This window comes from Zeugodacus cucurbitae, chromosome 4, assembly GCF_028554725.1.
Source record: "Zeugodacus cucurbitae isolate PBARC_wt_2022May chromosome 4, idZeuCucr1.2, whole genome shotgun sequence".
Taxonomy (NCBI): Eukaryota; Metazoa; Arthropoda; class Insecta; order Diptera; family Tephritidae; genus Zeugodacus; species Zeugodacus cucurbitae.
In genome coordinates this window covers 33275554-33338008 of record NC_071669.1, presented here as the reverse complement: position 1 = coordinate 33338008, position 62455 = coordinate 33275554, and the positions used below count along the sequence as shown (strand labels likewise).

Here is a 62455-nt window from a genome sequence, read left to right as displayed (position 1 = left end):
GAAGTTTTTGTAACAAAACATATAATTTTAGTTATAAATATGCATTATTAAATTGGATCATTTTATAAATGACGATTTTAAGAATCACGTTCATTGTGATATTTTATCTATCCCGTTTTCCATTTGACAATTCTTCTGTTGCCTATTCCCATTCGTGGGTCGTGAGCGCGTCACTATGTCGTAATCTTGTCTTCTATCATTCTTGGTTCTGGTACCATTTTCCTTACAGTATTTGTAGTAGATAACTAATATACAGTGAATCAAAAAAGTTTACATACACCTAGTTCTATTATCTGGAACACGTTTCTTTGTTTTAAAATTAATATATCTTGTTTTTTTTATACCTATTTCAAAAGATGTATATTTAGCAGTAAATATGGCTCATCAAAATATTTCTGTTTTACTTAAATGAAAAGAAAACAAACACTAAAACAAAAATTGCGATTAATTCATATTAAAAAAGTTTACATACAGTAGTTAATTTATATATATCAAAAGTAATTACTATAGCTTTAGATATATTTAGTATTTTGTTGGCCCTCCTTTTGCTGCAATATTTGCCTACAGACGTCGACGCATACTTTTCACTAAATTTCTAGTGTTATTTGCGGAAATTTTGGCCCACTCAGTCGATAAGGCAGCTTTTAGGGACTCGTTTGATGTAATCCGATGTTTTCGTACACGCTTTTCCAATAAGTCCCAGATAGATTCAATAGGGTTAATGTCTGATGATTGCGAGGGTGTATGGAGTTGTTTGCAATTATATAATAACCATTCACGTACAAAATACGACGTCGGTTTTGGGTCGTTATCATGTTGGAAATAGAAGTTGCTGCTACTCAGACCCAATTCAAGCACACTTGGAAGTAAATTATTTGTTGTGGGTTATATGGGTTACGACGTACGACTCGTTCATCCATCCATGAAAACCAGCACTATTCAACACATTCCTTACAGTTTGTTTTTTTTTTTGTGTACATTCGTATACGTTTTGCGTCAAATTCACTGCTTAAATTTTTGGGTTTTGCTTAACGGCTGCAACGAGGCGTTCACGGGGCGTTAAAATCTTTGGTCTTTCCGAACGTTGCTTTTGGAAATGACAATAAAACGCATTTTATACTTACCATTTCATTTTATTTTTCGATAGAAACACTAAGTATTGAAAAACAAGAAATTTTTACCGAGTAGTGAACAAAAACAAATTAAACTGTGCTAAGTGTATGTAAACTTTTTTGATTAGTTTTACGGGTTTTTTCTATTTCGCAGCGACTAGAGCAAGCTATGGTAAATTTAACGGGATTAAGATCATGCATCTGAAATATATGTATGTTTACTTAGTTATTTAGCAAGAAAAATCAGTTGAGTGAGATTTGAAAACATACAGTGGCTCACAGCTTATTTCGTGTAAGCAACATTTTTGATAATACTGATATGAAATTAATATTTTTTGCTCTGAACTAAATGAACGAATGATGCAATTATATTGATAATTTAGTTTTAAATACAAAACATGTAAAAAAATTTACAAAGGTATACAAATTCAATATTTTATTAAACAAAAACCAAAAACACTCATAATTCATGGGTCACAGCTTATTTCGTGTGGTATAAAAATTCTTACTAAAAAGTTATAAAAAGTAAACCAAAATAAAATTTCAATATTTTGTGGAAAAGCCTTTTTGCTCGATTACAGCTTTCATGCGGTTTTGCATTGATTCCACCATTTTTTTTGTATAACCTGGCGATATTTTACCCCTCTTCCTTCAAAGCCGCTTTTAGAGTTAGGACGCTAGAAATGTGGTGTTTTCTAATATTAATTTCCAGAATGTGCCATACATTTTCAACAACGTTCAAATCTGCTGACTGTGCAGGTGCTTGAACGAGGTGTGGACAATTCCAAATGAGCCAAGTTTGTACAAGACCAGATTTATGTTTAGGGTCGTTGTCCTGGTAGAAGCGAAAAGTGTCACGTATACCCAGGTCTTCTGCACTTTGAAGCAAATTTTGCTTCAGTAAGTCTAGGTACACTTCTACACTACACGACTCCACTAAGTCTATAAACTCCAATCGACCAACGCCTGCAGATGACATACACCCCCAAACCATTACATGACCGCCATGTTTTACTGTTGCGCGTAAATTTTTTGTTTGGAGCTCAGTATTTGGTTTCCGCCATACGTATGCTTTACCATCTGACGCAAAAAGATTAAACTTGCTCTCATCGGCGAAAATAACCGAATTCCAAAAAGCATTGTCCTTGTTTAAATGGTCTTTTGCGAACTGTAAACGGGCTTTTTTTATTTTTCTTATTTATAAAAGGCTTATTCCGTGCTGTTCGCCCATCAAAATTGGAATCCCTTAATATTCTGCACACAGTTTTTGGATGACATTTTTTGCCGAGAAACATTTCAACATCTTTGGTCACCGCTGGAGCACTTAACATTGTTCTTTTTTAATCTTTTTTAAAATCCACCTCTCATCCGTTTCATTACAAATTTTATTAGGAGCCTTTCGACCCTTGTTATGCACGCGATTTTCACGTAGAAAGCGCTGAATTATATATTGAACTGTAGATGAACTTAAATCAACCATTTCAGCAATTTGTTTTTGCGTTTTTCCACTTTGAAAATGTTTAATAACTAATTCGCGTTTTTCAATTGAAGTGCGTGGACCCATGTTGATATACCGCGTAATTGCAACTGATCTGCATTGTTTTAGAGCATAAAATGCTTCTTAAGTATTCATAGTTCACACTTTGATTTACCGTTAGTTTTCTGCATCCGTTATTTCCATGTATCACATGAACGAAAATCAACACACGAAATAAGCTGTGACCCATGAATTATGAGTGTTTTTGGTTTTTGTTTAATAAAATATTGAATTTGAATACCTTTGTAAATTTTTTTACATGTTTTGTATTTAAAACTAAATTATCAATATAATTGTATCATTCGTTCATTTAGTTCAGAGCAAAAAATATTAATTTCATATCAGTATTATCAAAATTGTTGCTTACACGAAATAAGCTGTGAGCCACTGTATGTACGAATATGTTTTGTTTATGAATATAGGGTGTATGTAAACTTTATTGATTCATTCTATTTATCTATTTATTATTATATTATATTTCTTTATTTATTTCCATCTGGCTTTTTGTAACTCTCTCGATGAAAGATTATCATCTCAATTAACATTATTTATCTGTAGGTGTCTGATGATTTATTTTAAAGATTGTAATTTAATCTATTATGTTATTATTATTAGATATATACATATCTACTGAACTCGACTCACCTATTTAAAAATATAACAAATCAGACGATTATTAGAAGATTATCGAACATATTTTCATGCTACTTAATAATTTTGCTTGGAGAAAGTAATATATTTTGTACTACATAGAATATATTTTTAACTATGTTCATACAAAAAGGGTTTAATATACTTGAATAGGCAAACGAAAGAAAACCTATTTTAAGTGGAGCTTAAATACGTACTTATTAACGTCACCACATCCCAAAAATAGTGTGTACATAAGCGCCTAAAAAATTTACCCTGTTCAATTCATCACCGAAAGTTATTTCGTACTTTCCGCTCTAATAGCTCTGGTCATATAACACCGTTTTGTTACTAAGTACCAATTGATTCAAAACACTATCAAATACAATTAGTTTGAAAACAATGCAATTTAAATTAAATTAATCAGATTTAATTTGTTTTAACGTAACTATTTCCTCATAATTTTTTTTTTGAACTTTTAATTCCACTTGATGAAAAATTAAAGCCCACAATAACACACGCCTAACTGGAAAGGCAAGCAAGAAAATTGTTTCAGATTTTATACAGCCAATATTAGTTACGTCGATATTACGGTTTACAACCCTACTGAGTGGAGTAATACAATTCAACTGCAGATCAAACTAAAATTTGGTATTATAAATCCCAACCAAATTTAGTTAAAGCTTCGCGTTGTCGAAAAAATGTTGAACTTTGGCAGACATTTAGCCAGCTGATACATTTTAAACGAAAATTTGACACACTATATTGAAGTTATTTTTATAAGTATGAATAAATATTAAAATGGAAATAAATCTTGCTATATGTATATTAAAACGATGAAGATGTTATGGTCAAAACTGATGTTCTGCAAAATAGAAAAAGGCACTTAGTATGCCAATGTTGTAATATCCGTTGAAGATTTTTAATAATTCAGTAGAACTTCTCTAACTCGAATCACCATAATCCACAAAAAAATTTCGAGTTATAAAATTTTCATTAAAACATATACATTTTCAAAAAGCTGTAAAATATAGATTTATAGACTGTTTTAGTTATTTACTACGCATTAAGTTTTATGTGTATGTATTCTGTAATATTGTTTCGTACATTTTGCTATTATTGGCTCTTGACGTCTATATCCCATGTCTCTGTTAGATGATTTATGCAATCCATAAGTGTAATATAATATTTTTTGATCGCCTCCGTACAATATAGAGGAACTATATTAACTATATATATGTAGATTTTATATATAAATATATATATGTAGGTTTTATATATAAACTAATTCTTCCTCGATAGTAAAATTTTAAATTTTGTATTATGCCCTGACCAAAAAGTTCGATTTATGGAAGGAAATTTGTATGAAAGTTGCTTTCTATTGGCTCTTCAAGAGTTCGAGTTGTAGAAATTCAAGTTAGGGAAGGAAATTTGTATGAAATTTGGCTTCTAAACGCTATTGTCAATTCAAATGTTCGAGTTATGCTTCCATAACTGTAGTTATTGTTTAAATAAGTAAGCAATTTTTTTATAAATCACAAAAATTTAACTTTTTTTAATACATTTGTAAACAATTAGTTATCAAAATTATTTAATGTATTTTATTTACCCGGCTTCCACTTCGTGTTAATCATTTCTTAAATCAGCTGCTATCAAGCAGCTGTAATGACAAGTTTGATAAAACTTCGACTGCAATTTTTGAATGGATTATCGACAGTACCGAAGTACAAAACTTCCACTATTTGTAAATCGTAATAATCTGTAATCAATTAGTATTTCAGACACTTGCGAATATCAACGTAATATTTCAACACAAACATACGCTACCGACTATTATTAGATTGAACAAAACAATAAAACTGAGTCCGTGTTTAAGCATTAAAACCAAAAACTTAAACGAAATTTTTTGTTAAATTAGAAATGTATTTCTGCCGACACTAAAATACAGTTTTAATTTCTTCTATTGAATGCCCCACCGGTAGATGGTTGAGTTAATTGTAATCCACGAATATTATGGAAATCCAAAAGCTTCAACATTTCTTTAGTGTCAGAGTCAACTTCAATAATATCCTGCTCCAATGCAGATACGGCTGGAACGTAATTATCACGACGTTCTCGCTCTTCCTCTTGGAGTTTTATAGAGATGCCTCTAACTTGAGAGTGACGCAAACGACCCATTAAATGTGTGACATATCTATAATTTGGATATTTAGCGAAAAATATATTCTCTGCTAAGAAAGAATAACTTACCCAGCAATCTTATTCCGCAATGGCTTTGTCGGAATAATAGCGACTTCTTCACAAATTCTTTTATTTGTATGGAAATCCAAGGTCAAGCGAGTGTAATATTTTTCAATAATGACCTTCGCGGCCTTTTTCACTGTTTTAGTTCTTACACGACCCTTTAAGTAGCCAGAGAAATATAGTAATTTAATATCATATATGACATCTTAATAAAAGATTTCGCTTCCAAAACATGAAACCACAAAATCCACTTACCATGGTGAACGTTTAAGCGGAAAAGAACCTGGATAAGGCATGTAGGTTGTGTTTCATTCCATCTAACACTCACATTTTTCATATCCCTTAGCTTCTGTTAAGCTTCTCTGTACCCTTCAGGTGACGGTTAAGTGTACGGTAGCAACCCTACAAGACGGAGGTAAAGTGCTGAACAGAAAGACGACGACACGAAACGACGTAGCGACGGCTGATCATAAATGTAGCTTTGAAGCCAGCGTCTTGAACATTTTGAAGACGGCAGTGACATATCAAACAGTAATTTCAGTGTTGCCGTACTAAAATCTTTCAGTTCAATAAAATTTACATATTTAGTTTAAAGTGAAATTATTTGTGCAAGAAATGTAAAAATGGTCGATTTATTTGTTTTAAATAATCTATTGTTTTTATAAATGATAGATCGAGGCAGTTTTACGTTTCTGCTGGAAAAATAACGTCATATTTTTTATAACTTTTAATAATTTTACATTTCACATATTAGTGGCAACTCAACAGCGGCCCACTGTCGTCGCCAAAATTAGAAACATTTTTAATTTAGCGACAACGACAACTACGACCTGTTGTCTCGTAGTCGTGCTGTTGTCAAAATATCTGTGCTCATAAGAACGCGTGTATTATAATATTTGACAGATGTCGCTCGTCGCTTGTCGTCTTCTATGTGTGCAGCACATAACTCATACACCACTGCAAAGTTTTACAGCTTTTACTAACACATACGCAATAGTAACTTTTTGTAGTTAAATGGCAATCTCGGTAATTAGAGTGGCAACATTCATGAATCGTAATTTTTGTATGTACAACTGCTTTCCCTAAATAAATGCGTTGGCGGAACGTTTTTTTATCGCTCAACGTTAACGTCGATGCGCCATCCCTAAATAAAAGCGGCAACTTTACGGCAAATATCAAAATGTTTTCTTGAATTGTTCTTTTGAAATATTATTGCACAGAGAAACTTCGTTTTTCACAGCCAAGTTTACTTCGGAATGCTCTGTCAAAATAGAAAATTTCAACCGCTCAGCGTCGCCGTTGCGTTATTTAGGTATGCGCCATACAAATTGTATGGACAAGAGAGTTTTTTGACAGTCATTTGCACATACTACAATGAAGCGATCAAAATCTCCGCCATGGCCGCCATTCATATGAAAAAACAATTTGAAGTGAGTGGATGTAAGTGCGTATTAATAATTTGTTACTGATATTATTTTATATTTATAGTAAATTTTCTAATTACAGAGCGGTAATATGGTTGACTGGATGCTGCAGCTTATTTTAAAGGAATATAACTGCAGAAAATGGTCTCGGAAGGCAAAGCGAGCTGCAACGCACATCTGGTGCGTACATGCATAACTAAAAAGAGAGTCAGAACAAGGATTATAACACTTTAGTACTCAATACTCTACTTTACAACTCTAACTAATAACTTGTTTACACTTTGCTCGACAACTCTCTCTCCTTAGAATTGTCCTCACTCGACAACTCTCTTATCAGAACTGTGTCTTGCTGCCAGTCCGGCAGCCCTTATATAATCGATTATAAACGATACATCAGCACTCGAACATTCTGGCAACTACGAATATCGATGTCTAGATACATTTGGCAAGTTATCGATTTCGATTGTCTATTCTAGGTTGTTCTGGTGCCATTTTCGTTACAATATCAAACATTAGTGGTACTCATTTAACGTCGTAAACGTATGGCAACATCGCAAAATTACAATGTCGTAAGACAGCTGTTAATTTTTACATGCATTTCATTTTACGACAATCTTGCAAATATGCGAGACCTTTTTCACTAGCATTCATGGCATGCTTACAATTAGTTCACAATAAGCTGATAGGTATTCATGGCATGCTTACAATTAATTCACAATAAGCTGATATTACCACAATATTGCCAAAGAGCGCACGTCATGCATGTAGAAATACAACACCAAATATGCTACAACAACAGGTATTATTGAAACATATTTAATTGCAAAACTAAGACAAAACAATAATTTTGATATTCTTATTATTTAACAGAGTTGGTATTAAGTGTCTCCTATGATGCCATTGGATCTACACAATGGATAAATAAAAGTTGTTCATCTTGCTTCTGATTTGATTATGAAGGCATTAATAGGCTGAACTTACAATTTATCATTTTCAATATTGTGACTGTTAACTTATAAATTTTGAACGTACGCAATAGCACTAAATTTATTAATATAAATGTAAAATATTGTTAAATTAGCATCTATATACAAATGACTGTACGAATATATGTAACAATCATAATAGTAGTGAAACTTAATTTGTAATGTATAATAATTTAATTTGTATATATATAATGTTAATATTTAAAAATTAATCTACAATAATTATTAAAAATGTAAAATACCATACTAATTTATGAATGTAAATACCTCATACAGTTAAATAAATAAAAATAAATGTAAAACAATTTCAATTTTTCATTTTTAAACAGAAAAGTAGGTGACCCATAGAATGAAGACCAATGAACCAAATTTAAGTAACGAAACGGTGACCCAAAAAATTACCAATACCTGCGATTAATGGGTTACTTTGAAAATGATAAATCGAGCATTCTCCACTGATAGATCCCTGCAAGACGAGTAGAGTTACTTATCTTATGGATTATTGGTTACCGGTAATGAAAGCTTGTATTATTATTTTGGTCTCTTTTGTTCTAGCAGCAGGAAAAAAATTACCATTTCTCCTCTTTTACGGCATGTCGGTGTGATTATCTTGCTCGCTCCCTCTCATTGATTTTGGTGCCAATGCTGCATATGTCTTTCTGCTCTAATTTTTTTTTGGGAAAGGCATATGTCACTCTGTGGTTAGCAGAGCCACCTGTATTAGTTTTTTTTTAATCAGCCATCTATCAGTGGAGACTGTTCGATATATCATTTTCAGGCTAACCCTTTAATCACAGGTATTGGTCATTTGTTGGGTAACCGTTTCGTTACTTTAATTTGGTTCATTGGTCTTCATTCTATAGGTCACCTACTTTTCCGTTTAAAAATGAAAAATTTAAATTGTTTTATTTTTATTTTTATTTGTTTATTATAATTGTATGATATATTTACATTTATAAATTAGTATTGTATACTATTTTAAATTTTTAATAATCATTATAGATTAATTTTTAAATATTAGCCTTTCAGTACAAAGTGAACTTTTTAAAAACGGTTTTGCAGCTATTTATACATTGATTTTTAAAACATTTATATTTATACATTGACAAAATTTACATATTTTAAAAATAAAGTTAGTATTAATTATTAAATTTTTACTTTTTACATATTTCATATATAAATTTAGTATTAATTATTACATTTTTATTTTTGTAGTTGTTGTTTACAATTCAAATAAAATTAAATTACTATTACGAATGTTATTAGTATTCGAACATTCATTTGTATAATTTAATAATATTTTACATCTAAATTATGAATTAGCAAAGGAATAAATTAATACTAAACGCGAACGATTTCCATATAACTGTCCTGTAAGGATCCAATGAAACTAATGAACCAATATTGTTTGATGTCAATTCCACACAACCCTATCCCATATGTACATCATAAAAAGGTTCAGCTCGTCGGAAAGAGGTTGTGCAACTGCTAATCTAAATGTCCGATGGGATTTGTTGTTGTCTTGTTTATCATGCCTGAAAAATATTAGAAATAGAAATTGTTATTAACGATTAGAAAATATTGTATTTGTATTTGTATTCGTAGTACAAACCTAAGAAAAGTTGTAGCTATTGTAATCCTCCATTTGTGCAAGGTATTTGTGTTTATGGTCTGATGGTCTGAGTAGGCAATTTAAAAGTAAAGTCCTCTCTCGATGAGCAAAAACTAAACTCTACAAGTCCCTCATCATTCCCGTCCTACTTTATGGTGCAGAAGCGTGGACGGTGTCAACATCCGATGAGACGGCACTAGGAGAAAGGTTTTGCGGAAGATTTATGGTCCCTCAAACATTGGCAACGGCGAATACCGCAGAAGATGAAATGATGAGCTGTATGTGTTGTTCGACGACATAGGCATAGTCCAGCGAATAAAAAGACAGCGGCTACGTGGGCTTGGTCATGTTGTTCGAATGGACGAAAGTGCCTCAGCTCTGAAAGTTTTCGATGTGGTACCCGCTGGTGGAAACCGAGGAAGAGGGAGACCTCCACTCCGATGGAAGGACCAGGTGGAGAAGGACTATGTTCTTGTAAAGCGATACAATAACGTTATGATTCCTCAATACAAGGTGAAAATGGATCAAAAGAAGTCCTCCTGATTAAACATACAAAAAGTTTTGAAATTTCTATGGGCACAAACATTCACTTAAATTTACCCTTTAATTTCTGTGTTTTAGCTGCTAATGGCACGGCCAAGTGCCGGTAAGCCCAAAACTACTGAAACTGCTTTGCCCTCTAGCTCATTGGCAAAACCCAGTTGACACACGTCGTGATAATAAATGGTTTCAAAAGCACCCAAACCATGTCGTTCCAATTCTCGGGCTTGTGTTGACCAAAAGGTTTAATTGCACGTAAAAAAGTGACATTAAACTTAATATCTGGTGTGTAAATGATTTGTGTTCCATGCAGCAGCGTTTGCACCCATAGTTCTGGATTTGCACATATTCCATCGCTTCGAAAGTTTTACGCTGCTACAATAAGTGACACCAATAAGTTTGCGTACCTTTAACCAGAAAAGTAGGTGACCCATAGAATGAAGACCAATGAACCGTGTTCCGTTTAAAAATGAAAAATTGAAATTTATTTATTTTTATTTTTATTTATTTAATTGTATGAGGTATTTACATTAATAAATTTGTACGGTATTTTACATTTTTAATAATTATAATAGATTAATTTTTATATATTAACATTTCAGTAGAAAGTAAACTTTCATTTTTACAAACGTTTATGCGGCAATAACTTATACATTAACAAAAGTTACATATTTTACATATAAATTTAGTATTAATTATTAAATTTTTATAATTTACAATTTCTCAAATGTTTTAAGTATTGATTTTTTATGTTGTTATACAATACAAATTAAATTAAAATTAAATTTGCGATTGTCACAAATTTTGTGCATTCAGTTGTATATAGATGCTAATTTAACATTATTTTACATCTAAATTAATAAGTTTAGTGCTATTGCGTACGTTTAAAATTTATAAGTTTACAATCACAATATTAAAAATGTTAAATTGTAAATTCAGCCTAATAATATATATATATATATTTGGCGTAGGAACCGCTTTAAGCGATTATAGCCGAATCCACCAGAGCGCGCCACTCATTCCTCCTTTTTGCTTTTTGGCGCCAACTGGAAACACCAAGTGAAGCCAGGTCACTTTGCACTTGGTCTTTCCACCGGAGTGGAGGTCGTCCTCTTCCGCGGCTTCCTCCAGCGGGTACTGCATCGAATACTTTCAGAGCTGACCTAGCCAGCGTAGCCGCTGTCTTTTTATTCGCTGAACTCTGTCAATGTCGTCGTATAAATCGTACAGCTCATCGTTCCATCGTCTGCGGTATTCGCCGTTGCCAATGTTTAGAGGACCATAAATCTTGCGCAAAACCTTTCTCTCGAAAACCCCAAGAGTCGTCTCATCGGATGTTGTCATCGTCCACGCTTCAGCGCCATACATCAGGACGGGAATAATGAGTGACTTATAGAGTCTGACTTTGGTTTGTCGAGAGAGGACTTTACTTTTCAATTGCCTACTCAGTCCAAAGTAGCACCTGTTGGCAAGAGTGATTCTGCGTTGGATTTCAAGGCTGACATTGTTGGTGTTGTTAATGCTGGTTCCCAGATAAACGAAATTATCTACAACCTCAAAGTTATGACTGTCAACAGTGACGTGGGAACCAAGACGCGAGTGCGCTGACTGTTTGTTTGATGACAGGAGATATTTCGTCTTGTCCTCATTCACCACCAGACCCATACGCTTCGCTTCTTTATCTAGTCTGGAAAACGCAGAACAAACGGCGCGGTTGTTGCTTTCGATGATATCAATATCATCGGCATACGCCAGGAGCTGTACACTCTTGTATAAGATTGTACCTTCTCTATTTAGCTCTGCAGCTCGTATTATTTTTTCCAGCAATAGATTGAAGAAGTCGCACGATAGTGAGTCACCCTGTCTGAAGCCTCGTTTGGTATCGAACGGCTCGTAGAGGTCCTTCCCGATCCTGATGGAGCTTTTGGTGTTGCTCAACGTCAGCTTACATAGCCGTATTAGTTTTGCAGGGATACCAAATTCAGACATCGCGGCATAAAGGCAGCTCGTTTTCGTGCTATCGAAGTCAGCTTTAAAATCGATAAAAAGATGGTGAGTATCGATTCTTCTCTCTCGGGTCTTTTCCAAGATTTGGCGCATGGTGAATATCTGGTCCATTGTAGATTTTCCAGGTCTAAAGCCACACTGATAAGGTCCAATCAGTTCGTTGACGGTGGGCTTTAGTCTTTCACACAATACGCTCGACAAAACCTTATATGCGATATTGAGGAGACTTATACCACGGTAGTTGGCGCAGATTGTGTGGTCTCCCTTCTTATGGATTGGGCAGAGCACACTAAGATTCCAATCGTCAGGCATGCTTTCTTCCGACCATATTCTACAAAGAAGCTGATTCATGCACCTTATCAGTTCTTCGGCGCCGTATTTGAATAGCTCAGCCGGTAATCCGTCGGCCCCCGCCGCTTTGTTGTTCTTCAAGCGGGTAATTGCTATTCGAATTTCTTCATGGTCGGGTAATGGAACATCAATTCCATGGTCATCGATCGGGGAATCGGGTTCGCCATCTCCTGGTGTTGTACTTTCACTGCCATTGAGCAGGTCGGAGAAGTGTTCCCTCCATAATCCCAGTATGCTCTGGACATCCGTTACCAGATTACTTCCTCGGTCCCTTCATGATAATGCTCCGGTCTTGAAACCTTCTGGAAATCGCCCATCTTTTCATAAAGTTTTCGAGCATTACCCATGTCGGACAGCTTTTCAAGCATTTCATACTCACGCATTTCGGCCTCTTTCTTTTTACGTCTGCAAATGGGTCTCGCTTCCCTCTTCAGTTCTCGATATCTATCCCACCCCGAACGTGTTGTGGTCGATCGCAACGTTGCGAGGTAGGCAGTCTGTTTTCTCTCCACTGCGGAACGACAATTCTCATCGTACCAACTGGTTTTTTGGCGTTGCCGGAGACCAATTGTTTCGGCTGCACCGGTATGCAATGAGTTTGAGAGGCCGTTCCACAGCTCCCTTATATCGAGATGCTGGTGAGTGCTCTCAGAGAGCAGGAGTGCAAGTCGAGTAGACAATCGTTCGGCTGTCGGTTGTGATTGCAGCTTTTCGACGTCGAACCTTCCTTGTGTTTGTTGACGTGCGTTCTTTGCTGCACAGAGGCGAGTGCGTAGCTTTGCTGCTACTAGATAATGTCCCGAGTCAATGTTTGGTCCTCGGAGCGTACGCACGTCTAAAATACTGGAGACATGTCTTCCGTCTACCACAACGTGATCGATTTGGTTGCGCGTGTTTCGATCAGTGGACAGCCACGTTGCTTGATGAATTTTTTTATGCTGGAATCTGGTTCTACAGACAACCATATTTCGGGCCCCAGCGAAGTCGATCAGCCTCAGGCCGTTTGGCGATGTTTCGTCATGGAGGCTGAATTTTCCGACTGTTGTGCCAAAGACACCTTCTTTACCCACCCTGGCGTTAAAATAGCCAAGCACGATTTTGACATCGTGGCGGGGACAGCGCTCATAGGTGCATTCTAGGCGCTCATAGAAACTCATAGAAAGCATCTTTGGTCACATCGTCCTTCTCTTCCGTTGGGGCGTGGGCGCAAATCAGCGATATGTTGAAGAACCTCGCTTTGATGCGGATTGTGGCTAGACGTTCATCCACCGGGGTGAATGCCAGAACTCGGTGCCTAGTCTCTCTCCCACCACAAATCCAACACCAAATTTGCGCTTCTTTATATGGCCGCTGTAGTAGATGTCACAAGAACCCACCTTCTTCCGTCCTTGTCCCGTCCATCGCTCTTCTTGGACGGCAGTGATGTCAGCCTTTAGTTGTATGAGGACATCAACCAGCTGGGCAGAGGCACCTTCCCAATTAAGGATCCGGACATTCCATGTGCATGCCCTTAAATCATTATCCTTAAAACGTTTGCACGGGTCGTCATGAAAAGGGTGGTGTCTCATCCGAGGCTCTGTGTTTGTTTTCATTGGGGAGATTTTTTTATGTGGTGGGTCCCAAGCCCTACGCACAACCGCAGAAGCGGGCTTCGCCTTCTCACTTTAGCTCGCCTCCAAACGGATGTCTGTTAGCTACCCAGGGAATACTTGGTCTAAAACCGGAAGTCGTGAGCTGCTTGAGTCATATGCAAAAGAATCGTTTCTGGCCACTCCCAAGTGAATGGCAATCAGAAACTTTCCTCACTTGCGTGAACTTCTACATATGCGTGATGCCATCCCCCATCCCTAATAATGCCTCCTTAATAAAATCAGAAGCAAGATGAACAACTTCGGCGCCTCAATGTTGTTTTTAGAGCTCTGTTAATTATCCTTTGAATTTGCCAGACCGCCAATGGCTAGAATGCGGTCGTTTAGATATAAGCCACATTTGTTGCTACGTTCAATATTCATTGGAGAAATCTGAAAGTAAATTTATTAATATTAAACAATGAAGTTGTGTTTACCAGTAACAAACCTTTGTCCACACATTTTCGAATGGATCATAAGATTGCACACAAACGCCACCAAAGCTTTTGTACCGCCAAACACATAAATTTGCCCCTTTGCTATTGTCAACTGGAAAAGGTAGAGCATAATAATTTATTCGAACTTGTGTATGTTTACCGTTAAATGTTAGTAATTACACCAACATTACCACGTGGTTCCAGCATATCAGCACATTGTGTCCAAGTATTGCTCACTGCGTCATAGCATTCACAATTGGCAAGTGGTGATCCTGCAGCTGAAAAGCCACCAAAAACGTATATTTTATCCTCAAATACCGTGACGTTTGCTTCAAAACGTGGTTTCAACAAATTGTCGTTATTGTCAAACCTAAATGATAAATTATTATTATTTATTAATTCATTATTTAATAAATTAATAGATTTATTAAGTAATTAATTAATTTATTTATTAATTTAAAAAATTTCCACATATCTATACACAGTGACTAAAGGCGCAGCTGCATTGTGCACATAACCTCCCAAAACGTAGATGCTTTCATTCAATAGCGCCACATTCATGCCCCGTAAGTGCTGTGGCAATGGAGGCATGCTCTCCCACGTACCTGTTTCCAAATTGTACTCCTCAACATTATTAGTGCTTTCAGACTTGTCATTGTAGCCACCAATGGTATTCAGCTTAAGCTTTAATTTTTCCTCCTAAGTTTACAAATATCTGAAAAGGATAAAAAAGATAAAAGTATATTCTAACATAAGATTTTATGTTTAGTATATACATAAGGTTTGATATTATCAATTCACCCATCTGCCTAAAGTGGCATAATCCTTGTTCTGTGTCCAAGCTTCTCTTTTTAGTTTCGCATGTACGCACCAGATGTGCGTTTCAGCTCGCTTTGTCATTTTCTGTGTTATTTTGTTAAAATAAGCTGCAGCATCCAGTCAACAATAATACCGCTCTGTAAAGAGAAAATTAAATATATATAAAATAATATCAGTAACAAATTATTAATACGCACTTACATCCACTCACTTCAAATTTTCTTTACATAGGAATGGCGGCCATGGCGGAGATTTTGATCGGTTCATTGTAGTACGTGCATCTCTCTCTTATACATACAAAAATTAGGGTTAATGAATGTTGCCACTCTAACTACCGAAATTGCCATTTAACTACAAAAAGTTACTATTGCGTATGTGTTGGTAAAAGCTGAAAAACTTTTCCCATTTCCCACTCCTCTCTAGAGGGGAAGGATATGTGTAGGTCCGAGTTTAGATTCATGTCTATAGGATTTCGAAAGTCCGTACTATTCGGTAGAAATGGGAACTTGCCGAGTATACTGGAATGTCCCCTATTGCAATTTTGCTGTAGCGACGATTCCCTCAGCCTTAGTGCCGATTTCGCCACCTGTTGTTTGCAGAATAGATCTATAGGCAGTAAATACAGAATCGCATCTAATGCCTGGCTCGGCGTTGTTCTGAGAGCTCCACTGATACATATACATGCAGCTCTTTGTAAACTTACCATAAGCTTTACTGCGTACTTCTTGTCAATTATTGGCCACCAGACCAGTATCCCATATGTCATAATCGGTCAAACTACAGCTGTGTAGAGCCAAAGTGATGCGCGGGGAGTTAGTCCCCATTTTGGTCCAAAAATTCTTTTGCAAGTGTATAGTGCCAAAGCTGCCTTCTTTAGCCTGGCCTCCAAGTTTGGTTTCCATAACAGCTTCCTGTCTAAAATAAGTCCCAGGTAGCTTGCCTTTTCATTTATTGGTAGCGAGGTGCCGTTTATTGAAGGTGGTGTGAATTCTGGAATCTTGTGTTTCCTTGTAAACATCACTAATTCAGTTTTGGTTGCATTTAGGCTTAATCCACATGATTTTGCACAACGGTTTATCTCATTTAGCCTTGTTTGCATAAGGTCCGAGAGTATATGTGGGACTTTTCCCCTAATTGATACCGCCACATCGTCAGCGTAGGCCACCACATGTACTCCCCCTTTCTCTTGATCTAACAACATACTATTCATTGTTAGGATCCATAGAAGTGGGGATAGCACGCCTCCTTGAGGTGTACCCCTTTGGACAGATCTGCACATTGTCGAAACCCCCAGCGTTGAAGTTATGAACCTGCCTAGAAGCATCTGTTCAATAAGTTTCATGAGTGATTCCGAGACGTTCAGATCTTTAAGCGCGTTGATAATGGCCTTCGGCTGGATGTTGTTAAACGCGCCTTCTATGTCTAAGAAGGCTATGAGAGCGTATTTCTTTACTACTAGAGCCCTTTCAATCTCTGTTACCACCGAGTTTAAGGTTGTTTCCTCGGATTTTCCTTTGGAGTATGCGTTCTGTGAAACTGCTAACTTTTCCGGAGCTAGCTTACTTCTTATGTTAATTTCTATTAATCTTTCCAGTGTTTTTAGTAGAAATGAGGAAAGACTGATTGGTCTAAAATCTTTTGGACTTGTGTGAGAGCTTTTGCCCGCTTTTGGTATGTATATTACTTTCACTTTTCTCCAGAATGAAGGAATGTAATTTAACCGAAGGGTTCCTTCGAGAATGGTTATTAACCAGCCCGTTACGTAACTGAGCGATCTCTGCAATTGAGCCGGGAATATACCGTCAGGTCCCGGAGATTTAAAAGGCTTGAAGCTGTTAATTGCCCACCTTATTTTGTATATTGATATTAAGTCTCCAACATTAGGATCTGTGTCCACTACTCTGTCTATAGTATACTCAGCGGTGGAGCTCTCTGAGCTGCCCGGGAAGTGAGTATCCATCAGCAATTTTAAGGTTTATTCACTGGATTCCGTCCAGCTTTGATCTGGCTTCTGTAGGTACCCAACGTTATGTGTAGCTTTGGTATTACTTTTCTTAACCGAGACGCTTCTGTCGTCGTCTCGATTTCTTCACAGAAGGATTTCCACGATTTACGTTTTGATTTCCTGATTTCCTTTTTGTATAACTTAAGAAGGCTGTAGTATCGTTCCCAATCCCGCTCTACTTGGGATTGTTTCGCTACGTTAAATTGCCTCCTGCACTCTTTCTGAGATTTCTTGAGCTCGGGGGACCACCATTGGGGTCTAATTCTTCGCTTACTGCGAGTAAGTGGACATGCCACTTCTAATGCTTGTTGATAAGATTCTGTGAACCTTTCAACTAGAGAATCTATGTCTTCCCTGCTCTTAGGCTGGAATGGAGGAGTCATGGGGATATACTCTTGCATATGCACTAGCCAGTTTGTTTTCCTATAGTTCCTATATTTATTATCTCGACCTACTTTGTCACTCAGTACACATTCAATATACCGATGATCGGAAAAGGAGTGTTCTTCTAGAACCCTCCATCGTATTACTCTGTCTACCAGTTCTTCCGACACAAGTGTTATATCTAATACTTCTTGTTGGTTTCTGGTAATAAAAGTTGGCGTGTTTCCTCTATTACACAGCAATAGCTTAGTGCTTAATAAATAACTAAAAAGCAGCTCACCTCTTGTGTTGATATCTGCGCTGCCCCATAGTGAGTGATGTGCATTGGAGTCGCATCCAAGTATTAACACACTCCTGGACGCCTCGCTTTCTTGCACCAGTCTTTTTATCAGCAGTGATGGTACCTGCTCCTCATCATACGGCATGTAGCAAGAGACAAGCCGGTAGTTACCTCTTACCACTGTCTTCGTGCTGACTGTCTTAGAGCTCGTTGCAAACGCTGCTCTTTTCTCGGAACAATCCGTTCCTTCCGGCTTTATTAAGGGAGGACCGGATTCCCCTGATTTTCCAGTTTTGTTATTTGATGTGTTCATATTTTGAACCCACGAGTATAGGGGAATAAATGTCCACTTGCGCATAGCCCCCGATACGCAAGCAAGGTTATCTTATTACGGAGGGCGCCAGGTATCCGTAAGCTCCGTTCGAGACTGGGCTATTTAAGGGCCCCCAGACAGGTTGATCCTCGGCACGGGTCGCATGACACCTTGATACAGACTGCGTCACCGAATGCTGTGCTATTGAAGAGCAACAAACACTCAACAACGGAGTCGCACCTTAGCTAGATACCTCTCGACTGTGGTGGGGACAGACCGTTACCGGACAGTTCCCTCCGCAGTTGCGACACTGTGGTAACTATTACCAGTCGGCACCCTCGCGGAGGGTTCAGCGGGGGATTTTTGCCGAAGTTATAAGTTAGAGTTGTAAAGAGTAATAAAGAGTTAAGTTATAAGGAATGAGAAATAAAGATTAGTGAATAGCCATTAAAGTGTGACGACGATTCCAACAAACATGGAATGTTTGTTCTATATTTGGTTTCTTGAGAATTCGAACAGAACTTTTGCGGTTGTAGTCGTCCGGGGTACGACTTTAATTCTGTAATTTAATTATTAGGGTAATGTATTCAAATAAAGTTAAAACAATTTATTCATTACCTTGCTTCCGCTTCGATCCTTGATTCATTTGATGGCTCCACTTCGCATCTTTGACTGACGGTAGGTTGCAATTTGAGGCATTGTTTTTCTTCTGTAGTTGGTACTCTAGTTCTTGTTTTAGTGGTTTAGTGATAGTAGAAGCTGCCCCTATGGTTGCGTCCTCATTTTTACCACGATTGTTTTAAAAACTTAGTACCTATTGGAATATTAATTGTATTTAAAATAATGTCCATAATCAAGGTCCAATGTTACTAACCTCCATTTGATAGTTGGCATCAATTCTGCTCCTCGATAGCATATCAGTCATATCTGGAGAGTACGTTGCGGAACCTCGTTGTATTTCTACTAAATATGTAAATTTATTAAAACGAATTTTAATTTTTTAACTTCCGTTTATTTTACTACTTGCTATGCAAGTACAGCCGATAACGCTGGGTGAGTTTTTATAACTAACTTTTGCTTATACAAATTTGCGGCGACTACGCCTAAATGCCTAACTTCCCTAAACACTAGCATTTGCTGCCGCGTGACCAAAGCTCCTTTGATGTAACTTGACTCCAGAAGTTATTTGTTATTCCTAGAAGGTTGCAGATGCATTGACAGCAATTCGATTTGAATGAAATCAATTTGAAATCGAATATGCAACTGTTAACCTTATGTGTTTGCTGATGTTGTTTTCATGAGTTGACTTGTTGACGCATGCTCAGCACTTTTCGGACATTGTTGTTAATGTTATGTAAATCATTTCAATTATGATTTTGCTGGTGTAGTTGTCATACGTTGACTTATTTTCGCATGGTCAGCACTTTTCGGGTATTCACCGTTTGTGCGAACGCTGGTGTTAACTACCCTCCCTCTTGAAATGAAGGCGTCCTCGGCTTCTTTTATTACTATGTTCAAGATCACGGTGCAGGCTTTCCTTCTTTTTAGTAGGGTTGTTCCGATTATAGCAACAATAAATAATGAACGCATGTTAATTAGATTATGCAGGCTTGCTATGTGTTTTAGGTTCTTCATATTTACTTTCTATAAATATGGTAGTGACAGCAAATCAATATTTTCAGTGAAATGTATGCTCCCGGGTGCTGCTTCCGGGTGTGATCGTGCCAATTGGTTCCAATTGAAGTAAATAGTGGTGTTTATGGTAATTTCGCCATCAAACTGTACAAGAAAGGTTCCTTTCGTTAATTCGGTTACGTTTGTGGTTCGTATAGATGCTGGTTTGTCATTCATCACGAATATGCCATCCTCGACTTTGATTTTACATTTTGCTGAAGGTTGTTAAGCATATGTAATAAACAAGTACCGTCCCTTAGAGGTTGGCAAAAGGGCTTCCTTGCAGTTGTATAGTGGGATGTAACTTCCATTACATTCGGCTGCGACGTCTGTTTCCAAAGAAATTATTTTTTCATCGTGAATCACGGGTAGCAACTTTACATTATTAAAATGAATTACAAAGTAAAGGGATTGTTTATTTTGAAATATCTTAATTTTGGAATTGGACAATAAATCACTTATGCTAATATCTGAAGAGTGTTCTTCAGCCAATAAGCTACAATTTTCAACACCATCCAATAGTATAGGGTTAATTAGTTTTTTTATAAAGTTTAAAAGCTCGAGCTTTTTTATTTTTTAATTTACATAGCTCATTCGAATAATTCAATATTACCACTGTAATCAGGCCAAGTCAATTTAGAAAGTTCACAATTAATCTTTTTGAATGTAAGCTTTCGCAAAGTTGAACCGAGAACAAATGTCCTGTTTATTGTAAACAAAGTAATTCGTTTATGATTTCGATATTAATTTCTAAGGCAGGGCGATAAGAGTCCTCTGGCAAAACTAAAGGATCAGACTGGACCACAGAAACTGTTGAAGTATTATCAACATAGACCAAATCTAAGAATTTACCAAAATTGTTCGGAATTAAGTTAATTTAGTTAAGACCCATCTCAGACATTTTTCCAAAAACTCATTAAAGCTTAAACGAGTGCAAACAGGGGTAATGCAATCGTCAACAGATTTCCAAAATACACACGGTAAATTGAAATCGCCTAGAACAATTATGTAATCAGTATTCTTAGCAATTGAAAAACATTATTTATTAAAGAAGCATGCTGCATATATACAGATAAGTCCGATTGAGGTGGTATATAAGATAAAGTTAAGTAAATAGAACATTTATTAGTACAAATTCGTATGTACTTAAATTCAATAATGTCCGCATGAGGAACTTCTACTTCTTCAGATGGAATTGAAGAATGCACAGCAAATAGTACACCCCCAGACCTTGTTCAGTCGATCACATCTAAAGATTTGAAATTCACTATTTAATATTTCGTTATCAAAGATATGAGGTTTAAGCCAGGTTTCAGTAAAAGCGATGACTTTAAAATTACAATTAATGCTATTCAAATACAATTCTTTTAATTTTGTATTTAAACCTCTTACATTTTGATAGTGAATTTGTAATGAATTATTAATAATTAGTTTTTTGAATCCGCGGCTTTTTTTGGAATATGAGCAATTACAGTTGAGCAGGGTGTACAGTACACCCCCCAGACCCTGTTCAGTCGATCACATCTAAAGATTTGAAATTCACTATTTAATATTTCGTTATCAAAGATATGAGGTTTAAGCCAGGTTTCAGTAAAAGCGATGACTTTAAAATTACAATTAATGCTGTTCAAATACAATTCTTTTAATTTTGTATTTAAACCTCTTACATTTTGATAGTGAATTTGTAATGAATTTTTAATAATTAGTTTTTTGAAACCGCGGCTTTTTTTGGAATATGAGCAATTACAGTTGGTTTTTGTTGCTTTTGCTCGAATTCGCGCACGAAAGCACCGGGTGGCCAAAATGATTCCTCAAGTAGCAATTGAAAGTTAACATCTGATACGCCAAGCTGAAAAAAGATATATATTATATCCATTATAGTTCTTGATTTTATCGGGAATACAATAGCAAACTTAGAAAATGTATCTATTGAAGTTAGAAAGTGGGTGTTATCAGTAGAGTTGATATCTATATGTAGAATTTTTCCAGGATATGTTGGAATAGGACTTTCACCAATTCTTGGATTTGGGGAGTGCCTTTGATATTTGGCCTCATTACAAGTTCTGCAACTTAAAAAAGATTTCTTTTGTTTTTAGGCGTATGCCTGGAAAATAATAGTTTTCTAATATTTGTTGTATGTTCTCACGTAACGAGCTCTGTTATGCTCTGTTACTAAAATTTCTTTTTGGTCGTTCTCGTTGAATTCAGTGAGAATTTTATTTTGAATTTTGGCAATTCCTCTATATTATTGAATATTATTTGATCTCTCAGATTGATTAGATGTCTGATATGGAAAATGTTAGTGGTTGATAATCCGTAAACATGTTTAAATTTTTTACATCGTATAAGTAATTGCAAAGTTTTTGTAAGGCCCAGAGTAGAGTTGGAGCACATCTTTGGAGGCAATAATTTGTTTAATTTTATTAAAAGCGTCAATTGCATTGGCATCCAGTTTTATCTCAATTTTTTTTGATTGAAAAAAAAAAAAATCATTTACAAATCGTCGATAATAACTAGCGAGCCCCGAAAAAGAATGCAAAGCTCTTAAAGATTTTGGAACTTCAAAATATATTAAGTCTTTAACTTTATCGGTACAAATTTTGTTCCGTCTTTTGATACAGTAAATCCCAAAAACTCAACCCTTTGTTGGAAAAATTTAGATTTTTCCATCGACACTCGCATGTTAGCGTTAATTAATTTAGTAAGAATTTTGTCAATGTCCCTGCTGTGTTCCATAGCTGTGTTGGAAAATACATATTAGGCGTTATTTATTATTACATCATAGATGTAAACATGACATATTATTCCAATTTCCTCCCTCAAAATGTCGTCAATGGCTCTTTCAAAAATGCTGGGAGCATTTTTAAGACCAAAAGGTGGTCTGCAGAACTCATATTTTCCATTGTTGGCTGAGAAAGCTGTCTTTTCTCTATCCTTGCCTGCTAATTTTATTTAGTGGAAGCCGGACTTTAAATCGATCGTTGAAAAGAAAGTAGAGTTTCCCATATTTGATAGTATTACTGCTGGAATTGGGTATCTGTCACTTATTGTTTTACTATTTAGTTTTCTAAAGTCTCTCACAATTCGTGATTTTTTCATGCCCTGTTGGTCATGTCCTTTTTTATCTACAACCCAAATGGGATTGTTGTTTGACGATCGAGACTGTTTTATTATTCCGTCACGTAGTAAGTTCTGTGTTCACAAATTCTGCCGCTGCAATAGGGTTTGGATAACTTCTAGAGCAAACCGGAAGGGTATCTACGGTTCAAATTGTGGCTAATATATTTGCATTATAGGGCAAAGCTTCATCAGTGTCGGCAAATACTCTTACATGCCGTCCAAAAATGTATGTGAGTTTTATCTGTTATTGATTCTGGATAATTTGCAATTTCTTTTGAAAGTTTATTAATATCGGGGCAACGATAATACGACAATTTTTCTTGTACTCCGTTATATCTCAATATTCCTAGTTTCGTGTCAATATTGCCGTCTATTTCTTTATGAATGTCAAACCCTCTAATGCCATCGAAATTTGACAGGCTATTTAGTATAAAGAATTTTGAGTTTGTGTTAAAAATATTAATTGTACAATAACGTTATTCTTACTGATATTCTTATTATAGTTTTTCGCGGCTCTCGTGTCGATTACAAATTTTAAACCCCTTCCCTCTCCTGTGTTCTGCTAAGGGTAAGAGGGATTTAGTCCTAAAAAATTAATTTCGTCATTGTGTTTTTTATTGAAACTTTATTATAGTCTGCAACCTGGTTGTAATTATAATTTTTATATTCCTTAAAATTATTCTTATAATTATTTGATTCGCAATATTCACCATCCTGGTCATATCCTTCTTCTGCCAAGTGGTTAACTCGTTGTTCCTTCTGAACTAGTTGACGGTCACTTCCATGTTGCCTCTTTTTGGGCTTTTTCTCTTGTGTCCACCATTTGTGTCGGTCGTGCATTTTCTGGAGCAAATGTGCATATAAAAGGGTTTTTAAAGTTCCTATTACTTAGGTCAATTTGTCTCTGGTAATTATTTCGGCCTGGTTGTCCAATATTTTGTCTAAAACGGGAAAACGATGGATCAACGTCTATTGGCACTGGTCGTTGTCGTGGTGGTTCATTAGTGATTCTACATTACTGTGGGGAATATTAGTAATCATTGGGATTAGGTGGGAAGTTATTTCTTTCATGAACTCATTTCATGAAAGTCATTTTGGTCATTCTAGCTCGATTTGCTTCCAACTCTTGAGCTAGGGCTAGTGCGGAACTTGAGACATAGATCATTTGGTCTTGACGAAAATAGGGTGTCACATAATGGTCTATTAAGACCAGGAATAAAGACACGAAGCTCATCTTCGCGATATTTCTTACAAAGAGACTCAATAAGTGGTTTGTTGTCACTATGAGTCATCATAGTACTTGACAACTGATGATGACCCTTGAATGAGCATTGAAAGCTCTTGTTCTATCAAATAGATCGCTTTTTTGTCAGAATATGTGAAATCTAGTCTCGAAATTATCGCGTGAAAATTTAGCAGGGTATTAAATGACGATAGTACCATATCCGCTGAACCTATAATTTTATTCCTTATTATGCCCACGGCTTGAAAGTCTCGTGAACTTCCCTCGTATCCTTTAAAGACATTGTATGCGGTGTAAGCTGCTTGTCTCTAAGATACGTAACGCGCTTGATCTCCATTAAATCCTGGCATACTTTTAACTAAATCCAAGTATTCGTCGCACGTAATACCAGATGAAATTATTACTGGTTGAAATTCCTCCACACGAGGAGTTGTTTCCATTCGAGACAATCTATTAGTTAATTCGTCTATTTTTAGCTGGAAATCGTGTCGGGTATGCTTTGTTGCAGTATGCACTGCAGCATTAAGGAGCGCGTTTTTTTTTCAATATTTCCTTAATTATCCTTATATTTATTTAGTTTTTAACCCTAACAACAAGTTATAAAATCTTAAATCTATTTAAAGACTAGACAAGCTCAACCAAGTGATTGAGCCGTATTGGTGAAACGTTGCTCTTTAGTACGCAGGCATATCCCTTCTTTTTAGGCGTGTTTGATCGCAGGAATGTACTAAAGCATTAGCCAATGGGTTTGGGTGATCACGGAGTTTAGATATATATTTCAATCTGCTGTCCTCTACTTCTTTCTATACCATAGGGATACCAAGATCTTTTTGGATATTTACCTTTGTATTATATCAATATTAGCAGCGCTTGATTAGTTTGTGCTTCCATTGATAAATTTAATCACAAAAAGGTATAAAGGAAAGAAAAGTATCAAATATCTGTTCTTGTTCGTCCCAGGACCACCTATCACTCACTGTAACTTTTTTTTGTTATTACCCTTTCTCGTTTTGCATTTAATTATAGAAATTTTTCCAAACTTGGATCATTGCCCCGCTTTCGGATTCTATCGTTTCTCTCTTGTAGTAGTCTTTTAATGTCGCTATTTTATTTTTCCCTATATAACTAAATACCGTATTCATACGATACAATACGGATATAATCGCTTAAAGCCGTTCCCACGCCAAATATCTATATATCTATATTATTATTAATATTATAAATGCGAAAGTAACTCTGTCTGTCTGTTGCTCTTTCACGCCTAAACGGCTGAACGGATTGATGAAATTTGGTATGGTGATAGATGATAACCTAGAAATGGTCATAGGCTATAAATAATCACGTCATCGTTCTTAGTGGGTAGGCAGTAGGCAGATAACTAAATTAAGTTAGTGATTTTTAGTCGTTTTTGTTGGGCCTTTTGCTCTTTCACGTTTAAACAGCTGAACGGATTTTGATGAAATTTAGTAAGGTAATAGATGGTTACCTAAAAACGGATATAAGATCAAAATGATCACGTCATCGTACTTAGGGGGCAGGAAGAGGCAGAAAACTGAATTGAGTTAGTGATTTTTTTAGGGTTTTTGCTGGGACGGATTTTGATGAAATTTAGTTAGGAGATAGATAGTACTTAGTTACATTTTTATTATTAGATAGTTAAGATAGCTGTTAGATGTAGATATTTTCTTAACCAATCACTTATGTCTCTAGGTTTACTCAGATACGTATTATTCTTTATTTTTGCAGTCGCTTTCAATTGTTAATTCCCTATTCATGTGCATGTTCATATTTATCTAGCATATTGATTATGCTACATGGTATGATATGGTTTTAAAGTGACAATGTTGTGTGACCTTGGGTTTGTTTTAATGTGAGTACATTTACAAACAGTTGCTAAAATCTATTCTAAGAACCCATATCATATCATATGTAAACATTTTATCCATAGTAATGCTTGTGTTATTGTTTGTTGAATGCTATTGTTTTGCATGATAATGCATTTTAAGGAGTCACGGTGGACTAGAACGTTCAAATTAAGGGTGTTTTCTGAATTTTCTTTATGGTTTAAAAAAGAGCAATCAATTTAAAATTTTTACAATTTATTTATACACTTATGAAAAGTACAAAAATATTTCTTTCTTAAATAAAAAAAATGGCTTCCAAAAACGCTATCTTAAAAAATTACTCGCGGTGCCGTTGTTGATTTTGACTCTTCTGAACATCTGAAACATTAAAACCAAATAAATTATTAATCTGTAGTAGGGCAACTATCGCTGGTACTATAACCAAAAAATAAAATTGAAAATTAAAAAAATTTCGCGATTTTGAATTTCAGATTCTGAAAACAGCTATTTTTGGAACAGTTTTAAAAATCGAAGTTCTTAAAATTAAAATTTGATCGTAGTCCCCGCGATAGATATTGATCTTATAAACACATACATTATTTACATTTTATATTTACTAAGGAAATATTCGGAGCTATACATAATGTGCTTAGGTTGCTTTTAAAGAAATTTTGATGTAAAGTTGAGTACCGGAACACTATAGTGGGACATTGTTGCAGGGGGACTTACAGCCGGGAGAAAACGAAAAAACTTATGCGGAGGAAGTCGCGGGTAAAAGCTAGTATATATACATATATATTCGATAGGCAAAAATGTTGAAAACTACTTCTACAATCGAAAAGGAAAAATAAATTGTATGAATATATATATATATATATTTTCCTATCGGTCCTTTTGTCCAAGTTGTCCAAGTCTCCTACAATTTTATTCATTTTATCGTAATCTATTTTGCTGGGTAGAGCATCCCAGTCTGACATTTTATTCACTACCGTGGTTACTTTGATACATTTTTATTAAATTGACCGAATGGGCCGTATATTCTTTATAATTCTCTGGAGGGTCCCCCCGAAGGTGGTGAATCGCAGAGAATTTATTTATTATAAGCTGGAGGGTCCCCCCGAAGATGGTGAATCGCAGTTTTTTTTTTATTTTTGGTTATCGGTTGTACAAACCGTTTCTTGTTGTTAAAAATTTATTTTAATTATTTTTATGTTTATAATTCTCTAGAGGGTCTCCCCGAAAGTGGTGACACGCAAGAATTTATTTATTATAAGCTGGAGGGTCCGCCGAAGGCGGTGAATCGCAGCCTTTTTAATTTTTTGTTATCGGTTGTACAAAGGTAAATTTTAACACAATTAACCCAACACCAATGAAAGGCCCTAAAACAAGTAAAATAATGATCTTAAAACACTCTACTTACAATTTTCGGTACATATTTATACTAATTAATTATGTAATTTTCCCTCGGTGGATGTTTCAGATGCCTTCCTTCCTTAGCTTTGGTTTCTAAGATGATCCCCCGATTGCTACGCCTCGGCATGGCGTGTAATGCCTAATAAAGTTTTTTATCCCTTCTCTAGGATTACTTTTATTATTTTTTTTATCCTCTACTAGGATCACTTTTATTTTTTATTTCTCATTTTTTAATTATCCTCTATGAGGATCACTCCTTTCTTTTTTGTCACTTTTAATTATCCCTATGAGGGTAAATTTTTTTTTGTGTCTATTATAAGGATATTTTTTGTATGGGTCCGAATCTACGTCCACGATCGCGTATCCTTTTCCGAGGATATTTACTTTTCGTAGCCCAACGTTGGGTGCCAATTAATTAAAACGAATTTTAATTTTTTAACTTTATTTACTACTTACTACGCAAGTTCAGCCGAAAATGCAGGGTGAGTTTTTACAACTATCTTTTGATTTTACAAATTTGCGGCGACTACGCCTAAATCCCTAACTTCCCTAAACAGTAGCATTTGCTGCCGCGTGACCAAAGCCCCTTTGATGTAACTTGACTCCAGAAGTTATTTGTTATTCCTAGAAGATTGCAGATGCATTGTCAGCAATTCGATGGGAATGAAATCGATTTGAAATCGATTTGAAATCGAATATGCAACTGTTAACCTTATGTGTTTGCTGATGTTGTTGTCATGCGTTGACTTGTTGACGCATACTCAGTACTTTTCGGACATTGTTGCTAATGTTATGGAAATTATTACAATTATGCTTTTGCTGGTGTTGTTGTCATGCGTTGACTTGTTGCATGGTCAGCACTTTTCGGGTATTCACCGTTTGTGCGAACGCTGATGTTAACTTGTCAAAGAAAAATAAGTAGTTTTTTATAATAAATATTATCAAAAATACGCTTACCTCTTTTCAAGCCAAATTTTTTTAAAATGGTTATTTGCTGTTACAATGAAAATTATTTTTCTTTAAAAAAATTTGTATTCTTCTTTCCGTTTTTAGCACGTTCTACCTTAAGGTTACTCCTACTTAATTGGAAATTGTAAAAAATGTATTTGTATGTGTAAACAGCTGGAAAAGTGTGATTGTGTTTGGGCAATTTGTTACCTCTGTCTTGCAGGGTGATGGATAAATTTTATTGAACTAATATTTATAATTGCAATGCCTGGTTTTCACTAGGTCATATTTGGCGTCAAATGTTGTCAAAATAATGAAAATGGGTAGTCATAAGGTGTCAATTGTATTTGCCGGCATATTTGACAACCCTTGGTTATATATTATGACATTCTAAATTCAATATGTGGAAACATGTAACTACAAAATTTTATTTGCCACCATGTTGATAAATTGTGTTCGTTTGCCGCACGAACACTTGTTTAAAAAAATAAAGAAGTTGCAAACATTTCTGAATGAAATGAAGACATATATATATATATATGTATATTCAAAGTATGTACATATTATTATAGATTAAAAACTTATATTATGGAATTACATATTTGGGGTAGATTTTAGTTACTGCGGCGCCAAGATTTGAAGCCATTTTTATGTTAATAAGCCCAAAGTAAAAACTTTTATTTTTACTTATTTTGTACAAATAATTTCACTTTAAACTAAATATGTAAATTTTATTGCAGTGAAAGGTTTCAGTACGGCAATAATAAAATTGCTGTTTGATATGTCGCTGCCGTCTTCAAAAAGTTCAAGACGCTGGCTTCAAAGCGACCGTCGCTACGTCGTGTCGTCGCCTTTATGTTCAGCACTTTAGTCAACATAATTATATTGGCTTGTCATAAGCTATCATAGCTTGAATATTGAACTAGAGGCATTGTCAGTTCAAAAAAAGTTCAATTTATAAATCAAATTTCCTTTTGTTTACCGCTTTTCTATAATATTCTGAGCTTTTAAGGAATCTACATTTATTATTAGATACGGGATGGTCTAAATAAATATGGATAAGCTTTGATAGAATTTAGAATTTTGGTTTGTTTACATTTTTATCTGTCAAAATGAGGTTTCTCGATATTGCCAACTACTTTTTTTTTGGAAAAAATCTAACTATTGTGAATGAAAAAAAGCTATGAACTGACAATGCCTCTAGTTAAATATACAAGCCAACATAAATTATGACAAGCCAACATAAACTGTCATCGATTGGCTAACTGCTATAGACAAGTCAATCGAACAAACTTTCCAAATTTTCATACGAACTGGCAGCACTGAAATTGAATTGACTATACTTGGTCGCACTGAACTCTTCTACCACTTACCAATGTCTTACGTTTTCTGCCAGAAATTTAATTTTTATTAAAGTTTTTTATTCAATAAATTCAATACAAAAATACATACGATTTATTTTCGCCTGCCATTTTAAATTTCAAATTTGTGTATAACAATTTTTATTATTTTGACAGTAATTTGTCCTTTCAGCCGTTCACAATAGGAAAATGGTTCTAAAATGTGTAAAACAAAACTTGGTAGCACTCAGCAAGCGGCGAAAGAATTTTTAATGAGGTATTCGCATACTGTCCTGCACGAATTCAACTAGATAACTTTGTTGTTGCTTTCACATGTAAAATTTTTGACAGGCGAGCAGCGCCCAAAGATAGCGAGCAGAGAAGTGACCAATCGATGGCAGCTATAATTATGTTGGCTAAGTCTTCCATACAAAATAAGCTAATAGCTTAATTTGCCGGTCAAATAAAACACGCCTAATGTTTTCTTAAAAATACATATAATTATAAAAGTTAGATAAGATAAAATCTTAAAATTTCCACGCTAATTTTTTCATTAATTTATTTAACTTAATTTTTTGAATACAACTTAACTAAATGTTTCAAATAATTTTTTCAACATTTTTGGTGAAACTTTCGTATAACTTAATGGTGTTTATAGTTCTCTGCGTAAATAATAAACGGATGAACGATCACACGTGCCGACTTTTGTCAATTCGCACTTACGGAATAATATTTTATATATGAAAATTTAAAAAAATTAGAATTGTTTTAGATAGGTGTAAGCTAGTGGTAATGTAAGTATTTCGGACTTTTATTTAATAACTTTTATTTAAGTACATATGAGGGCCATATTCATTTCATTACAGTTGCTTGGCAACACTGTATAAACATTTGTTCAGGTTAGAATTTGGCAATGGCTTTGGACAGTGGTGCTTCTATTGTTTGTCCGACACTTGCAGGTAAGAAATCTTAGAATTACAATTAATTCCTTCAATATTTACAAGTTTTATATTTAAAATAAAATTTTTAAATTTCAGTTCGTTCTAATGTTGGAGTGGAAGTATGGTCGTGCGAAAACTCGAGTTTGCAATATGCGTACAAATCGGATCTTCCTAAAGAAGACAGCAAAAATTGCCGATCTATTTCTTTTAGTTCGGACGGTAGATATTTTGCTTATTCAAATGGAAATGAAATAAAAGTACTTCAGACCAACGATTGGGCGGTTAAATGCTCACTGCCTCGACCAAAAGCCTTCTACCTCAAATTTTCTCCTCTTGGAAATTACTTATCAACATGGGAATTATATACTATTACCAAAGATAAACCAGAAGGATCATCCAATATGTTCATATATGAACTCGGTTCTGGTTTGGAAATGTTTGATATTGTGCAGAAAAATCCTAATGACTGGGAGCCATCATGGTCGTCTGACGAGTCTATATTGGCCATAGTTATAGGTGGTGAAGCACTGTTTTACGAGTTATCGGGCGATATTAAAAGTTTTCAACGCTATACTCGGAAAATTGGTGGTAGCAGAGGTGCGGTAGTTTCGTTGTCTCCAGGATCTTGTCCACCATATGTTGTTGTATATACACCTGGCAGTAAGGGAGGTCCATCAATGTGCAAGCTTTATAAATATCCGTCGCTTTCACCAAATCAAGCAATAGCTTGCAAAAGCTTTTTTCAAGCTGATCGAATTGATCTACTTTGGAACAAACGTGGTTCCGGGGTTCTTCTATTGACGTCTACGGAAGTGGATAAAAGTGGGGCATCATATTATGGAAATCAGTCATTACATTTCATGGCAACAAAGGGAGACTCTTGCTCAGTACCATTGTGTAAGTGAAATTTATTTAATATATATATATATATATGTCTTATGTGGTATTACATATCTACATGATTACATACAGGAACTGTTTTGATCCAAGAGCTTAAGTATATAATCTAGAAGGAATAATTAGGTATTTTCTATATGGTTCGGGTTTGTCAATTGAATTCGTCAATAGGCAAGACACCATAAAACAATGCCTGACTACAAAACCTTAACTAGTAGGTGCAATTGCCTATCATCTTTGTATGAAAAATCAGCCCCTTGCAATAAACCTGCCACCACTAAATATTAATGTTTTGTAAAGCTCGCAACTTGGCTCATTTACATTAATATGAAATCCACTCTACTTTTAAACATCTATTTATTTTCTTGACATTAAAAGTACAACATAAGGTATATTAAACAGTTTAAATTGTGCAATATATTTATTGTTTGGGAAATAATCAGTGGTGTTGTGAAATCCAAGATAGATTTGCTGAATGTCAGAATGACCAACCAATTCTAATTTTCAATGGTTTTTCCTCTTTTCGAATATAAGCAAACCAATGTTCGAATCAGCTGTGCCACTATTCATTCACTGGGCAAAATTGACAAAACAATTCTTTGGAATTTGAATCACATAAAGACTGTATATTTACTGTTTGCAGCTGCTGACATTTTGGGAGAGGAAAATGGCAAGTTACTTTCACACGGGCAACTTTCGTTGCTAATTCTCGGGCGATTCTCTTTTGCTGTCGCCCCTTGCGTTCACACGAGCCATTCTTGTTCGACAACTCTGTTCGTGTTTTTCTGTCATTCTCTTTCATATAATTTTCTCAACATTTTAATTATATTATGCATATTTCTATATGTATTTGCAAATTACATACAAAATTAAATGATTAAATTCAAATTTTCAAATATATTGTAAACATTAATTTTAAAATGTGTGCAAATGCAACACTGTTCCGTAGCAGCGAACTGTTACGAATAAGAACACAAAGCGTGTTGCCTGAACACAGCAGACTCGGCGCGATTCTCCTCTCCTCGTCGCCCCCTCTCCTATAAAACTAAGAATTGGCGCGACAAAAATTGCCCGTGTGAAAGGGGTCTAAAGAAACGGAAAATTAGCAGAAATTAGCAGATAGACTTTCTAGTGCTGTTTTTGGCATTACATCTTAGAAATTAATCAACATAATATTGAATAAATTGTTATTCAAGATCTTTTAGACTGAAGTAAATGAATGATCGTAAAAATTCAATTGACTTTTATAATGAAAACAAATTAATTAATATATGCTCATATGCCCGTATATTATCGTGGATATCAAACCCTAATTAGTTTAAACATTCACAATTTGTGTTTTCATCGTTATTTAATGAATTTCTAATTTTACTTTTAATAAACAAACATTATTAAAAAGAGCCAAATCGAAGCAAATGATCAAAGCAGCCCTGATTTACACATTCATTCAACAACTGTTTCTATGTCTGACAGCTGCTAGCGAATATTCCACCAGCAGAAGCTAGCAGCTCTCATGCGAACAGCTGATGCTCTCTTCTGCTAGTTTCTGCTAATTTTTTGAGTTAAGAAACGCTTTTCCAGCAGAAACTTGACAAATTATAACTTGTCAGCAGATTGTATGTAAGTATGTGATTGATGTTGAACCGTTTAGCCAGTTTTAGCCGAATCGATGATAGCGCGCCACTCCTCTATTTCCTTCGCAGTTCGGCGCCAGTTGGAGATCCCAAGTGTAACCAGGTCGCTCTCCACCTGGTCCCTTCAACGGAGGGGATGCCTTCCCCTTCTTCGGCACTGCATCGAACACTTTCAAAGACAGGGTTTTCGTCCATTCTGACAACGTGACCTAGCCAGCGCAGCCGCTGTCTTTTTATATGTCAATGTCGTCGTATAACTCGTATAGCTCATCGTTCCATAGTCTGCGGTATTCGCCGTTGCCAATGTTCTGAGGACAATAAATCTTGCGCAAAATTTTCCTATCGAAAACTCTCTAGTGTTGTCTAATCTGATGTTGACATCGTCCATGTTTTTGCACCATGAAGCAGGGCAATTGCCTACACAGTCCAAAGTAACACCTGTTGGCAAGAGTGATTCTGCGCTGGATTTTGAGGCTGACATTGTTGGTGTTGTTGATGCTGGCGGGAAAAAGCAGAACAAACGGCGCGGTTATTGCTTCCGATGATATCAATTAGAGGTCTGAAACTATCGATAGTGATAGTATTTGGGAAGCCATCGATTAACTATCGATAGTTTTCTATAGAACAAACAAAAATATGTTTGTAATAAAAAAGCACTTTAGGCAAGCAGCCACTTATTTTATTTAAAAATAGCATCATATCCACATGTTTAGGTTTTAATTTTGACCTGCGGTCCTCTCAGAATTAACTGACGTTGCTGGCGTGCAAAAATATCTTACAATAACCACTATCAATTTTAGTTTCTGTAAAACATGAAATATACTTACTTTCCAAATAATAAAAGGATCTGTATCTCTTTTTGCATTTTGACTTTCAAAATACTGTCGAAACAGAATAATTGCATCTGCTTTAGATACATTTTTTTTGCTTCTATTCTTTTTTCGACTAAAAACGAGTATCTGTTGTGGTATCCTTCTGTCGATTCATTACTTTCATGGCTTTTCTTTTCGTTTGCTACTATGTATTGTTGAAATTTCATGCTCCAGATATTTTGCTACATCATTTGCATTGCTAGTTGACAGAAACCCCACCTTCTTGAACCTAAGGTCCAAAATTGTAACTCTTATGGATCTAATCTTTTACATACAGATGCTTAAAGAATATCACGGAGCGAATTAGCCTCCGGCGTTGTCAAATCCGTTCGCGTTATACCAAGTTTTTCAAAAATTCCAAAAGAGATCGGTATTATCAAAGAAATAGGTACATAACTACTGCCAGATATCTATGAAAATAGTATTGTTATTTTAATTATATTTAGGAGATTTATAAGAATAAGAAATTAAAATACAAAATACAATTTATACAAGTATATAGAATGTACCTGTTCCGTTGCGTCTTGGAATATTTTCAACAAATCGACGATTTCCCGCAAAACATTGACATCAGAGGCCGAAAGTGGTGCTGGAGCTTTCACTGTTGACAATAAAATGTTGGATATAGCTTCATTGGTTGCTATAATCCGCTTAATCATGAAATATGTGCTATTCCACCTCCTGCAGCAAACTGTAAGGATTATATATTTCTTGCACTTTCTTTTTCATATGCTATTGTACTAGATTTAAAAAAAGATACAATGGCTCTACATTTGTTCCGCAAATGTGCAAGGTCTTTGCTTCATGATAAACCATCATGGACCACCAGGTTTAGTGTATGCGCATAGTAACCAAGAGGTGCTTTCTCCGTAAAATACAAGCAATTATCATTGAGTTGGCGTTGTCTGTCACTATGCAACGAACTTTTTGAAAAATTTTCCAATCATCCAATACCTTCTGTATATAATTAGCTATATTTGTGGCCTTATGATTTGTTGGATCTTCCAGTTTTTTCGTTGACAGCGCACACGATCTGAGTTCAAAATTTAAAAGAAAATGACAAGTGATGGTAAGGTCAGAGTCGTTTGCAGCGGAGGTCCAGGCGTCACATGTAATACTAACATGGTCAACATTCGATAATATGGATTTTAATTTAAACTTAGTAGTGTCGAATTGTTTTTTCAACAGTTCATCACGCAACGTTTTGGCTCACGGCAACACTTATCGTGGATCCAGAACGTGTACAAAATTTTTGAATTCTTCACCGGACACTATGTTAAGAGGTTGATAACCTTCAATCACTAAACGCGACAATGCAAAATCGATATCCTTTTTTCTTTTGGAGTCATTATCATATTTTATGCCTCTACTAAAATAAGATGGCACCGATTTTATATTTGATTGGCGTACTGCAAGAAGTACTAGGATAATCAAAGGATTCTTCATTATTATCACAATCGCGATGAAATCGGGTCAAATGGTCACGCAAGTTACTTGTGTTCCCACTAGTTTTATACTCCTTACCGCATTTAATGAACTTGTCCAATTTTTTATCCTGAGATTTATCAAAATACTTCCAAACTTAGGGTCGGCTTTAGTATACTATCCCAGGCTTTCGGTAATAAAATGGGTATCGATGGAAAGAGGAGGTTCTCCAGATTAAAAATATATACACATATAGCTGCAGCTTCAGCTATAGTTTTCGAGATATTCGCACTTAAAGTTGAAAGAAGTGCTACTTTTATCTTGAATTTTCACAATATATACTGAATATTTTATTAATATTCTGCACTTATTTTACACTTACACTTCACCACATTGTATCTGCATATTTATTTTATAAAAATTATGACGAAAATGGCTGTAAATAAATATTTAACATTTTACACAAATCTTCGTTTAAAAAATAGCAAAAAGAGTTGCAGGTTGACAAGTAATCAGTGTTGCCACATCAAATATTTCGCAAAAATTAAAAGAATAAAAATAAACAGAAAAAAGAAAGAAGGCCGAAGGCCGCCAATGCGGAAATTATTTCTACACTAAAGAACTTTTCATTTCTTCCTCTTTGATAACTCCTGGTGTTGGCTCGACCAGGGTTATTTTTTTGAAGCGCGGCCGAAGGCCGCCAATGCGCAAAGTATTTCTACACGAAAGAACTTTTCATTTCCCCCACTTTGATAACTCCCGGTGTTGGCTCGACCAGGGTTATTTTTTTGAAGCGCGGAATTCAAATTTGAATTTTTCATTTCCCTTACTTATAGTACATAGAGTGAATATCATAAACTTTCCTTATATTATCTTTATATAATCTTTTTATAGGGCATTTGTTTTCTGCATTTGGGGTATTTATTTATTTTGGTTCTTCTCATTCGTTTGCAAAATATCTGATATGGCAACACTTATTACTTGTCAAGCTGCAACCCTTTTTGTTATTGTTGAAATTAAGAGATTTGTGTAAAATGTTAAATACTTATTTACAGCTATTTTCGTGATAAATTTTATAAAATAAATATGCAGAAACAATGTGGTGAAGTGTAAGTGTAAAATAAGTGCATAATATTAATAAAATATTCAGTATATATTGTGAAAATTCAAGATAAAAGTAGCACTTTTTTCAACTTTAAGTGCGAATATCTCGAAAACTATAAATCAGCTGCAGCTATATATACATAAATGCTTGAAATGGAGAACCTCCTCTTTCCAACGATACCCATTTTATTACCGAAAGCCTGGGATAGTATACTAAAGTTTCCCCCAAACTTATTTACATGATATTTAGTAATAGGTGAATATCTGAATATTTGCTCAAATCAAATTTACAAACCTTTGAGAATCCCTTCTTTCGCTTGACTCCCCGCCGTCGTTGTTATTTACTTCAAATATTTCATCTGAATCTGTTGCACTATTCGCACAACGACTCTTGTAGCCAGTTCCTAAACGATTGCAAAGTTAATATTTAAATTTAACTTTTAGGTTTACGCTTATCTTTCATTTTCTTTTATATTTCTATCCATTGATTTTAATTTTGTTTTAGGTTGCTCGACCAGGGTTATTTTTTTGAAGCGCGGAATTCAAATTTGAATTTTTCATTTCCCTTACTTATAGTACATAGAGTGAATATCATAAACTTTCCTTATATTATCTTTATATAATCTTTTTATAGGGCATTTGTTTTCTGCATTTGGGGTATTTATTTATTTTGGTTCTTCTCATTCGTTTGCAAAATATCTGATATGGCAACACTTATTACTTGTCAAGCTGCAACCCTTTTTGTTATTGTTGAAATTAAGAGATTTGTGTAAAATGTTAAATACTTATTTACAGCTATTTTCGTGATAAATTTTATAAAATAAATATGCAGAAACAATGTGGTGAAGTGTAAGTGTAAAATAAGTGCATAATATTAATAAAATATTCAGTATATATTGTGAAAATTCAAGATAAAAGTAGCACTTTTTTCAACTTTAAGTGCGAATATCTCGAAAACTATAAATCAGCTGCAGCTATATATACATAAATGCTTGAAATGGAGAACCTCCTCTTTCCAACGATACCCATTTTATTACCGAAAGCCTGGGATAGTATACTAAAGTTTCCCCCAAACTTATTTACATGATATTTAGTAATAGGTGAATATCTGAATATTTGCTCAAATCAAATTTACAAACCTTTGAGAATCCCTTCTTTCGCTTGACTCCCCGCCGTCGTTGTTATTTACTTCAAATATTTCATCTGAATCTGTTGCACTATTCGCACGACGACTCTTGTAGCCAGTTCCTAAACGATTGCAAAGTTAATATTTAAATTTAATTTTTAGGTTTACGCTTATCTTTCATTTTCTTTTATATTTCTATCCATTGATTTTAATTTTGTTTTAGGTTTCACTTATAATCCTTCACTTCAATTCACTTTTTCTATTTTATCCGTTAACATTCAACTTCGCCTTGAATTGCCAATGAATATGGACATACATATATAATGATGCCAACTAGTCATTGCTACCAACATGTCAATTACGAAACAGTTAGTTATTTGCTACACTGTTTTGATTTTTGTTTAAACAACGGCATCTCTGATCGTAGATCGAAAAAGAAAACAAAAAAAAAAAAACAAATTAAAAAAGTAACCCTGGTCGAGCCAATACCGGGAGTTATCAAAACGGGGGAAATGAAAAGTTCTTTCGTGTAGAAATACTTTCCGCATTGGCGGCCTTAGAAACTATCGAAAACCATCGATGGAGCATAAAACAATCGATGGCCTTGCGATAGTCAAAAACATCGATAGTTTCAGACCTCTAATATCAATATCATCGGCGTATGACAGCATCTGTACACTCTTATAGAAGATTGGACCTTCTCTATTTAGCTCTGCAGCTCGTATTATTTTCTCCAACAGCTTGACTGACGGAGCTTTTGGTGTTGCTCAACGTCAACTTACATAGCCGTATAAGTTTTGCGGAAATACCAAATTCAAACATCGCGGAATAAAGGCAGCTCCTTTTCGTGCTGTTGAAAGCAGATTTAAAATCTACAAAAAGGTGGTGTGTGTCGATCCGGCATCGGTTACTAGATTACCACCTTGGTCTCTATATGAGAATGCTCCGGTCTTGAAACCTTCGTTAAGTCGTTTCATTTTTTCATACAATTTTCGGCTCTTCATACTCACGCATTTCGGCCTCTTTCTTTTTCTGTCTGCAAATGCGTCTCGCTTCCCTCTTCAGCTCTCGGTATCTATCCCATCCCGCACGTGTTTTGGTCGTTTGCAACGTTGCGATGTAGGCAGTCTGTTTTCTCTCCGCTGAGGGACGTCCATCCTCCTCATACCAGCTCGTTTTTAGTCGTTGCCGACATCCAATTGTTTCGGCTGCAGAGGTACGCAGTGAGTTTGAGAGGCCGTTCCACAGTTCCCTTATACCGAGATGGTGATGAGTGCCCTTAGAGAGCAGGAGTGCAAGTCGAGTAGAAAATCGTTCGGCTGTCTGCAGCGATTGCCGCTTGTCGTCGTCGAACCTTCCTTGTTTTTGTTGACGGGCGTTCTTTGCTGCACAAAGGCGGGTGCGTATCTTCGCTGCTCTCAGATAATGGTCCGAGTCAATATTTTGTTCTTGGAGCGTACGCACGTCTAAAACACTGGATACATGTCTTCCGTCTATCACAACATGATCGGTTTGATGACGTGTTTCGATCAGGAACAGCCATGTTGCTTGATGAATTCTGGAATCTGATACTACAGACGACCATATTTCAGGCCCAAGTGAAGTCGACCAGCGTCAAGCCGTTTGGCGATGTTTCGTCGTGGAGGCTGAATTTTCCGACTGTTGTGCCAAATACATCTTCTTTACCCACTCTAGCGTTAAAGTCGCTAAGCACGATTTTCGAAAGTATCTTTGGTGACATCGTCCTTCTCTTCCGTTGGGGCGTGGGCTCAAATAAGCGATATGTTGAAAAACCTGGGTTTTATGCGAATTGTGGACAGACGTTCATCCACCGGGGTGAATGCCAGGACGCGGTGACGGAGTCTCACTCCCACTACAAATCCAACACCAAATTTGCGATCCTTTATATGGCCGCTGTATTAGATGTCACAAGGACCCACCATCTTCCGTCCCTGTCCCGTTCATCGCACTTGGATGGCGGTGGTGTCAACCTTTATTCGTATGAGGACATCAACCAGCTGGGCAGAGACACTTTCCCAATTAAGGTCCGGACATTCGAGGTGCATGCCTCAAAGCATAATCCTTAAAACGTTAAGTCATCAGAAATGGGGTTTCTCATCCGAGGCTTTCGCCGACTTTTCATTGGTACTTCGTTTTTATATGGTGGGTTCCTACGCACCACGGCAAAGCGGTTTCGCCTTCTTACTTTAGCTCGCCTCCAAACGGGTGTTTGTTGGCAACCCAGAGGATACTTGGTCTAAAAGTCACTGCTTGACGCATGTGGAGAAGAATCCTTTCTGGCCACTCCCAAGTGAATGACAATCAAAAACTTTCATCACTTACGTGAACTTCTACACATGATCCCATCCTCCTGGAAGTTAGGTCGTTTTGTTTTATTCAAAAAAAGTGTTTAGTAATTAACATAAAAATGGCCTCAAATCTTAGCGTCCCTGTAGCTAAAATCGTGGCGTTAGTTTTTTCCATATTCTATTCAGCATTATCTATTTTGTAAACTTTTTACAATATTTTAAAATTTTGTATTCGTTCATATCTTTTCTTTTTAATAATAATTATATTTTTCTAAAGCATTTTAGCTTCAAATCAAAATAAATTTGAATAAAACATCTCAAATATATCAACCCTGAAGTTCTTGGTTTGTTTCTGATAGTTAAACCTAAAACCAATAAGATATCTGATTCGAACTTCAAACCAATAATATCAGAATTCATGACACGAACCCAAATTTTTTGTCGGTTTGAATTCTGATTCCGACAACTATCAGAGTCCACAACAACACTGATTAATAATTTAATAACAATAATACGAAAAAATCCTATATAAAAAGTTTTTTTTCCACTTTTCCAACTAACAAAAAAATTTGGAAAAATTGCGAGAATCGGATTCGAAGACGCACAGAAGATGAAAATTTTCAACTTTCATGCGCTAACACAACAACCTTCACATTCATAAGAATAGCAACCAACATTATGTGAGTTTTAATTTTTTAAGCTCGTTTTCTTCGCTGCAATATAAGTATTTTGTGAAATATGATATTTATTAATTTTTTAATAATATCTTTATCAAATATTTAAAGTAAATTTTAAAATACGGGGTTACGAAGTTTTAATAAACAATGTAGGCAGTTTAAATTTTTCATCCGTTGCTAAAATCGAGGTATTTTATGTACATTGCTTATAAAAATCGTCGTCCAAGTTATTTAGTTCGTTTTCCAACTCGCAAATAGTACATTGTACACAGCTGTCAACGTAGTCAAGCGCATTTTTTCGCATTCGCGAGCTATGTAGTTTCAGCTTAAAGTGTTATTCCCAAACTGTTGCGGTACGTAGACGACAGTCTTCATGATCACTCGAATAGTTTGTAACAATATTAATTGCATTCATAAGTTATTTTTTAGCAAATATATAGAAGAAAAATAAAATATCAATGTACTTTTTGGATTTATCTATATATTTGTACAAATCTACTTTATTTAAAAATTAGTTGCAAAATGTTTTGGTAGTATTATGTGATACTACCAACGTGGCGCATGACCAGTTTCTGTTGAATTGCGATTTCAGAGTATAAGTACGATTAATATCTTTTAAAATATTTTTACTTTATTCTGAATTTATTTAATTTTTTTTGATAATGAACATGAACAACTGAATCTAGTACTGCATAAATATATATTCAGTTATGGACGAAATATGAAATCGTAATCTTAAATTGAAATTGACCACCAGATTTTCAAAAACATATTAAAACATTTACTCTAATCAAAATATTATAGGACATAGAAATAGGATTAAAGCCAAAATATATTTATTTTAAGTAATTATTATTAATATTTTGCGGAATATGTTTAAAAATTAATATTTTGTATCATATCATTCATTGGATATTACGCTATCCAGGATTTAAGTTTTTATTGACGTGCCTTTGGAGAAATCGTGTATGACGCGATTTTTTCGCTCTATATTCTCCTGGTCTATTTTCCACAAATTTTCTATAGGATTTATGTAGGTCTATAGATTACGAGGGTCAAATCATAACTCCAACAACATTGTCCCATTTACGCATTTTAAAATCATTTCTCACTCAGCAACACGTATAGTAGGCTTAGATCGTAGAAGGGCAGTCCTTGACCGGATAAAGTCCGGGTCAACTCCGGTAACGTATAACTGGCTACAGTGGGACCAATAGGTATCATAATACATTACGTAAACATATTTGTCCATATTTATCTTAATTCAAATATTGGTCCAACTCCTTGCCGGGAAAACAACCTCACTACATAATGTATTCATATGTATCCTCAGTCGATTTAGGGGACCTTCGCGGATTAAATGTTCTCTCATTTTTCAACTCTTTGACATTTTGAGCACCTGACTAATCTTGTTGTAGTACAGACAATAAGTATTGGCTACTATATCTATATATTGGCATCATTTGCGATGATCTTCTGTACACTTTTTTCAACTAATCTGTACAACAACTGTGTGAGAAGATTAAAAAAATAACTAAGTAGGGACCGAGTTCGTTTAAAAGGATCACAAATTTGTGTTACTTGTATAAGAATATCAATAAATAGAAGTATTACGTCTAAACATTTTAACCCTATTACACTTTGTTTCGCAAGTTTTGAATGATCTCACGCCCCTCTTCTGAACATTGCCTTGCGCGTCCCATATTTAAAAAACGTCATGAAAATTCAATGCCTATAAAAATACAAAACTGAAATATACAGAAATGTACTTCCAATATATATTTTGGGGACCAGGAGTTATCGGGTAGGGTATCTACCAGACTGGGATTCATATTTCCTAGTTGAGCCTGATTTGACATACCTTAGCGGAATAAAATTCTGTTAGGTTCTAGTAAGGTACTGTCATGGAAATCAATAACGATGTTTACCCTTTTTGTTATTGTAATCGATTCTCAATTATACAACAATTTGCTAACATTAATACAACATTAATTTTTGTTTTAATTTATCCTGTATTACAGCAAAAGAAGGACCTGTTCATTGCGTTAAGTGGAGCCCGAAAGCAACTGAATTTGTTGTAGTTTATGGATTTATGCCTTCTAAGGCAACCCTTTATAACTTGAAATGTGATGTTATCTTCGACTTCGGAGAGGGTCCGAGAAATTGTGCTTTCTTTAATTCATTTGGAAATCATATCCTTTACAAAATGCTATTTATTTATTATATTATTTATCGTTGTAATATTAATCTTTAAATATAATATTTATAAGGTTTTCTTAACTACTACGCACTTCTAGCTTTAGCAGGTTTTGGTAATTTACCAGGAAACGTGGAAATATGGGATATGAAGAAAAAAGAAAAACTGACGAATATAAAATGCCCTGATACAACATACTTTGAATGGAATCCTAACGGAATGTACTTTATTACAGCCACAACAGCTCCAAGACTGCGAATAGGCAACGGGTACGTAATCAAGATAATTTGTTTAGCAAATGTTCCCTTTAACAAAACCAGATATTAATCATAAATACGAGATTATATCTGAATGTCCCGTTTAATTTGGTTTAAACAGTTATTTGATGTATGTTAATGTTTGATTGTTTAATGTTATTTAAACAATCGATTGAATAGAACCATGGGACATCTATATGTCTATGGACAATAATTATTACCAACAAACTGTTTGTTGGATGACGATAAACATTTTTTTTAGTATAATGGAAATGATGGAAAATCTTATTTCTGGACGAGTTCATTTTGAAACTAATAAGGAAGGGATAAGTTCGAGGGTAACCGGAAATTTTTTAAGACATTGGTTAAACTTTGTTATAATAAGGGTATAAGCCAATACCCTCAGGGCACAATTCTCCAAAGTTAAAGTTTTTTTCATGGAATCGATGTATGGATCGATTACTCTTGACATAATTTGTGGTTTTGTAATAGGATTTCTGCGGATGCGTTCAACTCATCAATGGTAAACGTGTAAGAAAAACGATCAATAGTGCGGTGAACATTCTGGAAATATTAAGTTTTTACGAAATTCAAAAGTTTCGCTTGCTCTTTTTGCACATTTATGTATATAACGTCGCATCTCGACAAGCAAAAGTTATTAATACCTGATTACCAAATATTTTGCCATTGGCAATTTTTTTATATTGGCATTTGTTTGGCGTTTAAAAAATTTAGTGGAGGTCACAAATGTATGGATATTTTTATATATTCGAAAGACTTAATTTTTGAAACAAAAATATTTTACATATTTACATTTTTCAGACATAAATATCATACATTGATATATACAACTCAACTGTAAAGATAAAAAGAACACTGTTTTGAGAAAAACGCATTTAAAATTTTGATTCACAATAAAGTTCACCATGGTAGTTTTGTTGACACTCAAAACTTCTTCAAACTGTAGTATGTCCAAAACTATATTTCGGTTCGACTTTTAAGACACTATTATAATATTTTCTAAACTGTATACATTAAAACTATTTATAGATCTAGATTATGTAGATAGATCATCTCAAATAAGAAGTTGAAAATTTATAATGAGGCTTTTTTTAGTTTTTTGCTGCGATTAATTTGAACGAGAAAATTGGCACTTAAAACACACAAGTCATTACCGGAAACATTTATAAACAAAGTGGTCAACATTTATTAATTTGCTCACAAATTGTGCAAATTCTCGATTCCTTTTATGCTGTTCCTGATTATACTCATGTTTTCATTAAAATTGGTAGATCCTAAAATTTTTCCTGGACGTTTATGTCCCAATATTCCCAAAAGGACTCAAAAATTAGATGGCATACTATTGATCAAAAATTCATTCAAAACTTCATTGATTGTTTAGGCGCACCTTTCGTTATCGCTTTGCTGGTTTCCATCACATTGACCAGTATTGAGCCTTTGTGTGTTTTTTTAAATATACGATAAAATTTTGAACAAAAAAAAAAGGTTTGTAACAGACCCAATAATAGGCGTGTTGTATTTGACCAGCAAATTAAGCTATTAGCTTATTTTGTATGAAAGTCAGCCTACATAATTATAGCTGCCATCGATTGATTACCTGCTATAGATATAGACAAGCCAATCGAACAAATTTTCATACGAACTTGGTCGCACTGAACTCTTCTACCCCCGTCCATGAATTTAATTTTTATTAAAGTATTTTATTCAATAAATTCAATATAAAATACTAAGATTTATCTTTGCCTGCTATTTTCAATTTCAAATTTGTGTATAACAATTTTTTATTATTTTTACAGTAATTTGCCCGTAGCTTATATATTGAACTAGAGGCATTGCCAGTTTTTCGTTTTTTTTTTCATTCACAATAGTTATGTTTTTTCCAAAATAAGTAGTTGGCGATAGGGAGAAACCCCACTTTTGCAGATAAAAATGTGAACAAACCAAAATTTTAAATTCTATTCGATGTGAAAATGGCAAATAAAAACTTTATCCATATTTAATTGGACCATCCCGGGTCTAATAATGATAGTAGAATCCTTAATAGGACAGAATATTATAGAATGGCGGTAAACAAAAGGGAAATTTGATTTATAAATTCAAACGTTTATTTTTTAAATAAATTACATTTCAGCTGATCGTTAGGATCAAAAACAACTAATTTTAAAGAGAATATATCAAATAAGCTAAATGCGTTTTATTTGTCCATAATTTAGCTATTAGCTTGTGGTGGTCAAATAAAACACGCCTAATATTGTCATATAGACATAGAAATCTATTGCGAACAATCTGTTATGTACAGAAAAGAATCAAGAGGATATTATGAACCTAATTTTGTTAAAATCAGTTGGCTGACACTTGAGATATTTTCCGATCAAATTAACATTAAATTTTGACGAAGTGAAGAAGATTCTTGAATTATGGATTTTTCATTGTGTGTTTAACTTTTTATTATTAATGTAATAATGGCAGTACCAGTTTAATTATTCGGCCTTATAATTTGTACTAAATTAAAATTACTAATATTAAATTACAGCGTACCTCAAATCTATATTCTATTCCAGTTACAGAAAACTTAATAATTTTTAACATACGTACCGCAAAATTTTGTCAGGGCTTAAAAACATTTATTCTTTTTTACTTTCAGGTTTAAGGTGTACCACTATTCAGGATCATTAGTTCATGAAACTATATGGCCACAAGGACAAGAGCTTTTAGGAATCGAATGGCAAAAATATTCTGAAAATCAATTTATAGAGCCAGTGTTAACTAAAATAAAACCCGAAGGAATTAAATCAAGTTTACCAGAAGCAAGTAAAAAAGCATATACTCCACCTCATCTTCGAATGATCAAAGAAGGAAAAGACCCAGAACAATTTGTGCCACGTTCACAACTTAAAGTTAATTCAACACAAACAGGTAAATAAAAAAAAGAATGGATTCAATCATATTTGATGTAAATATATGCTGAATCATATCTATGAGATATAAACTCTAATCAAAAAGACAAATACAATATTTTGTATATTGGGGTATATGAGAGAAAAGTCAATTAAATTTGATGAAAATCATAAGACTGGTTGTACACGAAATTGTATTAAGATAACTCATAATTTGACCTTTATATTTGGCATAAAGTCCACTAGAGCAATGAAAATCATGATGTATAGTATCACAGGCTTAGAAATACGCAACCAACCAAACCACTATATATTAACTTAATTTTGCTAATATGTATTACACATTCACTAAGTGTCAATTTCGTTGAATTAGGTCTAGTAGTTTATGATCCAAACTGTTATAGGAGAAGGACATACTTATCTGATTTCACTATATTTAACTATTTTAATATTGTATAGTATAGTTCCGAAGAAAAATTAAGTTTGGTTGATATAGCTTTAAACTTCTTAGGTCCTGATCATTTTTATATATGTACATACATATTTAATTTAATCTGCGCAACATGATATTGGTTCCTTTGGCTGGTTTTATGTTAAATATTATTTCAGTCAATATGTTATCTTAATAAAGTTAAGAGTGTATATTTTCCTAATAATAATTTGGTCGCAAGAAATGGAAACAATCGAAGTGTAAAATCAATGTGCAAATTATCTTACTATTATTGTGTGTAAATATATTGCCAAGCTAAGATTGATGCCAAAAGTTAATGCAATCAATTCAGACCACAATAATAGTGATTTTCGACATTCAAATTTCCTTTATATCGTTTAAATTAGTCAGTGTGTATATTTTACTGAAATTAAGTATACATGTTCTCTCACCAGAAGGTGGCTTAACATTAAATATGAATATAATCGGTATAGATCTTATGCTTATGATGTAACCACTGAAAATATTTTACTATGTGACAGATTAATTTAACGCATTGCTTTGGTCAAAGTGTTTCTATATACTATCTTAAATTTCTTTTATATTTAAAGGTTTCCCAGTTGGCAGAAAATGTGGTTTGAAAGCGAATAGAATAAAAAATAAGAAAGATATGACCGTTGGAAATAATGTGACACCTACAACAAGTGCAGAAAAAGAATTAAAAAACGGAGCTAATTTAAATGATGAGCAGCTGAATAACCAAAATCGGAAGTACACAGGAAAACAAACTTTGGCCAAGGAAACAGATTCAAAAAGTCCAGAAGGTCAAACATCAAAAAAATCTAACAACCCCGAGAAAGAGAAAAAAATTCGTCACGTTGCAAAAAAATTGTCCGACATTAAAAAATTGAAGTTGCGCCAAGAGCAGGGTGAAACCCTTGAGTTGAATCAACTGAATAAAATTTCAATGGAGGCAAAGTTCTTGGAAGAATTGAAGATCTTAAAGCAGGCTACATAGATAACACTTGAAACCAAGCACATTTTTTAACTGCCACGTATAATCCATAGCCGTTCAAATTATCTCAAAATTATTAAGGTTTGCAAATATGTAAATGGAAAATATGAGATTAAGCAATAATCTTTATTTTGTATTTACTTTTTGTATGATAGTGTACAAAACATACTGTAATCGAAATAATTTAATCCAAAAACAATAGAAACAAATATATTCATTGTAAACAGTTATTATTGACAATAAATTAATGTTTGGTATGCGGCCTTATTCTTTAAAATAAGCTTTTGTACAGCTGGACCGTGCAGTTCTTCCGAAATTGTATGTTGGGTATATTTTAATTTATCCCATATTTTTAATTAGCTCCAAACTTAAATGAGAAATTCTTAGTTTTTAAACCGATTAGAATATAAAATTATATAACTTCGCAAATGAAATAAACATTTTCAAATTCTTCTGATGGTGTACTACATTTTTAAGGTAATTTTATTATGTTTAATATATCAGAAAATTAAAGTAGTAGAGGTTTCAGTGGAGTGTGGTGAAGAATAACGAAGCAGGTGTAATGTATAAATAGCTCATTTACATGTATAGTGTCACAACTCAAAGTCGATTTTTCAGGAACGGTTTAAAGTTTTCGATTATCTCTTATTAGCAAATATAGAAAATCGCCATAAGTTTATTGAATAAACTAGTGGCATGCAATATATTAAATAAAATACTGAGCATAAGTGGACTAAATAGAGTGTATTAAACCTTTTTTTGGCATCTTATCTCGACTGTTACTTTTCCTACGTTGGTTTTATGCTTAGCTTCAGAAAAGTTCCTTGGGGACTATGAAATCTAAACTTTGTTATTTAATGCTAATCATTTTCATTTGCTAAGCTGTAATCGCATGCAATATATAGAAAACAATTTCGTCAAAGTTACCTCATTATCTTCATCTTATTGTACAAAAAAGGGAAAAATACTCAATAACGCGAGCCATCAACATGTTCATATTATTCATTTTTGTATAAAAATAACGACAAAAGTAAAATATCTTCATTACAACATATTCACTTCCACAGCGAGATATTTTATTTGTCAAGAGCATTTTACTTCTTAACAATTAAAAGGAAAAAAGCTTTTTATTTTCGGCACATAATACGAAATGCTTGATAAATTTCAAATATTTACAAATTAGAAATTTGTTGAATTTGTAAAGTGCACAGAATAGGGCGAATATATAAATTTAAAAATAAACTTAAAGTTATATTCGTCTTGATTTTCATTATTAACGTTTGGAGTTTTTGGTTTACTTTACAATATGCCAGTCGTATAGGGTCAGATACAGATAGCCATTTATTCTTATGTGTTGCTAATGGGAAAACTTCCCTACAATCAGGGGTGTTGTGGAATCCAAGACAGATTTGCTGAATGTCAGAATGGCAAAGCAATTCTGATTTTCATTGGTGTCATAGAATCTGATTGGATTTTCGTCTTTTCGAATATAAGCAAACCAATATTCGAACCAGGGAAAAATTAGCAAGACATGTTTTTATACTCTCGCAACAAAAGTTGCTACGAGAGTATTATAGTTTTGTTCACATAACGGTTGTTTGTAACACCTAAAACTAAAAGAGTTAGATATAGAGTCATATATACCAAAGTGATCAGGGTGACGAGTAGATTTGAAATCCGGATGTCTGTCCTTCTGTCCGTCTGTGCAAGCTGTAACTTGAGTAAAAATTAAGACATCTTGACGAAACTTGGCACAAATATTCCTTGGCACCATAAGAAGATCAAGTTCGAAAATGGGCAGATTCGGACCATAGCCACGCCCACAAAATGGCGAAAACCAAAAACACATAAAGTGTCATAACTAAGCCATAAATGAAGATATAAAAGTAAAATTTGGAATAAAGGATCGCACTAGGAGGGGGCAAATTTGGATGTAATTTTTTTGGGGAAGTGGGCGTGGCCCCGCCCACAAATTTGTATTTAACTCGCAAACTAATAAAGCTATATAAAGCAAACTTTCTGCAGTCGGTTCTCTTACATACCCCACCACACACCATGAAAATAGTTGAAATCGGATAATAACCACGCCCACCTCCCATACAAAGGTTAGGTTGAAAATTACTAAAAGTGGGTTAACTAACTAACGAAAAACGTCAGAAACACTAAATTTTGCAGAAGATATAGCAGAAGAGAGCTGTACTCAGATTTTTTTACAAAATGGAAAATGGACGTGGCATCGCCCACTTATGGGTCAAAAACCATATCTCAGGAACTATTCGACCGATTCGAATGAAATTCGGTATATATTATTTTCTTGACACCCTGATAACATGGACAAAAAATTGGCGAAATCGGATTACAACCACTACTGCTTTCCTTATAACTCAATTTTGAAATCCATCTTGTTCCTTCACTTTATAATGTAAACATAAGGAACCAATGAAGCTAACGGAATAAAACTTTACACAATTAGTGCATATCATCTCTGGCTTCACTTGTGAAAAAATTGTCGAAAACGGACCATAACTTTTCAAGGCCCCAGATATCGAACATGTTGAACTCAGCGCCTAAGGATAAATTTTAACCGAAAATATGGATAAATCTCTCAGATTTTTCTCTCAATTTAATTCAGAGGGGGATGGGATGGGGTCATATGTAGAAGTTCACGCAAGTGAGGAAAGTTTCTGATTGCCATTCACTTGGGAGTGACCAGGAACGATTCTTTTGCATATGACTCAAGCAGCTCACGACTTCCGGTTTTAGACCAAGTATCCCTTGGGTAGCTAACAGACATCCGTTTGGAGGCGAGCTAAAGTGAGAAGGCGAAGCCCGCTTCTGTGGTTGTGCGTAGGGCTTGGGACCCACCACATAAAAAAGAATCTCCCCAATGAAAACAAACACCGAGCCTCGGATGAGAAACCCCCCTCTTGATGACGACCCCGGCAAACGTACTAAGGATCATGATTTGAGGGCATGCACCTGGAATGTCCGGACTCTTAATTGGGAAGGTGCCTCTGCCCAGCTGGTTGATGTCCTCATACAACTAAAGGCTGACATCACCGCCGTCCAAGAAGTGAGATGGACGGGACAAGGACGGAAGAAGGTGAGTTCTTGTGACATCTACTACAGCGGCCATATAAAGGAGCGCAAATTTGGTGTTGGATTTGTGGTGGGAGAGAGACTACGGCGCCGAGTCCTGGCATTCACCCCGGTGGATGAACGTCTAGCCACAATCCGCATCAAAGCGAGGTTCTTCAACATATCGCTGATTTGCGCCCACGCCCCGACGGAAGAGAAGGACGAAGTGATCAAAGATACCTTTTATGAGCGCCTAGAACGCACCTATGAGCGCTGCCCCCGCCACGATGTCAAAATCGTGCTTGGCGAGTTTAACGCCAGGGTGGGTAAAGAAAGTGTCTTTGGCACAACAGTCGGAAAATTCAGCCTCCATGACGAAACATCGCCAAACGGCCTGAGGCTGATCGACTTCGCTGGGGCCCGAAATATGGTTGTCTGTAGTACCAGATTCCAGCATAAAAAAATTAATCAAGCAACGTGGCTGTCCCCTGATCGAAACACGCGCAATCAAATCGATCACGTTGTGATAGACGGAAGACATGTCTCCAGTGTTTTAGACGTGCGTACGCTCCGAGGACCAAACATTGACTCGGACCATTATCTAGTAGCAGCTAAGATACGCACTCACCTCTGTGCAGCAAAGAACGCCCGTCAACAAACACAAGGAAGGTTCGACGTCGAAAAGCTGCAATCACAACCGACAGCCGAACGATTTTCTACTCGACTTGCACTCCTGCTCTCTGAGAGCACTCATCAGCATCTCGATATAAGGGAGCTGTGGAACGGCATCTCAAACTCATTGCATACCGCTGCAGCCGAAACAATTGGTCTCCGGCAACGCCAAAAAACCAGTTGGTACGATGAGAATTGTCGTTCCGCAGTGGAGAGAAAACAGACTGCCTACCTCGCAACGTTGCGATCGACCACAACACGTTCGGGGTGGGATAGATATCGAGAACTGAAGAGGGAAGCGAGACGCATTTGCAGACGTAAAAAGAAATAGGCCAAAATGCGTGAGTATGAAAAGCTTGAAAAGCTGGCCGACATGGGTAATGCTCGAAAATTTTATGAAAAGATGAGGCGATTTATAGAAGGTTTCAAGACCGGAGCATTATCATGTAGGGACCGAGGAGGTAATCTGGTAACGGATGTCCAGAGAATACTAGGATTATGGAGGGAACACTTCTCCGACCTGCTCAATGGCAGTGAAAGTACAACACCAGGAGATGGCGAACCCGATTCCCCAATCGATGACGATGGAATAGATGTTCCATTACCCGACCATGAAGAAATTCGAATAGCAATTACCCGCTTGAAGAACAACAAAGCGGCGGGGGCCGATGGATTACCGGCCGAGCTATTCAAATACGGCGGCGAAGAACTGATAAGGTGCATGCATCAGCTTCTTTGTAGAATATGGTCGGAAGAAAGCATGCCTGACGATTGGAATCTTAGTGTGCTCTGCCCAATCCATAAGAAGGGAGACCCCACAATCTGCGCCAACTACCGTGGTATAAGTCTCCTCAATATCGCATATAAGGTTTTGTCGAGCGTATTGTGTGAAAGACTACAGCCCACCGTCAACGAACTGATTGGACCTTATCAGTGTGGCTTTAGACCTGGAAAATCTACCATGGACCAGATATTCACCATGCGCCAAATCTTGGAAAAGACCCGAGAGAGAAGAATCGATACTCACCATCTTTTTATCGATTTTAAAGCTGCCTTCGATAGCACGAATGCCGCGATGTCTGAATTTGGTATCCCTGCAAAACTAATACGGCTATGTAAGCTGACGTTGAGCAATACCAAAAGCTCCGTCAGGATCGGGAAGGACCTCTCCGAGCCGTTCGATACCAAACGAGGCTTCAGACAGGGTGACTCACTATCGTGCGACTTCTTCAATCTATTGCTGGAAAAAATAATACGAGCTGCAGAGCTAAATAGAGAGGGTAGAATCTTCTACAAGAGTGTACAGCTCCTGGCGTATGCCGATGATATTGATATCATCGGAAGCAACAACCGCGCCGTTTGTTCTGCGTTTTCCAGACTAGATAAAGAAGCGAAGCGTATGGGTCTGGTGGTGAATGAGGACAAGACGAAATATCTCCTGTCTTCAAACAAACAGTCAGCGCACTCGCGTCTTGGCTCCCACGTCACTGTTGACAGTCATAACTTTGAAGTTGTAGATAATTTCGTTTATCTGGGAACCAGCATTAACAACACCAACAATGTCAGCCTTGAAATCCAACGCAGAATCACTCTTGCCAACAGGTGCTACTTTGGACTGAGTAGGCAATTGAAAAGTAAAGTCCTCTCTCGACGAACCAAAATCAAACTCTATAAGTCGCTTATTATTCCCGTCCTGATGTATGGCGCTGAAGCGTGGACGATGACAACATCCGATGAGACGACTCTTGGGGTTTTCGAGAGAAAGATTTTGCGCAAGATTTATGGTCCTCTAAACATTGGCAACGGCGAATACCGCAGACGATAGAACGATGAGCTGTACGATTTATACGACGACATTGACATAGTTCAGCGAATAAAAAGACAGCGGCTACGCTGGTTAGGTCATGTTGTACGGATGGAAGAAAACACTCCAGCTCTAAAAGTATTCGATGCAGTACCCGCTGGAGGAAGCCGCGAAAGAGGACGACCTCCACTCCGATGGAAGGATCAAGTGGAAAGTGACCTGGCTTCACTTGATGTTTCCAGTTGGCGCCAAAAAGCAAAAAGGAGGAATGAGTGGCGCGCTCTGGTGGATTCGGCTATAATCGCTTAAAGCGGTTCCTACGCCAAATATATATATATAATTCAGAGGAAATTGTTTTCTTCTAATAGTGTGTCTCTGTTCCAAAAATTATTAAAATCGGGTCATAACATTTCCATATACCTCATTGTAGGTTTTTCAAAAGTATCTTCTAGCTCCCATATACCTAATTATAGGTTTTTCAAAAATACGGTGAGCTTTATTCCGCATATATGTACTGGTTAAATTTTTTCAATAAATTGCGAGAGTATAAAATGTTCGGTTGCACCCGAACTTAGCCTTTCCTTACTTGTTGAAATTGTAATCATATAATTAGTTCAAAATATTCATTAAACCCAAAAAATATAATTAAAAAGAGAAATTATTTATTATTATTTTATAGTTATTTCAGCTTTTATTTTATTTGGCAATGAAAGTAGCGCGAAAAAATGAAAGTTTTAAGGAATCACAGTAATTCGCTTTATGCTCAAAGGAAGTCAAAAATAGTAATTATTTTTATGTAAAGTATATAAATATGTACATATTTAAATGTATATATACAGTGGAACTTCTCTAACTCAAATCACCATAATCCACAAAAAAACTTCGAGGAAATTTGTATGGAATTGCCTTTCAATGCCACTTCAAGAGTTCGAGTTATGGAGAACTTCGAGTTATGGAAGGAAATTTGTATGAAATTTGATTTTTAAACGCTATTGCCAATTTAAAAGTTCAAGTAATGGAGATCTTCGAGTTATGGAAGTTCCACTTTATATTGTTTAACTTTTATATAAAAAGTTAGATATTTCCATGATCTAATCTGAATTACTTATTTTGTAAAATTCTTAGAATATTTTATTTTTTTCCGCTGAATTCAATAATTACGTCATTTAGCGTTCTTATCTTATTTTTTAATAATAATTATTTTTTTTCCAAAGCGTTTTAACGGCAAATCAAAATAAATTTGTCTCAAATCTGTCAGCCCTAAAGCTCTTGGTTTGTTTCTGATAGTTCAACCGATAAAATTGGTTTCCATGACACCTAAAATCAATAGAATTTCTGATTCGAACATCAAACCAATAATATCAGAGTTCATGACACGAACCAGAATTTTTTGTCGGTTTGAATTCTGATTCCGACAACTATCAGATTCCACAACAACCCTGAATATATTTTAATTTCAATTCTTCGTATGTTCATGTTAATATGAACAACACAATTTAGGAATATTGTTTTTTATTTATATGCATTTACGTGCTTGATATTTTAATGGAAAACTATATTTATGTATATTCCAAATAATACAGTTTTCGAGATGATAACAGCAAAAGTAAAATTATCTAGAACTTCAAAGTTATGACTGTCAACAGTGACGTGGGAGCCAATACGCGAATGCACTGACTGTTTGTTTGATGACAGGACATATTTCGTCTTTTATTCATTCACTAACAGACCCATTCGCTTCGCTTCTTTATCCAGTCTTGAAAAAGCAGAAAAAATGGCAGAGTTGTTATATCCGATGATATCAATATCATCGGCGTACGCCAGCAACTATTCTCTTTTATAGAATATTGTATCTTCTCTATTTAGTTATGCAGCGCGTATTTTTTCCAGCAACAGGTTAAAGAAGTCGGACGATGGTGAGTCTCCAAGTCTGAAACCTCGTTCGGTATCGGACGGCTCGGAGAGGTCCTTCTCAAACCTGACTTTGATGTTTCTTTTGGTGTTGCTTAACGTCGGTTTACACAGCCAAAAACATAAAATGAAAGGCGGGTAAATAAAATACATTAAATAATTTATAACACTATTTATATGAAATTTTTACATACATATTAAAAACAAGGGTTGTTGTAATCAAAATCAACAAGAATTTGAAAAACTGGTTGAATTGATGGATAAATTCAGTAAGTGGGGATTTCTGGAACCCGAAGCTGTGCAAGGCAAGACGCAATTCGGAAGCAGCATCGATAGAACATACTACTCTAACGTTAAAATCATATTCACTGAATCTGTGATAATTTCCGACAGCAAGGAAAAAGATAGTTCTGTATAATTTAGATATATAAAATACTGCCATAGCTCGCACATTTTTGTGGAAATGTTCCTTCATCTAATTCAGTAAAAAACAACAAAAAAATCCTTATTTATACAAAAATAACTATATCCACTACAACATTGGCATACATTGTGCCTGGAAATTCCAATGGATTCGAATGATCACGAATTTGTATTTTGCAGCATATCAAGTTTGGCCATAACATCTTCGTCGTTTGAATTTATATAAAGACTTATCTCCATTTTAATATTTATTTACACTTTTATTAAAATTACTTCAAAGTATTGTTTCAAACTTTCTTCTAAAATTTAGAAGCTGGTTAATTATATGAATCGAATCAAGCTTCAAGCATTTTATCGTGAAATATGATGTTAGTGTCACTAATAACATCAAGCATTCTTTCACTATCATCGATGAGGTTCTAAGAGCCTTTAGTGATTCTAAAGCCATTTATCCAAATTGTGTACAACTGGAGAATAGTCGCCAGTTTTGTTGCCTTGCCTACAGAAAATAAATTTCATATTATGAAAGGCTATTTGTCTCAGTAGCCTAGAATACGCAGATAACAGCCCTGAGTTGACATTTTTGACAATTATTTTGAAAGTACTTGACAGCATTGTTCAAATGTGAGTGACAATTTGTGCAGTTAAAAATACAAATACGTGAGCAAAAATAATTTATTTGAATTAAAATAAAAAAACTATATTGAGTAGTTATGAATTATTTTTCATGATTCGGGTTGAAAGCTCGAATGTCGCATCAGTTCGACGGCAAATTAGACATCGACCCAATCCTTCGGATCTTCAGCTTGTGAGGTAAGTTAAAAATTATAATACTGTTATTTGTTTACTATATTTTGTATACATTCATATAGTTTTAAAAGCTATTTCCGTATAATAAAAAACGATAAGGTGGAAATCCGGGTAAATCCAATGAATTCAAAAATTCTGTCGGATAATTAACAGCGTCGTCTTGATTCGTAACCGTGTCAACTGATTGATATGTTACAACCTCGCCAGGAACATGGGTTAAAATGTCTGCATTCATTTTTATTTTTAGCGGCCAGTATAGCTCTTTCAGCTAACCAATTATGATTGCGATATTTGGAAAAACACTTGACACCAATTCCTCTTTTGTCGGTGCAATATTACAAAAGTTATCTGGTAAAGTGATTAAGCCAGTTTCACGAGCAACAGCAAGTTGACCATTGCCTATTGCCAACAGTTGCCTTGAAAATATGTCGGCCGATGTATCGTTTTTAATTTATACTCGCACATTTTTAGTCAAATTGAATATTTGTACATGTCTCCATAAATAAGTTGACTTTTAACATGCTTTTAATTCATCTGCTGGTGTTGAACGGGGAATCAAAGGCAATGTCTGACGAAAATCACCAGCCAACAGAATTAAAGCGCCATCAAATATCTGTTGATCATTAATAAGCAAGACTTGCAATGTCCTGTCTAACGGTTCCACTGATTTCTTATGGGCCATTGTATATTCATCCCACACTATTAATTTACATTGTTGCAAGACTTTGCCCATTTCCGAATTTTTGGAAACATTACAGGTGGGATTTTCATTTACATTCATATTCAGTGGTAATTTAAGTGCAGAATGGGCTTTCCGACCACCATCTAATAACGTCGCTGCTATTCCAGACGATGCAAGTGCCAATGCGATATTACTCTGTGATCTTATAGTCGCTAATAGCAAGGAAATCAAAAATGTTTTGCCAGTTCCTCCTGGAGCGTCTAAAAAAACATTCCTCCAGTTTCGTTTCGTACTGATTCCATTATGGTATCATATGCGTGTCTCTGTTCTGGATTCAATTTACGAAAATTCAAGTTTATAAATGTGGTCAACTCATTCAAATCATATTGTTTTTCACGATTTATTTCTTGATTGAATGCATCATGTATTGGTCGATTTGGAGCTGGCAAACCCAATTGTGTCAATGCTTTATTTGCAATTATCAAACAAATATCTTCAATGATAATCAATGCCTCATTTCAAGTGTTTCACGAACATGAATCAATAATAGACGCAAATAAGATGTTTTCGTCAAAAAGCATCGATGTTAGCCATCGATGACTCAAATCTAAAAACATCGATGAATCGATGTCACTTTTAACGATGTTTTATATAAAAATTTTACTTCACACCTTCACACTTTTTCGGGTATTAACCCCCTATTTGGATACGCTTTATTATATTGGAATTAGATTTTTGTAAAATACGGAGAATTCGTTAAGGGAATGTGCGCTTGGACCTGCTGTTACTTTTATGATTTATTTATACAATTTACATAATTCTGGCGTAGGCTACTGCGTTTGATCAGAGATTCAAATTACTTCATTTTAAAGATGCTAGGACTAAAGGAAATACTTTTGTTTTGTTTCATCGAAAATTAATCGCGCTGATACAACGCAATCTTCGGATGAGTGTGAAACAGAATACTCGTTTGATGTTTGGAACCAGAATAAAAATTTGGTCCACCAAAAGGTGAAATGTAAGCTGCCAAATTTATCTACAATTACAGGGACAGGCAGGTTGAAGAGAAAGTGTATCTCGGCTGCTACCCCTACCAATCAGAAGCCAATAGAGTTTAGGTTGACATGAATACTGTGTTTCCGGAGTTGTATAAATAGGCTTATTAATATTTAGACATTGTAGCCTCTTCAGTGCCGAGTGAACGACTGTTTTCTAAGCACAGGGCAACTATCACGCAGAAGTGAAATCGAAAAGAAATGACAGTGAAAAAATTTTCCATATCGTTGTTTTGAAATTCTGATATACATATATTGTGAAAAAACTTTAACAGACACGTAATGCTAAGTGAAATAAAATATATCAACTTAAGGCGTACTACATTTCATTTATTTATTCTTTAGAGGGTACAATCTTCTACAAGAGTGTACAGCTCCTGGCGTATGCCGATGATATTGATATCATCGGAAGCAACAACCTCGCCGTTTGTTCTGCGTTTTCCAGACTGGATAAAGAAGCGAAGCGTATGGGTCTGGTGGTGAATGAGAACAAGACGAAATATCTCCTGTCATCAAACAAACAGTCAGCGCACTCGCGTCTTGGCTCCCACGTCACTGTTGACAGTCATAACTTTGAAGTTGTAGATAATTTCGTTTATCTGGGAACCAGCATTAACAACACCAACAATGTCAGCCTTGAAATCCAACGCAGAATCACTCTTGCCAACAGGTGCTACTTTGGACTGAGTAGGCAATTGAAAAGTAAAGTCCTCTCTCGACGAACCAAAATCAAACTCTATAAGTCGCTCATTATTCCCGTCCTGATGTATGGCGCTGAAGCGTGGACGATGACAACATCCGATGAGACGACTCTTGGGGTTTTCGAGAGAAAGATTTTGCGCAAGATTTATGGACCTCTAAACATTGGCAACGGCGAATACCGCAGACGATGGAACGATGAGCTGTACGATTTATACGACGACATTGACATAGTTCAGCGAATAAAAGGACAGCGGCTACGCTGGTTAGGTCATGTTGTACGGATGGAAGAAAACACTTCAGCTCTAAAAGTATTCGATGCAGTACCCGCTGGAGGAAGCCGCGAAAGAGGACGACCTCCACTCCGATGGAAGGATCAAGTGGAAAGTGACCTGGCTTCACTTGATGTTTCCAGTTGGCGCCAAAAAGCAAAAAGGAGGAATGAGTGGCGCGCTCTGGTGGATTCGGCTATAATCGCTTAAAGCGGTTCCTACGCCAAATATATATATATATTCTTCTGCTTCTGTATCCCTTAGCTTTTCACACTAAATTTAAAATAAGTTAAAAAAGTTCAAAAATACATCGATGTTTCGATGTATCCATGTTTTAATGGCTGATGTTTCTGATTTCGATGGGTTTTGAAGAAACATCGATACATCGAACCATTGATGCTTCATTTTACGATGTTTGCATCCCTATCTGCAATTTGCTGTGCAGTATCAACTGTGAAATATACACGTTGTCCAATTTCCAAACGTACTGACAAATGCATAACTGGATTTCGATCATGAATTAGGAACGATAATATTCTTCAAACTGCCTCATTGCTACCGATATACCTTCCCATCTTGATTATTGACTCGTAGATTGATTGATTTGCCATTATCATCTGTTGAGCGTCGGCGATACAATGGGTAACCATCATTTCCATTAATTGTCTCGGAAATCAAATCTCTGGGATAGCGCTTCATGCATTTCCCATCTTTCATCATGGCGAATTAACATTGTCAACATTTCCATCATTATTGATTGCATCGCGGAGATGTATATACTCCTCTGATCGCAACTTCCATTGATTGAATCGAATAAAGTTCAAACGCCCTGTTTCTATCTTTGCATACATGTCCACGACATATTGATGAAAGAGTCTCCGACATTTCAAAAAATGATTTTCCTGATTTTGTCGTATCATAATTCTATGTGCATAATAGTTCATAGCGCTGACATTTTTATTGACTTCACGTTCTGTAGGAAAAAAAAACAAAGCAGAACAAACGGCACGGTTGTTGCTTCCGATGATATCAATATCATCGGCGTACCCCAGGAGTTGTACACTCTTGTAGAAGATTGTACCTTCTCTATTTAGCTCTGCAGCTCGTATTATTTTTCCCAACATCAAGTTAAAGAAGTCTTACGATAGTGAGTCAATCAGTTTGTTGACGATGGGCTTAAGTCTTTCACACAGTACGCTCGATAGAACCTTATAGGCGATATTTAGGAGGCTTATCCCATGGTAATTGGCACAGTTTGTGGGATCTCCCTTTTTATGGATTGGGCAGAGCACACTAAGATTCCAATCGTCAGGCATGCTTTCTTCCGACCATATTTTGCAAAGAAGCTGATGCATGCACCTTATCAGTTCTTCGCCGCCGTATTTGAATAGCTCAACCGGTAATCTATCGGCCACTGCCGCTTTGTTGTTCATCAGGCGGCTAATTGCTATTCGAATTTCTTCATGGTCGGGTAATGGAACATCTGTTCCATCGTCATCGATTGGGGAATCGGGTTCGGGTCCATCTCCTGGTGTTGTACTTTTACTGCCATTCAGCAGGTCGGAGATGTGTTCCCTCCATAATCCCAGTATGCCCTGGACATCGGTTACCAGATTACCATCTTGGTCTCTACATGTGGATGCTCCGGTCTCGAAACCTTCGTTAAGTCGTTTCATTTTTTCATAAAATTTTCAAGCATTACCTCTGTCTGCCAGCTTCTCAAGCTCTTCGTACTCACGCATTTCGGCATCTTTCTTTTTTTGTCTGCAGATGCGTCTCGCTTCCCTCTTCAGCTCTCGGTATCTATCCCATCCCGCACGTGTTGTGGTTGTTTGCAACGTTGCGAGGTAGCCAGTCTGTTTTCTATCCGCTGCGAGACGGCATTCCTCATCGTACCAGCTTGTTTTTTGTCGTCGCCGAAATCCAATGTCATTTTTAAGCACGAATTATACATTTGGATATTATCAAAAAAAATTTTCCATTGCGGCGTTATTCCTAAAATTAATGTTGTCAATGGTTCCGGTGGGTATTGTAATTCGGGTAATCTTACTTTGCCACTGGCGCAACACATTCCAGGTGTTTCATTATGATATTTCAGTGCATTACAATGTTGGCATACTTTGTTCATTCCACCATTCACCACAAACTTATGCAAACTGTAATCAATTGCGTGATTATATCTAAATCCAGCACCATTGACGTAGATTTGTGTGGCACGCCTTTGAATATTTTGATTAATACTTGTCCGCTTACGATCTGAACACGATCTTGCAACACGTTCCCTTGTATTTGCAATCTCTTGTTCTCGCTGTTCTTGCGATTGATTTTCCCTTTCGTTTGATCTATTTTGAGTTCTACGCGACCGACGTCCAATGGCCAAAAAATCCAAGTAATATTTAACTCACTGATCGGACATTAAACAAAAAAAATCACTCAATTTTTTCACAAAATATCAAATTTGAGATTATGTCACAAAATCATTCTTGTAACAATCAGAACACATGTTTAGCAAAACAATCGATTTTTATCTCATTAATCTTTTTTTTTTTAATTTTTTGTAACAAAGTATTCAAATTAAAACGATGATAAGAACGAAAATTAATTTTTTTTTTATCAAAATACTTACCAAAAAATGCGAAGAAATTAATATTTTCAAAAATAGATTATGATAAGATCAATCACTAATGACGTCCAAAGAGAAAAGAGAAATGATAACAAATTGCTATTTGCATCACTCCGTACAATGCTCTCCAATACACATACGACCAAAATGTATTCAATACTAATGAATGCTGTATGCGGTTCAAAAAATGCCTGCGGCAAAAACACTCTCACTTCACATACGCACCGCACACACATGCGTTATCGGATTTCAACCAAACTTCATATAAACCATATATGGGCCACTGCCTACGTAGTGTATAAGTTTGGTTGAAATCAAACGACGCGTTTATGATTAGTTCGGAGACGTACATATACGGACTTATTTTTATATATATAGATTTGATCCTTCCATCGGAGTGGAGATCGTCCTCTTCCGCGGTTTCCTCCAGCGGGTACTGCATCGAAAACTTTCAAAGCTGGAATGTTTTCATCCATCCGTACAACATGACCTAGCCAGCGCAGCCGCTGTCTTTTTATTCGCTGAACTATGTCAATGTCGTCGTATAAATCATACAGCTCATCGATCCATCGTCTGCGATACTCACCGTTGCCAATGTTTAGAGGACCATAAATCTTGCGTAAAACCTTTCTCTCGAAAACCCCAAGAGTCGTCTCATCGGATGTTGTCATCGTCCACGCTTCAGCGCCATACATCAGGACGGGAATAATGAGCGACTTATAGAGTTTGATTT

The 62455-nt window shown here is 35.6% G+C and overlaps 3 protein-coding genes and 1 long non-coding RNA gene across 4 annotated transcripts; 2 read left to right on the top strand and 2 right to left on the bottom strand.

Annotated features, from left to right (window-relative positions):
• Window positions 1-5171: 5171 nt before the first annotated feature.
• Window positions 5172-5996, bottom strand: LOC105218661 (40S ribosomal protein S17). The gene is made up of 3 exons (XM_011194384.3): window positions 5779-5996; window positions 5530-5681; window positions 5172-5473 (listed from the first exon to the last, which is right to left on the bottom strand). Exons 1-3 carry the CDS (start codon window positions 5779-5781, stop codon window positions 5230-5232), a joined length of 399 nt encoding a protein of 132 aa, XP_011192686.2. The 5' UTR covers window positions 5782-5996; the 3' UTR covers window positions 5172-5229.
• An 828-nt stretch (window positions 5997-6824) lies between these two features.
• On the top strand, window positions 6825-8833 carry LOC128921332 (uncharacterized). The gene is made up of 3 exons (XR_008470780.1): window positions 6825-6963; window positions 7030-7746; window positions 7818-8833. It is a non-coding gene; the product is annotated as an uncharacterized LOC128921332 (long non-coding RNA).
• A 5501-nt stretch (window positions 8834-14334) lies between these two features.
• Window positions 14335-15408, bottom strand: LOC114804762 (kelch-like protein 5). Its single transcript, XM_054229222.1, has 5 exons — window positions 15310-15408; window positions 14990-15207; window positions 14700-14878; window positions 14520-14653; window positions 14335-14464 (listed from the first exon to the last, which is right to left on the bottom strand). Exons 1-5 carry the CDS (start codon window positions 15406-15408, stop codon window positions 14366-14368), a joined length of 729 nt encoding a protein of 242 aa, XP_054085197.1. The 3' UTR covers window positions 14335-14365.
• Window positions 15409-30725: 15317 nt separating this feature from the next.
• On the top strand, window positions 30726-48144 carry LOC105218660 (eukaryotic translation initiation factor 2A). Its single transcript, XM_011194383.3, has 6 exons — window positions 30726-30850; window positions 30929-31729; window positions 42898-43068; window positions 43168-43342; window positions 45996-46267; window positions 47290-48144. Exons 1-6 carry the CDS (start codon window positions 30805-30807, stop codon window positions 47694-47696), a joined length of 1872 nt encoding a protein of 623 aa, XP_011192685.1. The 5' UTR covers window positions 30726-30804; the 3' UTR covers window positions 47697-48144.
• The last annotated feature ends 14311 nt before the right edge of the window (window positions 48145-62455 follow it).

What these genes read in the sequence shown, in the direction of transcription:
- LOC105218660 (XM_011194383.3), top strand. Translation starts at nt 30,805, where the DNA reads ATGGCTTTGGACAGTGGTGCTTCTATTGTTTGTCCGACACTTGCAG. An exon ending in CTCTTGCTCAGTACCATTGT is followed by an intron (nt 31,730 to 42,897) that starts GTAAGTGAAATT and finishes CCTGTATTACAG; the next exon opens with CAAAAGAAGGACCTGTTCAT. An exon ending in CTTTAATTCATTTGGAAATC is followed by an intron (nt 43,069 to 43,167) that starts ATATCCTTTACA and finishes ACTACTACGCAC; the next exon opens with TTCTAGCTTTAGCAGGTTTT.
- LOC105218661 (XM_011194384.3), bottom strand. An exon ending in TTGCGGAATAAGATTGCTGG is followed by an intron (nt 5,474 to 5,529) that starts GTAAGTTATTCT and finishes TCCAAATTATAG; the next exon opens with ATATGTCACACATTTAATGG.
- LOC114804762 (XM_054229222.1), bottom strand. Translation starts at nt 15,408, where the DNA reads ATGACAAAGCGAGCTGAAACGCACATCTGGTGCGTACATGCGAAACTA. An exon ending in GCTGCGCCTTTAGTCACTGT is followed by an intron (nt 14,879 to 14,989) that starts GTATAGATATGT and finishes TTTATCATTTAG; the next exon opens with GTTTGACAATAACGACAATT. An exon ending in TCGAAAATGTGTGGACAAAG is followed by an intron (nt 14,465 to 14,519) that starts GTTTGTTACTGG and finishes ATTTACTTTCAG; the next exon opens with ATTTCTCCAATGAATATTGA.